General features: G+C 36.7%; 4 protein-coding genes, 1 long non-coding RNA gene and 1 other non-coding gene across 13 annotated transcripts; 1 reads left to right on the forward strand and 5 right to left on the reverse strand.

The window, feature by feature from the left end:
• Positions 1-12,785: 12,785 nt before the first annotated feature.
• On the reverse strand, positions 12,786-20,120 carry LOC131319100 (uncharacterized). 5 transcript variants are annotated; one of them, XR_009197894.1, is made up of 4 exons: positions 20,018-20,120; positions 14,018-14,099; positions 13,311-13,341; positions 12,906-13,214 (listed from the first exon to the last, which is right to left on the reverse strand). XR_009197894.1 is itself a non-coding variant. In XM_058349220.1 (3 exons), exons 1-3 carry the CDS (start codon positions 15,385-15,387, stop codon positions 12,906-12,908), a joined length of 399 nt encoding a protein of 132 aa, XP_058205203.1. In that variant the 5' UTR covers positions 15,388-16,281; the 3' UTR covers positions 12,786-12,905. The 5 variants fall into 5 exon arrangements, 1 of the variants encoding a protein (XP_058205203.1); XR_009197892.1 differs by lacking the exon at positions 20,018-20,120 and adding an exon at positions 15,380-16,281; XR_009197895.1 differs by lacking the exon at positions 20,018-20,120 and adding an exon at positions 14,181-14,363.
• A 1,142-nt stretch (positions 20,121-21,262) lies between these two features.
• Positions 21,263-27,602, reverse strand: LOC131319098 (uncharacterized protein At3g06530-like). Of its 3 annotated transcripts, XR_009197891.1 has the most exons (7): positions 27,213-27,602; positions 26,624-27,110; positions 25,433-25,653; positions 24,136-24,816; positions 23,584-23,992; positions 21,511-21,909; positions 21,263-21,466 (listed from the first exon to the last, which is right to left on the reverse strand). XR_009197891.1 is itself a non-coding variant. In XM_058349219.1 (4 exons), the coding sequence occupies exons 3-4, from the start codon at positions 24,682-24,684 to the stop codon at positions 21,877-21,879; spliced, it is 582 nt and encodes a 193-aa protein (XP_058205202.1). In that variant the 5' UTR covers positions 24,685-24,816; positions 25,433-25,653; positions 26,624-26,957; the 3' UTR covers positions 21,263-21,876. The 3 variants fall into 3 exon arrangements, 1 of the variants encoding a protein (XP_058205202.1); XR_009197890.1 differs by having other exon boundaries at positions 21,263-21,909; XM_058349219.1 differs by lacking the exons at positions 23,584-23,992; positions 27,213-27,602 and having other exon boundaries at positions 21,263-21,909; positions 26,624-26,957.
• Positions 27,603-28,364: 762 nt separating this feature from the next.
• On the reverse strand, positions 28,365-31,952 carry LOC131319101 (uncharacterized). Its single transcript, XR_009197896.1, has 6 exons — positions 31,392-31,952; positions 31,225-31,293; positions 31,013-31,117; positions 29,792-29,881; positions 28,630-29,189; positions 28,365-28,524 (listed from the first exon to the last, which is right to left on the reverse strand). It is a non-coding gene; the product is annotated as an uncharacterized LOC131319101 (long non-coding RNA).
• A 1,247-nt stretch (positions 31,953-33,199) lies between these two features.
• Positions 33,200-33,307, forward strand: LOC131321487 (small nucleolar RNA snoR100). The gene has a single exon (XR_009198531.1). It is a non-coding gene; the product is annotated as a small nucleolar RNA snoR100 (small nucleolar RNA).
• Positions 33,308-36,055: 2,748 nt separating this feature from the next.
• Positions 36,056-41,350, reverse strand: LOC131319103 (uncharacterized protein At3g06530-like). Of its 2 annotated transcripts, XM_058349224.1 has the most exons (5): positions 41,262-41,350; positions 37,987-38,159; positions 36,493-36,581; positions 36,186-36,350; positions 36,056-36,085 (listed from the first exon to the last, which is right to left on the reverse strand). In XM_058349224.1, the coding sequence occupies exons 2-5, from the start codon at positions 37,997-37,999 to the stop codon at positions 36,068-36,070; spliced, it is 285 nt and encodes a 94-aa protein (XP_058205207.1). In that variant the 5' UTR covers positions 38,000-38,159; positions 41,262-41,350; the 3' UTR covers positions 36,056-36,067. The 2 variants fall into 2 exon arrangements, with proteins under 2 accessions (XP_058205207.1, XP_058205206.1); XM_058349223.1 differs by lacking the exons at positions 37,987-38,159; positions 41,262-41,350 and having other exon boundaries at positions 36,493-37,482.
• A 3,182-nt stretch (positions 41,351-44,532) lies between these two features.
• On the reverse strand, positions 44,533-49,685 carry LOC131319102 (uncharacterized). Its single transcript, XM_058349222.1, has 8 exons — positions 49,254-49,685; positions 47,005-47,242; positions 46,709-46,918; positions 46,522-46,614; positions 46,311-46,412; positions 45,640-45,790; positions 44,993-45,022; positions 44,533-44,818 (listed from the first exon to the last, which is right to left on the reverse strand). The coding sequence occupies exons 2-8, from the start codon at positions 47,203-47,205 to the stop codon at positions 44,739-44,741; spliced, it is 867 nt and encodes a 288-aa protein (XP_058205205.1). The 5' UTR covers positions 47,206-47,242; positions 49,254-49,685; the 3' UTR covers positions 44,533-44,738.
• Positions 49,686-72,089: the final 22,404 nt, after the last annotated feature.

A 72,089-nucleotide genomic window follows, 5' to 3' on the forward strand; every position in this document is an offset into this window, starting at 1 on the left:
GGTTTCGTCTATTGTACAGGTCATTGTACATCTATTTGACCTTACACAAGCATTATTTTCACCTATCTAAAGGGCTATAGTGAGTTTCGGCACGGTAATGCCCAAAATTTCATTATTTTCCATGCGTATAAGGGTCTGCGTTGTATCTTGGGGCTTTTTCTCCCTTTTCGTTCGAGCTATGCGGGTCTGTACATATATGTGTGTCTGCATGTCGGTTCAGGTCGCTTGTCAATGCAAATTGGATATTAGTGGTTAGTTTTTGTATTCTCTTAAACACTTGCAAAAGAGAGTCAATAAATTGGAAAAATGCAACTTTTATATTGCTACCACTAGCATCTGTAATCCGCATAGCAGTGGAATCTCGTGCACAGAAAGCGCACATTGGTCCAAGGCCAAGCAAAGCATCTATGGGGCACATCTGCCCAAGCATCGAAGACAGGGCGCGCAAGCCCAATGCCGTTACTATATCAATTGGGCACGCCGACCCACTCAATGTCTCTTTGTCTGGGTGCGCATCTTAGAAGCAAAAGACAGTAAAGTACTAGGGCTCAGTGATAGTTCTTAAGTATCGTTGTCCTCTTAGGAGCCGCCCTTAGCTAGGGTCTATATTTTCAGTTTGTGTATTCATATAGCATACATCTTTGCATATTGTGTATATTCAACTATTGAAAATAAGAAGGTGGCCAGTTTGTGGGAGTTTATGCCCGAATGGTTTCCATAAAGTATTTGTTTGCCAACAGACACGATTGGAAAATCTCCTGTGGTATCGTTATCTTTGTTTAGCGGAGGTAATGGAAATCTCCCTAATCCTCGATTTGTTTGCCGACAGATGCAATTTAAAAATCTCCTGTGGTATCGTTATCGTTGTTTAGCGAAGGCAATGGAAATCTACCTAATCCTTGATTTGTTTGCCGACGGATGCGATTGAAAATCTTCTACGGCATTGTTCTCATAGCAAGATGCGATAAAATCTTCTGCGGAACAAATCAACGACAGCCGGTCCTGTCCAACTCAACGACGATTAGCCATATCGTCCATCTCAATCATTCAGCGATGATCAGCCATATCATCAATGATGGTCAGCCATATCGTCCATCTCAATCATTCAGCGATGATCAGCCATATCATCAACGATGGTCAGCCATATTGTCCATCTCAATCATTCAGCGATGATCAGTCATATCATCACCAACGATCAGTCATATCATCCATCTCAGTCATTCAGCGATGGTCAGCTATATCATCAGCAACGGTCAGCCATATCGTCCATCTCAGTTATTCAGCGATGGTCAACTATATCATCAACGATAGTCAGTCATATCGTCCATCTCAATCATTCAGCGATGGTCAACCATATCATTAACGACGGTCAGCCATATCGTCCATTTCCATCCATCAACGATGATCAGCCATATCAACAACGATTAGCCATATTCCTTTCAATCCGTCAATGACGATCATAATATCGTCCGCGTTCACTCCCTCAACGACGATCAGAATATCGTCCTTTCAGGCCCCAACGACGATCAGAATATCGTTCGATGATCCACCCATCCGCAAATAATCATTCCCCAGGAGATTCCGCCTTGGCCTGCCCTGAACAACTACCTCTACATCAGTCTAGCTTCACGTGCATCTTCCAGCAGCCTTATTGCTCTGTCTTGGATGGTCTTTGATAAGGAGATTGGCTCTGATTCCTAACAGATGGAATTCAACCTACCTGACACGACCTACCTGTGTTTGTTGGAATGCTTTGTGCCGAGGATAGTTTGATCCCCAGCAACGACGGCCTGCCCCATCCAAATCTGCAGCGACAGCCTGTCCTGTCCAAATTCGATCAACAAGCGACGATTCACTCGTCCACTTCTACTTCCATCCCCAGCAATGGACCGTCCGGCCATTCCTCCAATCAGGTTTCTTAAGTTTACTTGTCTACTTTGCAAGCATGCTCTGTTCTAGATTGCCTTGAAGGGTGTCTAAAAATCTTTGACGTCACTTGTACCAAGTCGATGGTGCTTCAAGTGCCGTCAAAGAGGGCTACTGTTGACACCCCAATCTGGGATCCAGATTAGTTTACTTACGGTATTTGATTCCTCAATGATGAAACGGATTAAGAACACTCCGGGAATGATAAGTGTTTGAGCTTTGAGTGTTTGCAAAACCCTTGAACCTAATCCTAAGCCACTTAAAAAAGCCAAAAACCCTATTGACACGCGTTGGTTCAAAACCATCGCGCGCGGATCAAGCTGCCAGGTGTGGTCAACAGTCAAAGCTTGACCGTTGACCCACGTACGGGTTGGTTTGGCACGCGCGCGCCAATATGGCACCAGCTCGTGCAGGTTAACCGGACCAGTGGTGGTCAACAGTCAAAGCTTGACTGTTGACCCACGCGCGCCAGGGCGCAACCTGCGCGCGCCAGACTGGCTCCCACGTGCGCCGGTCAAAACCTGTCCCCATCACCTTTATTGGTAGATAAGCTTAACCATCAAGTAACCCTCAGCCAGCCTCATGGGCTGGCTAAACTCCTCTCCTTGCACCAACCAGATTCACCTCCGTCTCCTCCAATATATACTCCCCTTTGTTTCTCTTTCAAAAGGTTCAAGTTTTGTGAAAGGGTTACACCCTAAGCATCAAAGAGCATAGCTTGTTCTATCGCTTCCATTACTCAAAAACAACACAAATACCTCAAACAATCTCAACCTCAACTAAAAGTTCAAACACTTTTCAAACCTCAAAGACCAAAGGTATAGCTTGCCTTTGTTCTACTCTATGTTCTGATCCCTGAGGGGGGCTGGCAGGGTCAAGGCTGGTAATCAATACCGGTCCTGGCCCTAAAGCTGGCAAGGTCTCAAAAACCGTCTTGGTAGGAACCAGCACGCGTCGATCCCATTCTCGCGAGTGCTACTCCATGGCTGCACGTGCAGGTCCGCGTAGGGATTGGTGTCCCACTGTTTTATGCTTTTATTACATATAGGTCACTATTAAGCATGATAACAACCAATTTACTACTTTCTTTTGTTAAAACTGCTAGCTTTTAATTCAATATTCATATCTGCTGCTATGGAGTACCCCTGAGATCTTTCTGGACTTGTCCCAAAATCCAGGATGAGCAAAACCAAACACTGGAAAGTTGACTCATACTAGCGCGCGCCGGTCAGTCCTTGATGAGTGAGTGGTCTTTGCTTTGGTAACTTAGCCTTAGGCCGTTGTTTTGTCTCCACACTATTTATGGGGTGTTTTGTTAATTTGTAGGACTCTTCAGCCATTTAAACTGTATATTATAACTGCTTAGACTGCTTGGTTTGTCCTAGGTGTGTACTGGTCCTTCCAGAGCCAAAAAGAGGCTAAAAATAGAATCTGTGAGTGAAGCAAACTCATGCACGCATGTTGTGGACTCGCGCGCGCCAGAGTGAACTGCATGCAGTGGCTTTGGTCAGTGCATGCAAGTTCTTCCTTGCGCGCGTAAAATCCAGATGTGTGTGCTGGGTTTGGTTCTATTCAACAGAAACTGGTTTTATCCTATTTACTGCTTTCGCATCCATGCTATCGATCACATCTTGCAAATTGTGTTACAGTTTTAATCCCCATTAAATGTTCTCCCGTCCTGAATGGCTAAAGAATTGATTAATCAAACAGAATCACAAATGTTTTCGCAAATGCCTAAGTAGAGACCGATCTCTGGATTGGGCAAGAGGGGTGCCTTAAAACCCTTCCCCTCTCGTAACTTGGCTTCCGAACCCAGATATAGTTATGACAGATTGGCGCCTTCACCTTTTTCAAATCAAATAGCGAGCGTTTCAAGTTCAGTTCCTTGGGTGTCGAACCTTCAAACCCATGTGGAGACTTTGCATTGAGCGCTCGTCTGCCAAAAAAGCGCGCTCATCGATCCGCCTTTTTCCGGGCATGTTGCCCACAGATTAATAGAACTTTATATTGGTTTGGTTTTCTTATATTGTGATTGTTGCTGTAAAAATTGTTAAGTATTAACTCTTTAAGGGCACACTTTTTTTTGTTGGCCTTGGGCACTAAAAACCATTGGGCCTGCCCTTGGTATCAACCACCCCTTATTGCGAAAAGAAGACGAGAAAACATATTTTCGAGAATCTTGCCGTTTTCGTAAATTGGAACATTTAGTAATATTTCAAAACTCCTAAATCTTAGACCCCATTCTAATCCTGAAAATACTTTCAAAACATTTAGTAATATTCATTATTTGGTTTGGAGATTTTTTTTAGCTAAGAAATCCCTTCGATTAAAATAAAAAAGTTTAAGAGATCGCTAAACATTTCCATTCCGGGCAAGGGGGTGAGATTTGAACCCTCACCACATAAACGGCCTATTGTCTGCCCAACAACTGGATTAGGAGACATCTTCAATTGGGTTGGAGTTAGCTTGAATAGATTATCCTTCACAATTGTTATATATTGTATTATTTTTATACTCTCAAATAATAATAAAATAATGTACAGCTATAGTATTAAGTTTGGAATGCACCAATACACACACGTACATATACATAGAGAGAGAGATATTATTGATGTGGAGTTAATAAATGGGCTAAATAGACATGGTGAATTCGTAAGGGCCTAAAGGTTCTGTTTTCTCTATTTGCATCAACCTAAATAAGGCAATAGAAAACTTGTCACATTATTGCATTAGTTATTCTAGCTTCACTAGCCGAAGTCTAGAATTTTTAAGGGGCTAAAGTTTCAATCTATCCTATTTGCATCAACCTGAAATTTGAAAGAAACCACAAAAGAATGAAAACCAAAGTGTCTTAACGAATAAAAAAACCCAGGTAGGTAGTTTACATTATTGCGTGATAGGTTTAAGCTGAGAAGCAATAATAGAATGTTATTACTCCTGTCGTCCCTTTTTAAATGTCCAGCTTTATAACTCCAACTTATTAAAGAGATATCATCATTAGACCTTTCATATCAACTTTTACCTCTACTTTTCCTACTTACTATCTATAGAGATATCATGACTATACTTTTACGCACTAACTTTTTAAAATGAAATCAAATTTTAGGGGCAAAATGGAAAATGCACCAATTTTTACCCACTAACTTTAAAAAATGGATATTTATTAAGAGACAACCCAAGTCGGGCTCATGTGTTCTAAAACTCCATCGTTATATGAAAAAAAAAGAAGCATTTAGCATGTAAAATCACATGTCTTAGGCCATCTAACGCGTTCCAAAAGATTAAGAATTTGGGACTTAAATTCTCTATCCACCCTATGAAGAAAATATTAAAAAAATATTGAATAAGGATGGCTTTTCGTTTTTTATTTATTTGGGTTGAAATTGTCAAACTATGCAAATAAGATAATGCGCAATAAGGACGACACTCAAAACCAACAAGTCTCAAGCCTCACCCAAAATGTCTATGTTTCTACTTGGAAGTATAATTTTCATTACTTGTTCATATAGTTAGCATGTAAATAATAATCTCATAATTTATTACTTGAATTAGTGAAAATTGAAATACACGCATACAATCGTATCAAATTTTCTCAATTTTTTTATACTTGAGAAAAAAGTACACACGTGTTTTAGTTATCCAAGAAAACAAATAAATAAACTATGTCGGGCTCTTGTGTGCTAAAAATTGATTGCATATATAAATATAAAAAAAAACATTTAGGATGCAAAATGACACGTCTTAGGCCATCTAACGTGTTCCAAACGAACAGCATGACATCAATTGACATAATAAAAATTACCTTAGGATCCCGAAAAGCCTTCTCTCGGCCTATATCACCATATCAAAGACGCTAAAAAAGAAAGACAAATTAGAGGTTGCACCACACCAAACTAATTACATAGTGAGTACCACATACACAATAATTCCATCAAATATTTAGCTCACAACAAAAGATCACACAAAATCATGCCATATTTGAAAGGGCAGCTAACCTCTCATGGAGTAGAATCTAGACCCCTAACTTCTCGTCCCATCTTCCTCCGGTTCTTCTTCGACAGACACCTATTTATTAGATCAAAATAATTCCATTTAGTTTGAACCAACAAAGCCAACATATCATGTGGCTAATTGGTCGGTTTTTAAAGCCAACAAAGTCAAACTTGTTTTTAAAGCTATAGAATCGTAGATAATTCCATTTACTTTTACCCAACAAAGCCGACATATCAAGCTGGAGGATAAGTTTAACCTATGAAGCACGGGCACTCCAGAAATATCGCCGTACACGCACCGGGTACGGGTACGGCGTCGGTACTGCAAAATCCTAACGGGTACTTTTGGTATCTTTAGGTACGACAAGGGTACTCCGTCAGTACACCTTGGGTACTTTGCAGGTACATTTTAGCCCAAAATGAAAGAGAGAGACCGAGAGATAAGAGAGATGAGACGAGGGAGGAGAGAATATATATGTGTACTATGGTAAATTACCCAATAGGTCCTTTTGCGGGGTTTTTGTTGGTAAAATGGGTTTATGTTTCATTTTATGCGATAAAAAAAGTAAAAAATTATATTTATATATATATATATATACAGTCCGGATCTCCTAAGGGATCCCGCACGGCCTTACCGTGCGGGACTCCCCTTTCCCAATCGAATTGCGACGATCCGAGCCGCTCAAAGTGATCAGAACGTGATTTTAAGGGTACCCGCTAGAAATCAGAAAAAAAAATGATCGGGAAGGGCTTGATCCGAACAGTTTTTTATTGAACGGTTCAGTAAAAAACTGCTCGGATCAAGCCCTTTCTGATCATTTTTTTTTTCTGATTTCTCGCGGGTACCTTTAAAATCACGTTCTGCACACTTTGAACGGCTCGGATCGTCGCAATTTGATCGGGAAAGGAGAGTCCCGCACAGTAAGGCTGTGCGGGATCCCTCATTGGATCCTAAGTGTGTGTGTGTGTGTGTGTGTGTATATATATATATATATATATATTCGTTTTACCCGTACCTTACTTTTTTGGAATTTTGCTATTTTTCGTACCCATACTGGGTATCGGTACCCGTGCTCCATAGAGTTTAACCTACTTTATCTACCTGATTAGCCGGTTCAAATTAGGATGGGGGTACAAATCATTTTCGTCCCTTGTGAAGAAAGTAGAAGCCTCTTACCATTGGTATCACTGTATAATTTACCTCCTTCGTCACGTAAAAATAGGAATAAAACAACGAATTAGCATGGTGGCCTTTCGTATTGGATCAACTGTTGGGGTATATAATTACAACTACCTGGATCATATTCGACATTAGGTGTTTTCTAAAATAAAGAGAAAGGAGATAGAACTAAATAAATTGTAATATTAAATTGATCTTATAAAAGGGACGAGTGATAAAACTAAGCAAAATTTGTTAATCATTTGAAAACCAAATTCAGCTATGGAGCCACCAAGTCCTATCCTCTTTGTTAGGGCAATACTATTTAACTTGAGTCAAAGTGTCCCCCAATTCTGAAAATTTGCATGTCCAAATATGATTGGCCAGTTGTGTATCTGTGTCGATTTTAGTTAAATACGTACCAACTAAGTTTGTAACGTCCCCAATTTTGGGTACGTTAAAATAAACATTTTATTGATAAAATCAAATCGAGTCTGACTCATTATTACAATAAAACTCCCATAAGAGTTCAATAATTACACAAATGAAGAGGGTTCTAGGGTTTTTAACTACAGCTCCACCTGTTCCTCCATCCTAGCCAGCTCCTCAGCTCCAAAAGCCTCCAAGGTGTACTGTTCATCTTGATCATCTACAAGGTCTGACACATTATACCGGCGTCACCACCAATATAATATGTCAGGATCACCAAAAAGGTAACACCATGAGCTACAATGCTCAGGCTCCGTTCCAGAAACCTTCTTAAAAAATAAGCAGCTTATTTCACATTTTCAAACTCAAAAATAATGTAAATGAAAAATAATTTTTCAATTTTTTTTGCGTCGTATAAAAGATCTCAATGAGATCTTTCAAACAAGATCCATAGTGCATATTTTTAGATTTCAATAAGTCCCTCATTTTCAAGCTTGAAATTGCCTTCTTAAAAAATAAGGGCTTTTTTGGAGTTCCGGAACGGGGCCTCAATAGGATAATCTTTACCCACTAACCCTTGACTTACGAACAATAGGTCAAAAAACTAACGATTTTCACATAGATCACGCATACATAACAAAATGGTTAACAATGTTACATTTACAATCAATATTCAACTAGCGTTGGTGTCCAAGATTCTCTGAGTTTCTCCTACGCGACTCGTCGTAGACCGTGTCACCATTTTCCATTTCTCGTATACCATATCATTTCCAAAATCGTTTTTTACACACCCAACCTCGGTTCCGCCGTTCCGGTCTCTCGAGTATCCTCACAATGGTTCCGCCGCACCGAGTTCCCATTGGCACACAAAATTTTGCATTGGCTCTTCTCCGCAGATACCAAGCCATATTACCAATGAGATTACCACGTCCGGCCCTATTGGCAATCTTCACAATGGGCTACCAAGTCCGGCCACATTATGGTTTTCACAATCCACGCAATGGGCTACCAAGTCCGGCCACATTGCGAGTTTTCATCCTCACACCGGGCTACCAAGTCCGGCCACGTTGCGGTTTTCGCAATCCACACGATGGGCTACCAAATCCGGCCGCATCGCGGTTTCCACACACACAATGGGCTACCAAGTCCAGCCACATTGCGGTTTCAAACATATTTTACCATTAACACATCCTAGGTGTTATGTTTCTACTTTCTCGGTTATCATGTCTCGTTTTCATGCATAGACTCCGCGATAGGACAAAAATATACATGAATCATTCATTATAATCTAACAAGATCATCCAACTCCATATTATATCTCAAATAATACAAGCAATTCATAACTCGAATACTTCAAATCAAATGGTAAAGCTTACATTTTCGAAAATCGTTCATTCCTCCTTTTTGGAAAGTTCTAAACAACATTTGTTTATTCAAAGTAACAAGTTGATTATCTCAACATGCTCATACCTCCATCAGCGATAGTACATAGGTATTCCAAACATTTCAAGCAATAGATAATCTTATCTACTAGAGAAAATAGTTAGGGATGTTCCAGTTATAAGAGTATCCTACATTATACTTGGGATGGAGGATAAGGAGATCCTACCTTTCTTCTTGGCGGTAGTGCGGCTACGTTGACAATCGAGCGGAGTAACTTCCTACGGTAGGCTTCCAGTAGTTTCGAAAGAGAAACGTTTCTCTTGAAACTAGATGTTGACTACTACTACTATTACTTTTGGATCGAGAGGGTGGTCGGGTGGCGGTTTAGTGGCGGCTTAGAACGAGTTTCTTGAAGAACTTCAAGAACAAGAAGAACTAAGCAAGAACAAAAGAAGAATACAAGTTTTTCTAGAGAGAGAAGTTGCTAGGTGAAGGTGTGAGTTGCATGGTTGGACCAGGGTGCTATTTATAGCAAAAGTCTTGGCTATTACCCAAGGGATAAAATTTTTCTTTCTAGCAATTATTGTCCAATGGGTAAAGATTTTCCTAATAAACTATTCTAATAAACACACGGTACTTGTAATAAAATAAGTATATATAAATCCAAGTACATATATATATATATATATATGTATAAATAAGTACTATGAAATCTAGGTAGATTTCCAAATCCAATAAAAAAAATACAAGATCAAAATCCTTGATTAAAATAATCCAAATTAGCACATGTTTCTTATTAAAGTAATGGATTTTGTACCTAGAGAATCCTAGGGTATTAAATCTACAAAGTACTTACACATATATATATTAGTATATCCACACATGGAAATCTAGAAAATGGTTTGTTTAATAACCCTTGTACTCATTGGAAAGATTAACTCAATTATCCAAGGGGTAATATTTACCCTAGCATGTATTAACCAATGGTTAAAAAAAAAAGATAATACTTGAATAAGACTTGAATGACTACATGTCCTTTTAATCAAATATATAATAGTACTATGAAATCTAGTAAGATTTTCAAGTATCCAATAAAAAATTATAAGATCAAAATTCTTTATTAAAATAATCCAATCAGGCACATGCCCCATTAAAATATTAGATTTTGTACTTTAGGAAATCCTAGGGAAATCACACATATATATTTATATAAATATATCATGACATGGAAAATCTAGCAAATGATTATTAAAAAAAAACCTAGTACTTGTTGGCAAGACTAATACTATTATCCAATGGATAATAATTTTCCTAACGGTTAAAAACCAATGGATAAAAGGGTGAGGTACTTTATTCATTAAAATAATACCATGTCCTTTAAGCATAAGTATATATAACAATATATAACTATATATATGTACCTTTAACAAATCTAGTAAAGTACTCTTGGTAGAAATCTAGATTTACTCTATTGTTCAATGAATAAAAGTTTCCCTAACTTTTATCGACCAAAGGGTAAAGGTTAAAGGTCCAAAGGGTGCCACTAGGTTTGGAAGGTTCAAAAGGTTCAAGGAGGTTCAAAAGGCTCATCTAGGGTTAGGAGAAAGTAACTAAATGGTTAGAATTTAACTATACTTACCAAGTAGAATTTCTAACCAAGAAATATAAATTTTAAGGACTAAAAAATTTAGTTAAAACGGATTATAGAAATTTAAAAGGAATTTTAAAAATAAATCCAAGTAATTTCAAATAAAATTCAAATATTTAACGAAATTTTTATTTACTAAAAAATCAGGGTTGTTACAAAGTTTGATCGAATTGACAGTTAATGGGATTTATCAAACTTGCATACCAATTCGACACTAGGATTTCAATTGGGAAGATGTAATAGATGAATACGGCTTTTCAAAAGCCCCAACAAATTCAAACAAAAGCAAACTAAGAAAAATTAGAAGTTTAAAACTAAAAATGAACAAACAATTACCTTTAGATCCTGAAGAGCTTCTAACAGCCTAGATCACCATATTGAATATGCTGGTACCCAAAAAACAAAAAGCACGACTAATTAGAGACAATACCAAATCAAATGAAAAGGAGAAGCACTTTAGTATAAATCAACAGAAGATAGTGAATAAATCACTTGCAAACCTAACCTCGTTATTCATCAAATGATATAACTCGAAATTCCACTTCTTTTAATCGTAACCTCGTCAATTAATTCCCTCTGATAATCGATCTTTTCTCATCCCTAATCATCAAATCACCATCCTGCAATCACACCCATCTCAAATCTCCCATAAGGTAACACCACTTAGCCCCTTTGGATCAGGAGAAATGGTGTGATAAAAAGGGGAAGGAGCCAATCAAAAACTATCATTTTGGTGCCATTCTCTCCATTTCTCACCTAATGTACTCAATCGAAATGAGTGATTTTGGCAAGCACTCTAATCCTTTCCTTTCTTTTCTTTTCTTAAAACTAGGGACAAGACACGTGCTTCACATGAAACTATCGTGCCCGTTGGTTTAATTTTGGTATACCATAGCATGGAAACACACACTTGCTCAACACGAGTACAAGGGACGGGGGGGCTCTGCTGCCCAGGGGTGGGCAGCAGCCCCTGCCCACACTCACACACACTCACACACGGCACCGTTTCGTTAAAGAAAAAAAAAAATTTTCTTCCGCTTGCAATCCTAAGGAGCAGAAACGTGATTATGAGAGCCTTAGAGTTAAAATTTAATTATGTCTCTTTAGAATAATATGATCAGAATAATAAGATCTTCACGTCAATTCAAACGGATTGAAAATTGGAGCACTTAATTTTTTAATCATATTTTTTAATATATAAACAGTCTAAAAAATTAAGTGTGCCACTTTTTAATTCGTTTGAACAAGTACGAATATCTTATTATTCTAATCATATTATTTTAAAGAGATATAATTAACTTTTGTCTATAGGACTCTCATAATCACGTTTCTGATCTACAGGATCCTAAATAAAGAGCATATACTTAATTATGAGAGTCTTAGAGACAAAAATTAATTATATCTCTTTAAAATAATATGATTAGAATAATAAGATATTCGTACTTGTTCAAACGAATTAAAAAGTGGCACACTTAATTTTTTAGACCGTTTATATATTAAAAAATATGATTAAAAAATTAAGTGCTCCAATTTTCAATCCGTTTGAATTGACGTGAAGATCTTATTATTCTGGTCATATTATTCTAAAGAGACATAATTAAATTTTAACTCTAAAGCTCTCATAATCACGTTTCTGCTCCTTAGGATTGCAAACGGAAGAGTTTTTTTTTTTCCTTTAACGAAACGGTGCCGTGTGTGAGTGTGTGTGAGTGTGGGCAGGGGCTGCTGCCCACCCCTGGGCAGCAGAGCCCCCGCGTCCGAGTACAAGGCACTAATCGGACAAGACTAATTACTGGATGCTTCAACATAATCGCAAGATGAAAACCATCTGCAAGTAAAAAGCAATACCAGGTGGCAGACCAGTATGCGAAGAGACTTTAACAATTCTAGTAGCCTCTTCTGACGTTATTGTATTTCCAGTGACATCTTAACCTCTCGACAAACAATGAAAGAATTTTGGTTCAAGTTCCAAGGGAATAAGCAGTGAAGTAAAATCACAAAGCTTTTAAGGACCATACTTGGCCCATTGCAAATAATAAGTTGCAGTTCTCTTAGCTCGACAACTCTCCATGTCTCTGAGGTTGGTTTGGTTTCGAAGGTCCTGGAGACAGAGTTAGGAAGACTTTCACACCTTCACAATTCTTGGCATATACTTGTCCAGTGATGTCATGGTAATAACATATTTAGAGTTCCCTGGCCGCATTAAAGGCACTTAAGCCTGTCATAAAATCCATGGAGACAGATGTTCACATACTTTCTCTGTTCGCCAGCTGAAATCTTACATGGAGATTGGGAGTTATAAAAACTTCCATTCATAATATACCACCCAGAGTGCATGCTGTTTAAACTCTAAAATATTCAGGTTGCCTTATAGCAAAGCATAACAAAAATAACTTAAGAAGGACAACTCACATCCTGTACATAAAGAATTAATCAAAATTGTGATTGTCCTTTGAAACAAAAATGATGAGAATACATGATTCTCAATACCTGTTCCCTGTACATGTACTACGAGTAAACTACAATAGTTGCATAACGCATCAATTTGAAGCCCCAAAACGACACCAAATACATACCCAATAGTATCAATGTACGGTGGCCTGAAGTTTGTTAGTCCTCTATAGCATGTATAATTTGAATAGTTTGCCGGTTGTGCACCAAATAGTTTCGAATGCACCTATAAAAATTAACTAATTCAAAGTCAAAAAGTATAAAGAAAGAAGAAAGAATTAGCTCAACAAGTTCTAGAATTGAATGAGAAAGAGTAGCTGACCATGTCATGAACTGGATTTGAACTAGCACCTCTGGGAGCAGACAGAATAAATTTCAATTTAGGTTCACTCAATTCCAATATGGTGTGCAATTTTTTTTCCTACTTAGACAACATACATTTGTAAAGATAGCTGGGGAAATTGTTCGAGTCATCTACTAAAGCAAGCAAGTTTTCCATAGGCTTATAGTTGATGCAATGCTTCATATTTTTCTCAACTTTGACAGTAGAAACTAAAAAGGAAGCATCTCCCATAACTTTTGGTATTCTTTTGTTCTTTACTATACATGCGTGGAGCCTTGAGTTCATTTTAACTCACATTTGAGTTGACTGTAGCTTTGGGCAGTCTTAGGGCATATCTATTTGCATGAAAAATATCCCATATGCAGGAAAAAGAGGTATAGCGAAATGGATTTTCTGAGGAATCTCTCCTAAACTTTCAGTTGAATTACTCAAATCCAAGATATGGACATTGGGCAGTTACAGTTGCTTTGTGGAATAGCCAACGAATAAGAGTTGGCATGCATTTCAGAAAAAGGAATAAGATGAAGGGAATTTTTTACTCTTGGAGAGAAATGCATAGAACGAGTCAAATTTAGCGGACGAACTTTTACATCTATCCAGTTTTATGGAATACTAATTGGTACTACCACCAGCAGACAAATATTTACATTTTCCAAATCATATCAAGCAGTAGTTTTACATCTTACCTCAGTAACAAAGCTTATAGCCAGCCCTCCTCTTCCTTCTCTTACAGTATGCCCAACGCGATGGACATAGTCCCTCAGGTTGCTGCAGTGGTTAAGCCATCACAACATTTTATGAAAACATGTACTGACCATAAAAAAAAAGGGGTTCGTTAAAAGTTATAACCTTGGGATATCATAATTGATAACAAGATCAACTGTTGGAATATCCAAACCATGGCTGGCAACATCATTAACAGGAATTTGTCTAGATTTGAATTGATGCAGTGCAGCAAGCCTCAGAGACTGGGTTTTTAACGAATACAATGCAACAACTTTCAAATCAAGCTCTTCAAGTAATAAACTTAGACTGTGACAAATCCAGTTCAAACAATGTAAAGATGAAATTGTAGTAGACCATGCCTACTAAATAAGTTGTACCAATAAAGAAAGGCCACTATTATCATTAGGGCTATTACTCGAAACCGGAAAATCGATCGAAACCGGAAAATCGATTGAAACTGGAAAAACCGAACCGGACCGAATTTTTTAAACCGGTTGAATAATTTCGATCCGGTTTATGTGTTTTAAAAATCGGTTGAAACCAAACCGGTTATATATATGTATAATATATACATATATAAAAACATAGGGGAGTGGTTGAATTATGGATTTTTGGTTGATATTTTGTGGTGTATATTGGTCTAATAAATATATTTATTATATAAAAACTATTTTTTTGGGCTTAATTATGTTTTTATGGATTTTTTTTTATGTATTGGGCTCAAAATTGATCCTTTTTTGTTGGGCCCAAAAAAAAGAGTTGAATTATAGATTTTTGGTTGATATTTTATGGGTTGAATTGTGAATTTTTTGATGTGTTAGGCAAAAAATATGGCCCATGAATGAAAACCAGATAAACCAAACCGAAACCGGACCGGTTTATCTCAACCGGTTCCGGTTTCTAAAAATCTAAAACCGGATAACCAGTTTCGACCGAAAAATACACCCAAACCGGTCGAAACCGGACCGGTATCACCCCTAATTATCATTGTTCCTTGTTTTCTCAGTAGTTTCAAATATCTGTGCAGTGTGCACTACTAAAATAACTGGGAGACCAAAATACAAATAAGATAAGTTGTACCAGCCAGTTGGAACAAAAATTAATAGGCATTTGTATTTCCTGACTAAATTAAACAAGCAAGCAATAATCAAAATGAAGATTCTACTAATATATGCAATTTTAAAAAATATATAGTGACCTGAAATGACAAATTTCCTTCTCTCTTAGTAAAACCTAAACGCAAGTCAACCTTTTCCTAATCTAGTACAAAAAAGGAAATGCAAGTAAACCATTAAATTTTTAAAAAGGAGGAACATTATTACCTTACCATCAGATCTCTACAGTACGCGTCCCTTGACTTAACAAGCCAAGAAGGCCAATCTGCAACCACCTATTCCCCTTTTCTAGCATTTGGAATGCTTCCAATAGGCTAATAATCAGAAACACCTCCAACTTTACAAGTCTCTCTTCTTCTCAAAATGGTCATGCCTACTCTTTTGGAGTCATTCTGATTCTTATTACTTAAATCGAACTCTAGTATCATGTACAAAAGAACACAACTGATAACATGTGAATGCCCAGCTCTGGTATAATAGAATCAAAAACTTTGGAAGAGTAAATTAAATTGGTCAGACCAGAGCATCAAACTGCACAAATCAATCAGCTTTAGAAAATGGAGAAAAACTTAATAATCTGTGTACCACAAGGTCCAGTTTTTGAATGGACAAGCCAAATAGGCTTATATTTATTAGATGATAATGCATAGATCACCAACAATAAAAAGCAAGCACATAGAGAAGTAAGAAGCAAACCTAACCCAAAGTATTATTTAATTCAAGAATCTGTACTCCTACATCGACTCATAAATTCTATAGCTCTCTTGGTTGATTGAATCATCAATTCCTCAATTATCCATTTCTACGTTCTGATCTCATAACCTGAATATAACAAAGAAACGTAGAATCTGATAGAGTCCTTTGGAAAAAATCAAAGAGCGCAGTCCCTCAAATAGTTCTCGCTTTAAGGACAAGATTTCGGCTAAAACCAAAGCTTATCTTCCACTTTTTAATCATGTTTGGAAAGAACCAACAGGCAAAAATAATATTGCTCTCAATGGGTATTAGTTGGTAGATTGAAGGCCAAAAGCTCAATGATACTTGCCTGGAACCGCACATACGTGCAAACCATGTATACCACTTATAGCAGGGGAGAAATCAACACAAATACAAAAGAGAAGTTAAGATTTCTTATTTTCTATAAGAGTTAAGATTTCCTTATTTTCTATTAGAGTGATTTCCTAATTTTCTATACGATAACCTTCATTTGCCAGCCAACAAACCATTCAAATATCTATCAAAGATAACTTTGACTTGTCAATCAATACTCCTCAATATTGGACTTTAGTAGGTTCTTCATCTGCTTTCCATATTCAAAAACACGAACTAAATTCACCCAAAAACAAAGACTACAAACAAACCCCTTTTTGTTTTGACCTAAATCGACCTTAAACACACGAAACCCTATACCCAAACTATATTTGCAAACTGACCTGGAAAATAAACAAACAAAAATGGCTTAGAAACACGAAGACCTGGCTATCCATCCATGTGGATTCGACCGAGATCCAATAGACGAATTAAACATTTGAGAAATGATCACAGTGAAGAGAAATGATGGTTTTCTATTGATCTATTTTTTGAAATGATGAGAAACTCCAATCCTTTCCACATTTTCTCAAAACCCAAAGGAGCTGCATAAAGTCACAGGCCTACTATGAGAAAATTATGCAGAGTGCTAATTGCCCCTTCCGGCACTGCTAAGCTTAGTTTTGAACCAATATCCAAAAACCTCATCAAACCCTTTTCGGTTACAGCTCTATTCTGGAAAACCCATGCCAAAAAAAAAAAGACTGAAGATTGGCAAATAAACAGAGGACACAAGCCACACAATTATCCACCAAGAAAATGCAACTAAAGAGGAAAATTTTGGCTTTACAAAACCTAGTCTTTCATCTTCAAAAATCCAATGTCCAAACAAAAACCATTAACGAATTTTTGATAAATCCCGACGGTTGTCAAAGACAATCAGAATAAAACCCTAATTTTCCAACTTTCGTGAAACAAAAAGCATATCAGACAAAACACATCAAAACCCTAAGACCCCGTACGTTTCGGGATTTTGGACTTTGGACTCTCTTTGTGCACGGTCCCCAATAAATTTTCTTTCAATTATTGCTCTCTCTCTCTCTCTCTCTCTCTCTCTCTCTCTCTCTCTCTCTCTCTCTCTCTCTCTCCACTCATTACCCAAAATCAAAATCCTAAAACGAACGTGGCCTAAAAGAATTCCAGGTTTCACATCACTAAAACAAACGAAACCTCATTAGGGCACCAAAATAGGCAAACCCCTGTGGGGATTTGAAGTTTCAGATCTACAAATCTATGAAACCACACTTTTTCCCGATACGTATATACTGAAGAGTAAGCGATTATACCTTTTGTCGCCGAGGAACAAGGCTCTATCTCTTATTTTCAGTATCCCGAGGTTTCACGAGGACCACAGTCATGCAATCAACACAGCCTTGGAGCCGGTCGTCGCCAACAAGCGGTCGGATGTGGACGGCAAGTTTTACGCAGCAGTTCTCCGTCACCGCCGACGCTTCTATTGACAGCAGAGGAGGGATAAATAAATGACCGTGATGGCAGCCAGCGTGTTCCTCACCCTTGTGACACCCAAAGTAGTTGACCGGTGGAGGAGTACACCTGGATGAAGAAGTCCGTCTGCCAAAACTCTCGTTGAGATCGCTTTCCAAGAGATAGAGCAACTCTAGACGAAGACGATGACGATGAGGATGATGATGAGGAAGTCGATGGAGATACGGTGACTTCCGCTTGAGATTGATTTCGCTCGATCAAGAGATAGAGAGAGAAAGAAGTGGACAACAGAGGAGGAGAAGTAGTTGTGGAGTCGCAGAGGGTGTAGAAGAGAGAGAGAGAAAGAAAAGCAGGAGTCACTCTCGATCTGCGCATGTGTTCCCCACCACCAGCCGAAATTACCAACATACCTTCACACTGAAGGAAAAAAAAACGAGAGGAAGGAGTTTTAGGACACAAACGAAAAATCCCGAAAAGCAAGAAAACCCATTAAAGTAAAATTTAATTCGCATGAACAGTACACCAACACTGAGCAAAATGACAAGTATGCCCTCGTTCTGACCCAGCATATGCCAAGAATATTCTAATCGGAAGGACCCGATTGGAAAAATCGGCCAAAATCGGCCAATTTGGATTTAAGACTCAACATCTTCTTTACAGGCCAGGGGCCTGGATCCGTCAAATCCAAAGGGGCTATTATGGACCACACTTCAAAATTGCCCAACAACACTGATAAGAAAATTGCAAAAATCTAATCTTGGATCGGCTTTTTTACTCATAGATCAATATATATAAACTGCACGCAATGGATTATAAAAAGATGATAATTACCTGGTTAGAGTCCAGTTTAAGAACCAAGTTTCCTGATAATCAAAGTGGGTATCCTGATTTAACGATGTTTTGAGGGTGTTGAGAGAGCTGAGTTGATAGCAGCGAGGTCCTTGAGCTGCTGCAGAGTTCGGGAAGGTGTGTGCAACGGCGTCGCGAAGAGAGCGAGAGGAGGAGGCGGGATTAAAAGTAAAAGAGTACTAGCAACGGGATCACCTGTAAACGACTCTAGGGGCCACGGGTGGACAGAAGTGGTTGGAGGGAGGAGAATCTATATATCTTTGATCGTACTGTGCGAGATCGAAAGCGGAAAGGGAGGCGATAATCGTTTGAGATTAGACAGAGAGAGAGGCGATAATCATTCAAAATTTGAAATGGAGAGAGAGAACATCCGAAAGAGGGAAGGGTGAGGACAAAAAAAAATGTAATTGAATAGCCAAGATTTATAGAGGCCTCTCAACCAATAATAGATTGACACATACATATTTTTTCAAAAAACCTGAGCTCCATTGTTATATGGATAGATATATCTACTGGTATATATCACTAAATGTATAGTTGTATATATCAGCATACATATCAGGAATATACATATATAACAGTGGAATATGTAAGTCAGGTTTTTACGTCTTAGTTTGAGCAATACATGCAAAGATATATGACATACTTACACACACCCCCTATCCGTGTCCCCATTTTTTAAAAGCTCTAGTCTCTCGTGTCCGTGACCATGCTACATAGTTGTAGACTAATGAAATGAAGAAAGCTGATCTCGAGTTTTACACTTGAACAATCCCTGCCCCCATTTGCCCATAACCACAACTCAACTCATTTCTCAACTCAAATCATCCAGATTGGAAATATTCCACCACTCAACAAAACACTAAAAAACCACTTAAACAAGTCCGAAAAGAACCAACACGCCAAGTCAAGTTCAAAGAAAAGGAGCAAGGACCATAGAAGCAGGAGGAGGAGAATATTTTTCTCAGCCATTTAAAAATTGACAAAACTTGTTTCAAAATACAAAGTTGTTTTAGGTGGTGTTCCAAATGAATAATAAAAAGAATTTTTAGAAAAAGAAGGTTTTTCAAGCTCAAATATAATGAAAATGAAAAATAATTTTTTAATTTTGTTTGTACCATTTAAAAGATGTCAATGAGATCTATCAAACAAGATCCATATTGGTAGGAAAATTATTTGCGTAAACACATGATTTTTGAGCTTGAAATTACCTTCTTTTTCTAAAAGTTACTTTTTCTCAAAAGTGGAACACTCCCTCAGAATTACGAGACCAATATCTGTAGCAAAGGAAAATGCACTCCAACACTAAAATCTATACTATGTATTTTTTTAGTCACGACGACTTTCTATTGCATGCAAAATCTAGCATCAAAGCACATCACCAAAGTAAACTTATAGTATCAGTACACTATAATATGAGTAAAATTGTAAATATCTATACAACAAAGATTAAGCTCATACGAGATCAAGAAAGCCAAGGCGTAAAGTTTGTTTGCAATTATTATGCAGAGAGAAAATGTAGGACCATGTGGAAACCTCTACAGCAGCAAGATGAGTTGACCTGCATGGAAAGAGAAGGCGGTAGCTCTTTAATTTATTTGAACCGTAAGTAAATCTACCAAGGCCTTCCAATGGAGCAACTCGGAAACTGCCACCAGCTGTCAAACACAGCCCATGTAAGCAGGACTTATGGTATTCAGATTTAAAGAATATACTGCACACTTGTGAAACAAAAATAATGTGAATAAATATCACAAAACTTGATAACAAATGAGACTGATATTGAATAGGTACGAGCCTCATGGTAGTAGCAAAAAAAATGGTAAGGATGAACAATCATGGCCTTGAAGGGAATGACTAGATTGCAATTACATTACGAAGCTCTAATTGCTTTCAAGATTCATTACCATTCAACACACTATCTATGCTGGTAAAACCGTGCAATTAGTTGAATATAGGATTTCGTGACATCATGTTGTCTCAACATGTTAATGTCTCTAAACAATAAACGAAATCACATCTTCTGCATAATAGCAATATAGCATATTCTCTAGTGAATGCTCAGCCTGAAAACTAAGACTATCCAAATTGAAGTGATGGCACAAACTTGACATTCATATATCCCTAGCACAATTCAAGAATTGACATTCAGTTTACCCACAATATAAAGTTGATTGGCAGAGTTTTACGACAATCCAAATAAAAGTACAGAATCTACTCATAAATCACCCTCCTTCATCCCCAACTTCAGTAAGTTATGATCTATGGTATCGAGTGCTGCTATTGGTCCATACAATATGTATATGCAATGTACATATAGATTTTGTGGGGCCCAATTCGGGTCCCACAAAGATGATCCGAACCGCTCATTATTTTTAAAACATCTTTTTATGGAACCCTGTAAAAAATCAGCTCAACCCGATATCGGTAAGGATTTTTTCTGAATTTGTAGGGGCGAAACTAAGCAGTTAAATAGTTTCGCCTCCACAAATTAAGAAAAAATCCTTACCAATATCGGGTTGTGCTGATTTTTTACAGGGCTCCATAAAAAAATATTTGAAAAATAATGGGTGGTTTGAATCATCTTTGTGGGACCCGAGGTGGGCCCCACAAAACTGATATGTACATAATATGTACATTTCATATGTACCCCTAGCATTTTTGAAAAATTAATTCATATAGTTAATAGTGTAATATGGAAACTGAAAGGATTCGCCATTTCTCTAAAGCCCCTTGCTTGTGAGAAATAGTAACAAAAGAAAGGTCTCACCAAATCTATTTGGGTGAGATTTGAGGAAAAACAAATATAGACCAAGAAAAATCAACAATGCTCATCATTTCTTATCATTTCTCACACCTTTCAATCATCCAATAAGTGATATGATTCTAATTTTTTCTTTCTTGTATTGTCTTCTCTCGCCATTACCCATCCAAAGACCTCTACGAGTCAACACTTTATGCCAATTAGTGACATTGCTATGTGCTACGCATGATTGTCGTGCCGTTGTTTTGAATACATAGATTAGATTGCTAATATTTTTTGGGCCGTTCATCCACTATGTCTGCAATACGCGGGAACCTGAAAATCTTGCAAGCAGTCAATATTTACATAGATTAGAAGTTTTAGTGTGCTGGAGAATGGAATATTAGACATAAACGGCAGTTCAATCTAAGATAGCCTCTGAGCAGAAATCCATATTTCCATTTTGAATCAAAAGATAGCAGCATCAAGTGGTGAAGGAATAAAATTAATCCTTCAAATTGTGAACCTGAAAATGCAGCAACAGTAGCAGTAACACCTCCAAGCAGCAACAATACCTCTAAATTGGTAGAGGAAAAGATAAACACAGCACCTGCAGCATCATCCCATGACTAATTAGCATTAGCAGCAATGCTAATTTGATCCAGAAACAACAGTAATCACACAAAACCACACTTCCCATCTTAAAGAAATCCAGTAGAAGCAATAGAACCAAAATGAACCGCATATTGCAAGCATAATAGTTGCAGCAGCCAAAGCAGCACCAAAATTCCTTTAAAAAGTTTGAGGTGTACAAAAAACAGACCAACTCGACACAAAGAGACCCAGACTAAAGACCCTTGAAGTACATGATCAGACTCAACGACCACCCTAAAACCTGCTACCAACACAAAGATGACACCCCTGACTCAAAATAAAAATAAACAAAAGACCCCAAAGCTGTACACCCTCCCACCAAAGACACCTCAAGCTTAGGGATGGCAAAGGGGCGGATATGCCCGAAAATATAACCATATCCGAATCCGCCCCAATAACTAAACGGGGAGAGAAGAGTCGACCCATAACCGAACCAAACAGGGTTCGGGTAATCCCCGAACCGAATGGGTAACCGAACCAAACAAATCAGAAACTTTAGCAAGAATGACCAACGGGAGCCGTAGATCGAAAACCAAATAAACAGATGAATAGATCAGAAAACAAAAACTTCTTTCACTGGGGTGGGTTTCACCATACTTCATCCTTACTAGTTTGACTAACATAACCCATATTATATAGCTACAAACCAAGAAAAGTAGAAAAATACAGGTCGACTAAGTTGCACATGAGAGAGAGAGAGAGAGAGTGTGTTTGTGTGAGAGTTACGGCCTTAGTTAAATCGTCGACCAACCGACGGAGAAGAGGGAGAATGACGGCGAAGTGGATGGAGAAGAGGGAGGTTGAAGTTGAAGCGTTATGGCTGGTGGATGGACGACGAACTAGATCAGAGAAGTCAAGGGGCGATTCTGTGAGAGAGAACTCAGAGAAGGAACCAGAGAGTCGGTGAGACTGTAGAGGGAGAAATATTCTGAGTCTGTGAAGTGTGAACTTGAACCCCTAGACACATACTGTTATACTTATATATAAAGGGTATTCTTGTAATTTTATTATTTCGGTTCGGGTATCGGTTCGGTTAACAGTTAAACCATAACCGAACCAATACCTGTTCGGTTATTCAAGGCCTCAACCATACCCATATCCACAGGGAGAATTTCGGGTATGGTTCAGGGAAAAACTTCGATTACGGTTATGATACCCATTGGTTCAATCAAGATTGTCATCCTTACTTAGGCTACACACTCAAACAAACAAGAAAACTAAACCTAAAAAATGACTAGACAACCCAGAGACAAACATACAAAGAAATGGTATGGTCTCTTGACCAAAATTAACTACACCAACATCTTCCGACTTTGAAGCTCAACACACACACACACACCAAATGGACGGGCCTCTTGACCAAAAGTGCATGACCAAAAGACAATTCACCCACTCAATCAAAGCAACCCAAGGTCTTTACAAGGTCATAAAGATGAGCTCGAGATTGGCTTTTCAGAGACAATTCATGAAATTGTTTGATGAGATATGCAATAATCTAAACATAAAGACCAGAATACAAATTATTGAGCCTCTACCGAATTTTCATACCACAAGATCTAGCTATCTGCCAAAACAGAATTTTATTTGACATCAAGAATATAAACTGCAGAGAAAGGGCAATATAGTCCACCTGTGGCTTTCAGCTAGTCTATGTTCCAATCCATAGAAAGAAATTGCCCTATCAAGATTTGTGCTTCCCACACCTCCAGTTTCATACAAATCTGAGTCGGCCCACTCGATACACCTAATGAATAGAGGCTTGAACATTGTCTCTGTAAGCTCATAGTAAGAAATATCGTTTTGCTAATGACATATTTCTCAACATCCTCAATGCTCCTAGTTCAAACAGGATGTTGACGGCGAAGATCAAGTGCTACCAAACATAAGTCGAATATTTTTGCATGATAAGCAACAATTGATCATTTATCCATTGTTCGGACCAAATTTCCGAACATTTCAAAAGCAATTGATAAAATTGAATAACCAGATTTAATAGCTTCAGAGTATAAGCTCAGCAACGGTGGAAGCAAAAGTCAGACCTGGTAAGCAAAATATAGGTCAGTCAAACGATGACGGCAGAGGTTCTCTTGCTCCACAAAATAGTGAAAGAAAGAGAGATGAATTTGATTACATTCAACCAAAAGCCCCAAAAAAACACATCGAATTTGAAAAAGATACTTACAGTTATTTTCTCAGTTATAAGCTTTCGAACTACATCAGCTTTCGATTTTAATTTTGGATCTGACTCAGGCAAAAACTTGGGATGCAACACCATCAGTTTTAGAATGTCTCCAAGATATGAGTTTAAAAACCCATCAAGCTTGTCAATAACTACCATGAATGCGAGAAGAATAGAAGTGAAGAGAGGTTCCTTGGAGGATGTTGACAACGTAGAAGTGCTATCTTCACCATAATTGGTTATTGCAGACACAGATGAAGAGACAACGCGAGACCTACTCATCACATTCTCCATGATAGAAGGAAGCTTGAGAAGGGCACTTGGACCAAGCACATCGATCAAAGCACCAGTCATTCGAACGTAGGAAGAAGAGAAAGCCACAATGTCTGACTGGATATGTCTGGCCATAGAGGAGAGGCACGTGCTGAATATCAAATAATAGGAAGGAAACTTAGACACCACAACTTCCATCACTGAAACAGCTGCCACATTTAACGAAGTTCTAGAATCATCGAGAGAATCAGCAACCAACTTGACAATTTCCAAACACATCTCCCCAAATGACTCCACAGCACTGTCATCTAGATGAACCCAAGAACTTGACTACGAAGTCAAACCCCTACTCCCACGCTTCAGTTTCGTAGTGTTAGAGTCTTTGACAGTTTCCGACAGAAGCCCAAGAACCTGCTTGCATGAAAGGAATTGATTTAGCTGTGCCAAGATTACAAATCAATATCAAGTAGTTAACAAGAAACACAAAGATGAAGCATGAGAGAAACAGTAGAACTTAAGCCGTGGATCTGTTAAGTAAAAAGTTCCATCTGTTCCAAGCAGCAAGAAGTTTTTAATTGCGCTTGACTAGAGATCATCAATTTACAGACAGTAAAGGAATCAATAGGAATTAAAAGGAATGTATACGACGGTTTCCAACCACGAAAATCTCTACGTGAAAAACCTTACACAAAATCACCACCTAATCCAACCTTGCCACATAGAACAGTACTACAAAATGTGACAAAAAAACATCTATTTAATATTCTCTCTACACATGATTCGTGATACTCCCTCCGTCTCATTTTCATTGTCCATTTTTTAATTGCTTATATCTTTCGATCTATAATATTTTTCATAATTTTGAAAACTTTGTATTATAGAACTAATCGAGATCTATCAAACAAGATCCATATTGCATATTTTTCAAGATCCAAACTAAAAGATATAGACCAAAGAAATAAAAGAGAAACAGAATATTGGACAATAAAAATGACACGGAGGGAGTAATAAGTTATCCATTACTTACTTTCCTCCTCACACTTCTCCCTGCATGTTTCAGCAACTTAATAGGGAAATCCCATTGAAGTATGTTGACGGCATGAGCCCCTTCATAATATTTTTCAAGACAGTACGCATTAACTCCTTGATCTCTTTCCTGATGACTGTGGAAAAATTTACATTCTTTCAGCTCGAGTCAACTAGTTGTAAATGAGAAACAATACATTCCATAAGTGCTCCAAGTGTTCTCTGCAAAAGTATTGTAATTCATAAACATGATTTTAAATCAAGTAGCTAAGGATATGAAGAACTGCCATACATATATGTGGGAAAGTATAAACAGATTGCATTATACAAAGCAGCCTCCCATACTACTTTAAACCTACTGAAAGTTCAAAGGTACAAAGTCATGATGAATTATCCCCATCAAGCACATGGCCCCCCAAATTTGTTGGAAAAAAGCATATGTTGCAGTACATTTGCTGTATATTATACCTTCCATCCCAAATTGCCGGACCTTCTTTCCTTTTTTTGGAAGTCCCAAAATTTTAGTCCTTTTAAAAAGTCAAACTAAAAAGCTTTTAGTTTTCCAAAATTGTCCTTAAAAGGTAGTTAACATGTTTTAAAAAGATTGGATTCAAGGGCAATGTAAGAAAGTTATGCCTCACAAATTGAATTTGATGTAATCATTGCTTGTCCTTTTAATATTTAGCTTCCCCAAAAAGGGGAAAGCAATTTGGGACGGAGGGAGTAATTGTTTCTAGCCTTTAAACAAAACCCTCTACTTGAATCAGCACTTCCAATTTTGATGCAGGGTGGGGTTGGTTTGGGTGTTTGATGAGGGGTTCAGTACATGTTTGATGCAGAGATGAATGACGGGCTGGGCGGCTGGGTTAACACTTCTCTCCAATTAGGAAACCAAATAGAAAATGATGTGTTGACCACAGGTCCATAGCCGCAGCTTCCCAACACTGCGACATAATGTTCTTCGGCAGTCACTAATTGAATGGATCACTTTTCTTTCATAATGAAGAAAAATGGGTGAGGCTTATTTCAGTCATAGGTCTTCTCTCTTTATGTCTTTTAAAATGTCTCAATTCGAAGTTTCGTTTTAGGCGTCTGAGGAGCCAATGCCTTGATGGCCACATCCAAGCTCTAGATTTGTTAGTCGTCCATAACTCATCAAGGAATGAAACAAACGAACATAATCTATACAAACCTGAACATCATTCGATTCTTCACCAGAACTGAGCATAAATGTAATTTCAGGATCTAGCGGTTTGTTTGAAATGAACTGCATAGCAACTAGCAGTTCCTTAAAACTTTGTAAACCACAAGTACCAATTTCTATTTGTTGAAGCAGCTTAACAAGTGAAGGAAGCCATATCATGCATGAATACTGCTCAAATATTCTCATTGCAAATACGAACTCTCATTCTATACGAGTAAGAGAAGTTAAGTGATCCCACGAGTGTAGACTATCATCAGGGCAGATAATAGTTTCCTTGAAACCAATGTACCGAAAAGGAGAAAAAGTAATGAACCCAAGCTAGCAATCTCTCCAAGAGTCCCAGAAGGAAAAAGCTTGTCAATCAAGTTAAAAGCAAAGATACCTAGACTGAAGGAAGTTCTCTAATACCTCAAAAGATGTAAGTAATTGGTAGCCTTCTATGCTCAGCAACTTCAGGTATTACATTCACAAAAATCTGAAAGACAAACATAACCCAATGAAAACCCTGAGATAAGAAATGATTTATGTACCACTGGAGAAGGGAGGGTTTCGCAAGTGTAGTAGAGTATCATATTACCTGAAGCAATGTGCCTATGCTGCCATTCTTAGATAACCAGCATGGAACAATTGCCGATATGAGGACTTCAAACACTCTTTGTGAATGACTGTTCCACTGCAACAAAAGAGTTCATAAACACTTGTATTCATAGCAGTGATTTAAATACGCGAGGCGACAAAGCTCTCATTGAAGCGAGGCGAGGCAAGCGCCTCATTGAAGTGAGGCGAGCGTTTAAAAAAAAAAATATAAACTACATAAATGACCAATATTCACTCCTACCAGCAAAATCAGAATAAACATCACCATATTACATAATAACCAACAATCCAACATACGAAATACTAGTAAAATATGTAAAATAAGCTCATAAAACTAATACACAATATATGTACAGACTTCTTAACATACATATATTGTTATAGTTAAACATATAATACGAGAGAAGGAGAGATCGAGACAAGGCGTTAGTGAAAGGAGAAGAGAAACAGTGAGAGACGATCAGCTGCACTCGGCGAGCTCTCACTAACGACCGGCGACCATAAGACCCACAAAAACCCACGATCGGAGCTTCCTCAATCAATGTCGGACCACAAAAACCCACAAAACCAAATACCCAGTGCTCGAAATCACTTATCAGTGTTCAAATCGATGCGCAAAAGTTCGAAAGAGAGTTTCCAGCCTCAAACAGTTCGAAATATGACAGATCGGAATTCGAAATACCTCTAAACTTCGTACAAAGACTTTGTCGAGTACAAACAAAGTCGCTGGCGGCCTGAAAATGCCCGAAGGTGGTCGGCGAGGACAGGGGTTGGGTCACCGAAGGTCGCCAGATGTCTGGGGGTGGTCAACGGTGGTCGCCGACACCTAGTCGCGCTTTTTACGTCGCCTCACGCCTCACAACTAGGCGAGGTTTTACCGACTAGTCGCTTGCCTCCTCTAAGCTCGACTCGCCTCGCACCCTTGGGGCGTTGTAGTGTCGCCTCACGCCTCACCTAGGCGCGATTTTCAATCACTGATTCATAGGTAAACGACTACATTAGGTTTAAGTGGGAAAAAAAACTCAATAACCGAATAGTTCTTTTGATGAATGTTCAACGTAGAGAACAGCACATTCGAACCAAACGGCAAGAAACAAATACCAACAGACCTGTGTTACAGCTGATTCCCAAATAAGAGTACAAATACCCACTATATGGGCCAAAACTTTGTCTGGAGCAACCTTTGCAAAAGTAGATAATATAATTAAGATTTGATTGCGAGTGATTTCATCATTTGTAGATCGGGCGCAATTAATCAAAAGCTTCAAGTCAAAGTTATTCATTGTATCATCCTGACGTCAAATTCGTTATACCCAGAGTTTAGAAACAAATGGGAATAAATAAAGGAAATAAAGGCCTATTATAAGTTTTCTATTCCTAGAAAAATGGGAGGCAACCTTTGCAGGAACAATAGTCGAAAGTGAGGCACTTATATCTTCCAGAATCAATAGTAGCGTTTGTTGATTGTAGCATATCATACTGAAAACGGTTTGAGAGAAGCCCGATGAAGCTTGTATATTTTGCACATCCTGGTCAACATCATTGTGAACCAACTCATCCATAAACATTTTGCGGAGAAGCTTAAATAAGGGCCCTATTAGGGAAGTCCTACAAACCAAGGGAATAATATCGTTAGCCCCAATATGAGAATATGTATGACGGCAACTCGACAATGGCATCATGGTAAACAAAACAGCGACCACGACATAATAATCTAGTGATCCAGATAATCAAAGAGCAGATATAATCATTATAGCAAATTCTTTAAATCTTTCTTCAACAACAAAAAAATCTAGGAGAGAGCACAAGAAAGAAAGTTCATTTTTGCCAGTTCTTCCACTATTTTGGTTTAAGATGAGACATGTTTCTTTTTCTTCTTCCCGTATGGAGAACCAATTGTGCAAACTTCTTGCTCGAAAACAGAATCAAGTATCCTGACGACCATGGATCAAGAAAACTGCAAAATTTAGAGGAGTGCCAGTAAGTCATCCATAGATTGCACAATATAAGGCAATGTAAATGATGATTATACTTGTTAGCATGTCAAGGACTTAGTTTAGAAATTTTTGATCCAGATAGTGTCGATCAAAGAATCTAAAGAAAAGAATAGCAACACAAGATGGACACCTTGATAGATGAATAATATCTTAATAAGAGGTAGAAAGTGAATCTATAGCTGCTTTTTGTAGATGAATGGTAACAAATCATTAGATCAACAGATTTGGGCCATCTCAAATGCCTCAGGTGGAGCTCATAAAGTTGATCCCTGTGATCTTGAACTCAACTCCTCATGCTTTTAGTAAGTAGTAACTAGTAATTATTTGGCATTGACAATGGGAAAACTTTAAACATACAGTAGGAAAAATCAACTCACAAAATCTATCAGTTTAATTAGAATGAGCTTCTTAACAAGCTGGTGACATTGTAATACTTGTTTAATGGACAAAAAAAGGGAAATAGTTCAAGAAAAACTCTTCTTGTTTTTTTTTTTGAACATCAAGTTAAACTCAATTGTACCAAATTTGAATCATGAATAAAGATGAGACACAAGAAGCTAACTTTTATACAAAGTAATGCCTCCCTAGTGCCATTTTGTATGTCACCGTTAGCAGACCGAAACAGAAGCACCAGGTCTCAGAAAAGTTGATCCTGTCAAAACAAGAAACAGGGCTGACAAGAAACAGGACAGAAATTAGGAAAAAAGCTTAAGATAAAAATCTCGTAAGTTTTGAGAACACATCCATAATCACAAAAGCATAGATCAACAAAACTATTCAATCATAAAGCAACTCTAAATTTTGTAGTTGCAGCACTACAATAGTACTTTGTTAATGGGAGAACAAAAAACTATGCACCAAAAAGTTAAATGGAATCGCTAGTACAGCAGCTAATGCACTACTAACTGGATCAAATACTAGAGACTAAAGAGGCATCCAGTGTCTTCGAAGAATGCTATCAAAACTAGGATGAGGAAGGGGTAAGTTAATAATTCAACCCCATAGAAAAAGAAGAATTTAATTGAGCAGCAGAATTCCCTTTCAAAAATTTTGTTCCAGAAACCCAAGTACTTTCAATTCTTTGGAGAAACTTCAATGCACCTTACAGCTCATTCTCAAGAGCTTAATTGACAATATTTGCAGTCAACAATGTCCTTTATAAGGAAATCAAACAAAGGAAACAATGATTGAAGCTCACTTTTCATTACAAAACAATAACAAATATCTCAGAGTGTCCAAAAATAGAGCAACGATGCCAAGGAAGTGTACATCGCAAACCACCTCCCATTTGGATCAAGCTCCTGCTTTTTTAGCACGATTTTGTGTTTTTTTTTTCCAAAAATGCGAAAGCTTTATGAAAAAAGGCTCTCCCTGCCTATTGTACTGACAAATTAAAGCAAAATATATTTGGAAAAGGCTTGCATCTCCCCCCACCAACACACACAGAGGCTGAAGAGGACCGATGTCAAAATTGATACCATGAGCGGGCAATGGAACATCCGCAGGCGCCGGAAACACAATGCATTGGTGACAGATAGTACATACAAAAACAAAATACCAATGCATCAATTAAATCTCAGTTCACAGCCCAACATTTTATCAACATGCCATTTAGATTCCATTATAACGAAAGCTAGTATATTATGAAATTCCAGCAAAACTATTTTTAACAATATGTCCCGTATATCCATCCAACGCAAAACAACCCAAGCTTTAATAAGTGGTATCCAGAAGTTAAGAAGAATGTTGATTAGCGACGAGGCTAGAAAAGAATGAGGATAACCTGTTTCCCAGTTTTCAAACCTATGTAAAAAGAAGTATTGAGATTCCTCAACACAGCTATACACGGCTGCACAATGGCAGAATCTTAAAAGGTCACTCCACCAAACTGGAAGAGAAAGCAGTATCAAACAAGACATAAATGCATGGAATTGAAGTCGTTCATATCTAAGAGCAAACACAAACAAATAAATCAGGAGAGATATAGATAATTACCTGCAAAGCCTCCAATAGTTGATCTTCAAAAACAGGCTCATTAAATGAAGAGGTGGGCATAGCGCAGCTCTAGCATGGTGAGAGCATTCTTGTAAAATTAGAAGAATGCGATAGAATGAAGTTGCAAGGAAAACAAACTATGTAGAACATCTTTATTCTTTAACCACCTCCAATAGCAGGCAGAGAAAGCCACATTGTCTGACTGGATATGTCTGGTCACAAAGGAGAGTCATATGTTGAATATCAAATAATAGGAAGGAAACTTGGACACCAAAACTTCCATCGCTAAAACAGCTGTCACTTTTAACGAAGTACTAGAATCATCAAAAGAATCATCAACCAACTTGATAATTTCCAAACACATCTCCCCAAATGACTCCACAGCACTGTCATCTAGATGAACCCAAGAACTTGACTTCGAAGTCAAACCCCTTCTCCCATGCTTCAGTTTCGTAGTGTCAAGAGTCTTTGACAGTTTCCGAATGAAGCCCAAGAGCCTGCTTGAATGAAAGGCATTGATTTAGTTGTGCCAAGATTACAAATCAATATCAAGCACATAACAAGAAACACAAAGATGAACCATGAGAGAAACAGTAGAACTTAAGCCGTGGATCCGTTAAGTAAAAAGTTCCATCTGTTCCACGCAGCAAGAAGTTTTTAATTGCGCTTAACTAGAGATCATCAATTTACAGACAGTAAAGGAATCAATAGGAATTAAAAGGAATGTATATGACAGTTTCCAACTGCGGAAATCTCTACTTGAAAAACCTTACACAAAATCACCACCTAAAACATCCTTGCCACGTAGAACGGTACTACAAAATGTTACAAAAAAACATCTGTTTAATATTCTCTCTACACATGATTCATGATACTCCCTCCGTCCCATTTTCATTGTCCATTTTTGAATTGTGTGCCATTTTTTAATTGCTTTGAATGACTTTTCTTTTCCAAAATGATACCAACGACATCTTTCCAAAAGTTTAGAGAGCAACGACTCAACATCCTCAACACACATAACTCCTCTTCCTAGTACTTTGAGCAAGGACAAAATGACTAGCTGTCAAAGGAACATCTATAGTCAAACACTATTGGGAATATAAATAAGATAGTTGAGGAGTAAATAAAAAGTTCACAACCAGAAGTTAGAATAACGAATAATCAGAGATACATGCATAACTTCCAAAGACAACTACACTAACTGTATCTGATTCCGAAATACTAACCTTTGCATATGGGGAGAGTTTTAGGGCAGAGCGTAGAATGAAAATTAGTATCTCATTCTTTATAGATTGATTGAATCTAAGAAAGAATGTTGACAATGTTACTACAGACAGAGTTAATATAGGTAACCAATCCGTATAGCACTACTAATTGTTCCATTCATTCAGGACGGAAAATGGCAAAAGAAATTGCAAAGTCAAATAAATCATACATAAGGAAAAATAGAATAGATATAGAGGCCCAGACAATCATAATGCATATACTCAACACCAAAAGAACAAAGGCTAAGATGTGTTCCTCATTATGACTAAAATTAGGTGTAGTAACAAGTGGTCATGCGCCATCCTGGAGCCTTTGAATTGCCAAAAAGCCAGTATCTCTGTTGAGCATGTTTCGGGAACAAACATCAAACAGCCTAAAAATTGATTTGCGAATTGGCATAAGCAGCTGTTCACGGAAAGCCAAATACAATCTTCACAGAATAGGCAGTCTTCACCTATAGACTAGATCCTGTTCGGGGCCCAAAAGGCCATCTCGGTACCCTACTCCTAGTTTCTAGAGGACATTTCCCTCAATTTTTCAGTATGCATGTTTCACTCTCGATCCCTTCATAGATCTCTAAGCTAAATTTAGAATGTATAATTCTTCTCATTTCAGCAAGTTTATCTACTCTACGTGATTCTAAATTAATTAACTAAACCTTGTTTTTTCTCAATCAATTTTTTGTGTGCATATCGATGCTCTGGACTATCAATGAATAAAGTATGGTAATGTGCACATAAATTACATTAGGTCTCTAGGCCTACCTTCTCTAATGTCATTTGGCTTTAATTTTGGGGCATGGTTTCGTAGCAAAACAAGTATAGGGGGCCACTGTTTCAGTGTATTCTGAAAGCAGCCACTTTGTGCATATTGCCAAAGGTTAGGTCTGTCTCCAATCCTCCCCCACCCATACCCACAATGATTGGGGATTACATGGGTTCTGTTGTTGTTTGTTTGTGCTTGTTTGTTTGTTCTTATTTATTAACACTAAAGGAATTTGCTATAATACATGGGACCATTTGGAACAACTAACATAGTTATGAATCCCAAGCAAAATACAACATCAAGCAGGGTGTAAAATCTTCTATCAAAAAGAGACAAAGCAGAGATGACAGAGGAAGGTATTCAGTTAAAAAATATACATCAATCACAACATGTTCTACCCAAAATTCACTACAGAAAGAACAAAGCTAAAAGTTTAGCAACTGCTTTAGTTAAACCGTATGTCAAAAAGAAAGAGCGGCAAAAGTTTCTTAGTTTTATGAGTAATAGCATTTCAGGTTGAAAGCTTTGACTTTCAGCTCTTTATGATTTTTGCGTCAAAATAATTCAATGCATGAAAATGCCCCAACCAGTAACTGTCACTTTTCAGAGCTAAATGCAACAAATCCAGCAGCATTTAAACACTTTATGTGCAAAGGACATCCTTAATTCATAGGGCATATGACAAAAGTGCATGTGATCACACAGCTACAGGTACGATCCATCAATGAATTTGCACCTGCGACAATGCTCATAGAATATACTTAAAAGGACCGGAAGCAACTGTCTTTTCTTATTACCGAAAATGGTTGCAACTTGCAACTCTCAACCTCTATTATAAACTTCAGAAACTTTCCATTCTTTGAATGTTGACAAGTGGCCCAAATGAAAGGACAATTATGGTGAGAGAGAAGATGGAACTGTCAATTATAAGGATAACATGATGGAAAGTAACTTACAATAGATGATGAAAACCTCTGTCCAATTGCCTCCGGTACTAAAAGGCTATGGCTGGAAGAACTCAGCAAAGTTGTTAAAAATGAAGGCAAAACATCGCTGTCTGACAGCATCAACCTCTTTTGTTGAACCATCAGGCTCAGAAGTTCATCAAGAAAATGTGACTGAAGGTGGTACTGCTCTTGTTGCCATAGTGACTGGCGGAGGTGTGGGCGGCGGATGTTGCAGTCTGTTAGGGTTTGTTTGGGCTGTAATGCTTTGGGCTTGACCCATTATTTGGGCTTTTTGGCCTCATAGGTGTTTGATCTTTATTTTTCTTATCTGGGCTTTGAGGCCATCGATTGTGGGCTTTGCCCTATAGGTTTCCCGGGTTTGGTTTCTTGTCAAACTTGGGGATTAGGTTTCGGACGGGCATATGATTACTCTTATTGTTGTAGATCGATTGGGTCTCGAGCTAGAAATTTGATGTCATCATTCCTTGCTCCTATTAATCTTTGTAACAACTTTAGAGATTAATGAAATTTTTCGCCTTTCAAAAAATAATAATAATAATAAAATATGTGGACACGTTGCACTTTGTCCTATCGATTTTAAGAATTAGAAAACCCAAGATTGAAGTATTGACGCAGGAGCCAATAAGATACTGAAATTGGTACCCTCACTAAGGAGGAAAGGCATTGTGTTAATACCAGATTTCCATTGGTGAAATCAACATGAGGCGACAGCGTGCACAACCCTTCAATGCAGCTCATGGCAGCCACCTGTAAATCCTGAAAAGAGAATAAATCCTACCCAAGAAATACGTAATGTAACCAAAGCAAAAAAAAATCACAAAAGGATTGGCAAAATACAAATAAGCTTCAAGAAAATGGTTCGGAACCTTGTTATCACTTGACAGTGGAACAAGAAGCGAAGGAAATTCACCAAGAAGTTCAAAATGTAAGCTTTCATCTAACTGAAAACAAAGAAACACAAAACAATGAAGACTCTCGACTTGAACAGCAACAGAAACACCTACAAAATTGAAACAGACATTATGGAAAAACAATCTCTACATGTCAAAACCATCACAAAACAAAGCCAGCTAGATCTTTGCCAAAAAAAAAAAGGAGGAATTACCAAAGAAAAAACTGGTAAGGTTATACCCAATGATGTTAGACCCACATGTACTGAATTTGATGACCCTACATCCCTAAATGAGACCAAGAGCATCCACATCACAGCTCTAGATGGGGACCAAGTACTAATATATAATATCAATAAGGGAAAACTATTTTCAAGGTTTACTGTTAACGGTGGTCAAGGTTCAGTATCAAAAATTTAGATTATTTTCAAAAATTAAAATTTCAAGGTTTTCCGTTTCCCCACACCATTCCACCGTCATGATATTTCAGCAATGGAAATACTTGTGATAAGCTATTCAAACATATCTCCGGAGGTTTTAAAGCACCTTATAGAATCCAGTAACAATATAGTCCTCACATCTAGCAAAAAAGCGTGAATAACGAACTTGAAAACATACAGTAATTACTACCATTCAAGCTAAGAGATACAAACGGAAGACGAGTATGGTTAAATTATTTTCACATTTATCAGAAACATGAAAGTAGCAGTCGGCCAGAAGCGAAGAATTAACTACTTTACCAAATCCAAGAATTTTCCAAAAAAGAAAGGAAATAACAAATTGAAATAGAATCCTATGATAAAAACCTTCTTCAGTGACAAGCTTTTACAAAAATCGGACTGGAGAGATATTGCATTTTGTTACTAGGAAGTGAAGATGCTTCTAGAAAAACATTCTTCCGCTCTAAGTCTGCAAAAAACACAAATACTCAAATAGATCCAGAAATGTGGACATCTAGTTTCCACTATCATCCTGAAAGAACTACAAGCTCGCTTATGTTACAGCAACAATAGTGACAATATTTTCCACACACTGGGAAATAAAAATGTGTAAAAAAAAATGCATCATGAACCAACAAGACATCTACCAGCATTGTTGAGACAAACACCTCTAGTATCCTCCAAAATAAGCAAACTAGTATTTTCGAATTCAGTTGCCTAAAATTGGTGTTAAAGTTTACCTCAAACAGCTGATCCAGAAAGCCTTTGCAATCACCATCCACCATTCTTGTCTTGGACTAGAAATTACAAAGCCGAACCATATGATAAGCAACTTAACAAGCCCACTCTTCCTAAGATGATCAATAAAACTTTGCAGGTACAGAAGTCCAAACTGAGAAATAATAAAATATGGAATCCATCCATAAATCATTTATGTACCTCTTCTGCAGATACAAGTCCCACAGACTTCAACACATTCCACTCAGTTACCAAAACTTGATAGCAAGCATCATACAATGCACTAACATCTAACAACAAAGAAAAAACAAAAATCAGCATGGGACCTTCATCATTTCCAGGCAATTCCATCGCAATATTTAGGTGTAATAAAATTCCAGAAAATACTTATATGCAGCTAAAAAGGCATACCATAAGTCACATAAAGCATGAATTCAGGTCCAGTAGCCGCATAAAGGTTTACATTACATATCGCCTGATTAAATTACAGGAATGGGTTGAAAACATACAATCAAACCCAGTGAAAACAGATTTACTAAAGTGAATTGACCTCTTTTTTTGTATCTAAACCTAGATGTAGTCACATAAATTGACACCTGCTTATAGACATCGACTTTGTTCTATCAAGTATATGCTTCATACAACTGCCTATGGAGCATGAACTTTAGGAGCAAAAATGTTTAGTGGTGATAGGGGCAATGGTTTCCTGAATGACAAACAAAACTCGTGCATAGCGACAGACTCATTGGGGAAGTTGCCAATGAAATCAGCAGGTCTTGTACACCTGCCTGTAGTGCTTGAAAGACAAAAGGCAACAAAGTGGATGGCAACATTACCACAATCACATCTGATAATATACCCAACTTCCTAACCTCTATCAAATCACCCACCTAGGGCATTATACGCAATCGTTTAAATAGAAATAATTTCACTTCCATCAATAGGGCCAAACTCAATAATATGGACTGATTTGCTAATCAACATAATGCATACCATCTCTAACTCAACTTAAAAGTTGACAACATGAAATGATCTTAAGAGGCTAGGTACATCTTAATGAGGGGTAGATGACAATTGAGAAGGTGCCCAGGGAGATTGTAACTTTCAAGATTCATATTAATTCATATCACAACAAGTTCAGATACGAATAACCATTTCGCAAACTTGCTCATACACCACCCATGCTTATCCTTCCAACAGACGAAAGCAAGCATCTTGAAAGTGAATCGCATTCCATGTAATGGTAACTATCCATTGTTATGCAAAGAAGTGTGTTGAGATTGGTGCTTCTTAAAAGGACAAAATGAAATAGATTATTTCATATTTTCTATAGCCTATAGTTTCTTCAAGAGTTAGGGATTCAGGGTTTGAATGAAATTTTGGGCCCATCCCTATACACCAACAAAATGCACAAGATGAAATATATCATGACTTGAGTTCATAATCTGCCACATACTAAAGTAACAACAACAATAACAGAACCCATCTAGTCCCCAATCAGACGTGAGTAACAGTGATAAGAAAATCCTTCACCAATAATTGGCTAGTCGATAACTATTTTGCATTGCAAGAGACGCCATGCAAGCAGTCAAATCAAAACCCAACATGTACATTATAAGATGGACGTCAATAAACACAAGCATAAAAGCCTTCTAAGAAGAATTTAAAAAGAAGCAGCATAGCCAGTCAGTATACCAATCTTAGCCATCGTGAATGGCTGCAATAAAACCAAGTGTCTTTGACAGCTCCGAAAACTTGCAGCATTCTACAAGCCAAGGCATATACTCTTCAGGGTGCCTTTACAATGTTTCTGCCATCCCTCTTATCGTATCCATATTAGTATAAGAAATGTGCTCATAATCCAACATCTGCAAGCATAAATCATAATTCAAAGTCATGATCGATTTGCAACAAGCCCGCCAAAACTACAAGGGCAAATAAGAAGCACGCAAGCAAATCACATATATAGAGTAACAACAGGGTTCAACAACCCACACCCTAGACATTTCAGCTGATAAAATAGGGCCTACAAACTTTTATGCCATTATGCACAATGTCCTCTCACATATAATCACCAAAGTATGACAGTTTCAGACAGACAAATAGAAAAGACGACAGAGTGTACATGGAGACCCTTTATCAACAAACAAAATATCAATTTGAAAAACCAAAACCTCTGCACACACATAAAAACAAAGCTCTTATAACATGTAAGACAACCTGCCGTCCCAAAACTAAAGTTGATGGGGAATGGAACAAAATCTCAAACAAGCTTTCACAATTCAAATGTCAAAAATACATCTACCATCTCCTTCAAGCAAATAAAAATCACTTAGCAAAAGAACATTTCATTCCCAACTTGGATCTGTTTGAAACAAAATAACTGGAATGTAAACAAGACACCACCCTTTATAAGTTCAGGTCAACTTGGTTCAGTATGGCCTCTATTGGTTTCAATAACACAAGGTAAAAAAACACCTTAAACTAGAAAGCAGTGAATCATGATCAAGAGCATACCACTAGCATTTGCGACATCTAGGTATACCAAAATATCAAAAACGCGAGACAGCAGAACTGATAAAAGGCATAAAAATTCAAGGGTAACAAACTGGTTGATTATAACACCTTGTTCAGGATTAGCATACAACAGCATTCACATGCAACACAAAGTGGGAAGGCGAGTCAGTAGCTCAAGAGCAAAAAGTCTCATATCTAATCTGTCTATGCTCAGGAGCTTCAGTTCAACATCAGTATATAGAGCATGATATAACCTTTATCAGTTGCCATAGCGCCTAGTTATACCATGGACGCTACTCTTAGGTAAAGAAACAACACCCTGGAGAGGGCCTAATAAAATAGGAACATGCAAGGGACTATGACCTACTGCCCACGTACAACTGACCCCATCGAGAAGTAGCGAGCAAAAGGAAGGAATACATAAAAACATACTTTGAGGTCGAATTTGGATCTTGCATTTGTGGCGAGATTTGTGAATGGAAAAGAAAAGATAAAGGAAGCATAGATTCGATTGGCAAAGGGAAATCCCTTGCTTTCTCTGTCATCCAAGAAATCCAAGGTACACAAACCATGAAGGAATTTGATCAGTTGAATTCAAGGATAGAAGGATTCCAATTTTATGCAACCTTGATCCATAAATTCCCATACACATCTCAAGCTGTCATGCATAAATTCAGTTGTTTCTTTCTCCTTAGGACAAGCAAAATTCAAAGATGTTAACTCCCACCTAGAAGCTTTTAAATCCATACTTCACCTTCTCTAGGCTGCTGGGAATGATAAAATTCTGGTGGAACGACCACTTTAATCCCTTGGCCAATTCTAAAGCCTTCAAATTTAACCATTGACTTTGCACTCAGGAATAGGAATATTGCATCAATAAGGAAATGACAATGAATGGAAGTCTATCACCAAATGATGCATCATTAACTTTAAGTTAGACAACAACTTAAAGATCAAGGAACCTTTGGTACAATTAGCAGCAAGGGAAACGTCATCGTTGCAAGTTGTTTCGCAAACTCTTTCTGATCTTGGAAGTTTGAAATAGCCCGTTTGAGACACAAAAAAGCATCATCGCTAGGTAGAGATGTGTCACCCGATGCAACTGCAACACAAGTATAGAATGAGAGAGAGCTGCTCATAAATGTTTCATCTATCTAGCATGTAATTTATCAAGTCCAATAAAGTAAGCCTCCTGCGTCCAATACGTTGAAACTCCAATGCAACAACTATGAAAATTCTATCTTGTTTATAAGCTTTAACATAACCCAAAACCATGGCACAAATTCTCTGATTTCATACACCTAACTGTTTTGGGTGGACCATCATTTGTTAACTTCTTAGGGTCTGTTGGATTAGCGAGAAAAATATAATAGAAAGTGAAAATGATAGAAAGTGAGGTGAAAGAAAAGCAAAAGAAAATGTATTTTTTTCCTCACATCTGCTTGATTAGGATGAAAGTTTTGCAAGAAAATAATTGAGAATAAAATATCATTGGCTTTGTTCGGTTAACAACTTAGTTTTAGTTTTAGTTTACTTTTCAATCATTATCATATTTCTTTCTCCAATCATTACCCTATTTCTCCAATTATTACTTTCTCATCTCTCTCTATCTCTCTCCAATCATTACCCCTATCTTCAATCATTACTCTATTTCTCTCTCCACCTATTACCAAAACTAAACTAAACTAAACTCCCAACCAAACACAACCATTGTTTGAAAAAGAGGAAAGGTGCCCAAATTAGAAGAGAAAATATGGAGGGAAGTTAGAGTAATTATTATTGATTTTCCCAAGAATAAAATATCATTGCTTGAAAAAGAGGAAAGTTGCCCAAATTAGAAGAGCAAAGGTGGAGGGAAGTTAGAGTAATTATTGTTGATTTTCTTAAGAAAATAAAATTTTCCTGCACGTTTTTTGAGAAAAAGTGAGGCAAGCTCTCAAGCTTTAGAGGGTTGTTCGGGAAAGTTCACTTTCTACTACTTTCTACAATATTCTTGCTAAGTGAACAAAAAAAAATGTATGTTTTTTTTCTCTTTCTTGCATTTTATACCATTATCCTGCTAATCAAACGAACCCTTAGGCTCCAACTCTGTCTAATAACACGACCAAATTTAGTTCTTTCTAGAGATCAATATCAAGATGACATGCCTATCACACCCACTGTTGTTATAGTGAAATTTACCATCCCGAATTAATAAACATTTTAAACTAGTGGATACACCTTAGTAAGCTCATAAGATATGCATGCAGATCTCATAATGCGAAAACTATGAATGATCCGACCTCACCATCTCTATAGCGAAGGTCACTTAACTAACATCACATCACCAAATATAACATTCATCTAACTAACATCACATCACCAAATATAACATTCATCTACAATTATATTCTTCAATTCCGCTTGAATAAACAAGTCCTAAGTAGAGAGCCATCAGATCAGCTCCCACTCACCAAAAAACTTCCTTGGAGACTTATCCATACAACAGATGAAGAAGACATTCCTTCATTTGCCGTCCAGTCAGCAGCCTTAAACCATTCCCAGTAACATGGGTTACTTGGTTTTATTAAGGACCCGAATTCGGATTGGTTATTCCAATTATCTTCATACTTCGCATCCTGACTTAAAGTTCACATACAATTTGCCCAATCATGCATTACCCAAAAAAAATTAGACATCAGAATTAAGTTTTAGAAAACCAAATTTACCAAGGAAGAAATTTTTGGCATTTTTCTTGTACCATGACAACTGTATTTTCCATATCACAACCTCAATTATGTCAAGATTCATACTAATGGCATCTGTAAATCCAATAAACAACTCCATCTCGCTTGTCTATATTAATAGGTTAACTATCCTCTTTGTCACAATGGGCCATATTGAACTTCTTTACCCTCAAATTGAATCTTTCATTGTACTGCTACTCCTCAATTCAGCGATGAATTAAAGGAATATTTTGCTGAATCAAACATTGTGTACCCAAAGACAAGCAATAAAATAGATTGTTCCAAAATCTATATATAAATTTGAAGAAACTCACTTGACATTACAATGCCGAGACATCTCTGAAGCACATTCTCAAGTGCATCAATAAGAGCCGGAGTACATATGCAGACTGCAGACATCCAATCTATTTACAGTTAAAGCTGCATGCACCACAGTAAGATCATCATCTCGAAGCTAACGTAATACTGCATCTTGAATAGCTACAAGTCTCTGCACAGAAGCAGGGAATCATCATCAGAAATGCCGGAAGGAAAGAACCGCTGATAACTAAAAGAACATGACTTTTTTCCCTTTTGATCACTAAAGTGTTGCAGAACATGAATTTCATTATATGCAACATATCGGAGAACATGATCAACTCCAGCCTCCAGGTATATTTCAAACCTTCAGAATTACAAATGCAGCCTCAAGTAAGGCTAAAATCATTTCATTCTAACATAAATCACATGGTAGACCAAATATGTTTTTAAAGAAAAACACTAACAATACTTGCAAAAAAATAATATGTAGCAAAATATGCATACGAGTCTGACAAGGCAAATTTCTGCTAAACATTGTAAAGAAACTGATGCATGTGGCCTGCTGCCAGTAAAAACTGTCCCCCCAAATAACACCGAACAAACAACACAGCTTTCCAGGTACTCTGACTTCTATTTTCCCTTCATTTCTACCTTCCTTTTTTATCCACAAATAACAAACCCCACTCTACCAGATTAAGAACTGTCCATCTTTTCCCTTGTTACTTGAGTCCCTCCTTGGATGATTAGCTCTCTCACAAACCATTGGTGTTAATACTAATCATTTCGCAAACTTCAGTCTTACATAGTTCATATTTGGAACTTTCTCTCACATTTTTATAAATAAAGAACCTTAATAGGTTTGCTATCTCATTTCAGTTTCCATTTACTAGCTAATGGATCAACATGCATTGTAATTTAATAAAAGGAAAAACTAACTAAAAAATCCCTGCATGGTCAAAAAATTTATGCCTATCTTATTTGCCTTATGAATATACTGCTGCTCTGTTGTATATGGATGCTCTGTCACAAACAAGCCTTTACAACTTCATGACGAACATTAAGTCCCCCAAAGAAGTAAAAGAGCATCTTCCATTTGACGAACAACTTTTCCAGGAAGACAAAAATAAATCTAACCCCAGAACACAACTTGAGCAACTTACAAACCACACCCAACTGGCCAACTCCAATTCAAAGCACCAAAAACATGAATAAACTGGTGAAGCATATGTTTAGATGAGCTGTAACATAACATGCAGATTGACTAGTACTGCAGCATCACATAACAAATTTTTCCCTGCAACACAGGAAGAAGAAATAAAAAACATCACCTCCGAACCAATAGACTTCTCTTTGAGAATGCCAAAGGCATTCAACCCAGAAAGTGCAGAGCGTCAAACCTCAGCCTACAAACATTATGCAACTAAAACCATGAGAACCAAACGATGCCTGGATATGAATACCACATAAGGTAGAACTAAAAAGCCAACAAAATAAAGTTTGTAGAACACAAAACGAGAACTAGACTAACAAATCAACCTATCAGCTACCTTTGGATGTTCCGGTGCAAACCAAATTTTAGAATCAGAGACGTCAATGGACAAATCCAAATTCCCATCTAATGTTCTGCACAGGATCTCATCTATGGAACCATCATTCTTGGATTGCACTTTAGCATCCTGCAAGTGTGGGGAAAGGGATATTAAGAACACTATGCATAGAATAAAACAGGAGAGTAACAAGAAAGAAAACAAGGGCGGGAGAACAGAGACAAAGTGAGCCAACACACCTCCAGAAAACTGTGAACTGCTCAGAGAAATTCAGATGGGTACATCTTATTAATGGAGATTAAAATTTGCTTGACCCAGCTTCCTGACAATTGCCGAGAGCCACACAGAGAAAAAACTAGCTAAGAGTCAAGCAAAAGAAAAGAGCCAAGATAACAGCACAACAGAAAATGCAAAATGATGGATTGCTCTAGCATTTAAATGTGGATAACAAGCATGCCAGTTGCTGAAAAATCTAGAAAACGAAAACAACAAAAAAATTTCATGACCAACGAAACCTGATTCTGATGATATGGGCTCATTCGTCTTCTGTGATGACCTCATGCAAGAGTAAAGGAGCTTAGACAGTATACGATTAACAAATTGGTTCACAGGAACTGCCTCTATGATTGAAACTAGAGTAAAATGGCAAAGATCATCAGAAGAACTGCAAACAAAAGTTATTTGGTTTGGGAGTGCCATTAGGAGAAAATGAGAACACCCAAGGGTAGAACTGAAAAGGACATACATATGTCAACTGAGAGATAATAAGGATTACAAGTCTTTAATCTCAATCTACGCAAAATTTTCTAACAAAATATAATTAATTCTAGTTCAAGAAACATGAAAACCTATAAAACCTAGATAACAGATATGTCATTGTTTTGAATCTCATAAAGGCATTTCAGGGCTCTGTCGATTATAATTAACGAACACTTCTAGAAGCAAGTAAGCAACTTATACGTGATTCGGTAGACAAAAAATCAACCAACACCTCCCAAAGTATAATGAAGTGCCCAAAAATCAACAAATCAAAGCTTTGGTAGACAAAAAACACAAATACAAAAAAGAAATGCAAAAAACAAAAAGGAAACACCAAACAAGAATACGAAGATTTGGCAGAATCACCGAAATCCCCCTAAAAGATGCCCCAATTAAGAGCTAACTTCAATTCCAAAGCTGCAATATGGTGGCTGCAGCAAGTATGTGGTTCACAAAGGACAAAACAAAAGATTTAGTTTTATGTTTCTTGCATTGGACTCTCTGAAAGTGCAAAAAGTAGAATGCATCAAATAGATGAATATTAGGTGGTCTAAGCTCCATTTTGTGGAACTATTTTAAATAAATGCATACATACAAGTCAACAATTACCTTGCACCAATAAACTCAATTTGAACCATTTTGCGATGTTCTTCTCTTCTTCTTTGTGACTCTTGTAGTCTAACATATACAAAAGAAACACATTGTCAAGAACAAAGCTTCAGCCCATGATTCTAATTATCAACAAGACGACTGTAATCTCAGCATACAAGAAAGACGACTACAATAGATTATTGAGCTTATAGGAGGGTGGTGCAACCCACCTCGCGAGCAAATATTTATACTTGTCTCAACCTGCTTTTCTCCAGATTGCACCATATGAGTCTGGCATTGTTCCAGTTCAATATCAAAAACAAAAAAATTCAGCAGCAACCAAACCGAACATGCATCAAATGAGATGATTTGTAGAAGTATTGCCCCAAATACAGATCAATACAAAAACAAGATACATATAATCAATTCAAAAACATAACACTAAGCTATGAATATATCAACTAGAAGCACAACTGTAACAGGCAGAACAGCTTCATTTCTTATATGTAGCAGTCGAGATGGGGATAGTCATGATGCCTAAACATAATTCAGATGAGCTTTTTTTTCCCACAAGGAGCTTTATAAATGAAAGAAGTTCTGGGTTTGATTTTATTTGGTTTTATGGCTGAAAGGTCAAAGAAGTGAGCAAGTGGAAATCAAAATCATTACTAATATCAGAGCATGCATGTGTCAGCTCTTAGTTGTCCAATTCATTACTAATCTTCTTTTGTTACTAATCTCCTTTCCCTACCAAAATGTAACAGTACGACATTGAGATATATAGATGCAAATGACAAATTAAATAGAATGGAAAATTTTGATGACAATGCTCTAACATATATATGACTATTGCACTACTATCAAATCTTGCCAGGAACAAATCTAGAAGTGCTCTAACAAAAGCTTACCTCGCACTGATGATGAGAACCAACCTGTTGATTCGGTTATGGCAATAGAGTTGGTTCCCGGCTGCGTCTGGTGTGGCGGATCTATCTCTTCTGGACTTGCTTGGTTACTACCGATTGTCATTTGGCGGTGCACACTAGAGGCATCTGGATGCTGTTAACAATTACGTGCATATAAAATCAAGTTTAGCAAAGAAAATGCCATAAGGAACAAATGCAATAGTCAGTATATTAATTCATGAAAATGAATGCGGTACATTCTCGTTGGGTCCCTCATTGAACTCATCTGAATCGTCATCAGTGTAACCCATAGCTTCTAAGAACCTTTTCAACCTTTGCACTTTGGATTTCATCTTCATAAATTGTCGATCACATTCAGTTGAGGATTGGGACGGTGCTTGATCATTATTCTTCGAACCAAGCAGCTTACTCTTAGTTGCTCCTAAGCCTAGCCCTTGAGTACGCCTGAGTCACTCAGGTCCTATAGATTGAGTGAAAATCACACACTCTGACATGGCATGAGAACTAGACCTATCTTGACATCGCAACGCTTTCAATTTGTCTTGTATGAAGTCTCTCAAGTGTTAGGGCAAAAATTTAGAGATACAATCTTATTACGTAACAAGATCAACACTAAATATAACCAAAGAAATATAAACCATAATTCAACTTACAACAATAGCAGAAGTTTCTTCATTAACTGCTCCACCATCTTTTTGTGCATGTGTTTTGATATATGTATCAATACGCGTAGGTTTTTTTCCCGCATCCTTGTCCTAGCATCACCACTAATGCATATGAAAAGTATTAAAGTAAACCACCCTCAATCACTGTCAAAAAAATGGTGTGAAGTACGATAAAATAAACAAGTTTTATCTATCAAACCTTTTGATCAACCAAATAATGTTGTGTCTGCCGCCCGCTCGTGTGTAGTAATTTTTGTCGGGACCTATAATCCTTGTTGTTTATGCTCTTCTCCTATCAAAATCAACAATTTTAATTTTCTCTTATCTTTGACAACAATGTATGAAAGTTATAACATCATACTCTTATATTAATCGGTTTCGCACACCTTTACATATCCATCATTCCAATAATAGACCAAACACCGACACTGCCACTGCTCCTCCGTAACTCTACTGGGCTTATGAGCTAGTGTGTTTGCATCATTTTCATATGGCGTGTCTCCCTGCCTTTTTGCTTCACATTTCCATCCTTGCCATTTCATTCCAAGAGATTGTATGAACCACCTCTCCATAGAATCATCTGCATCTGTATGAGCCTACAATACAAAAAGATACTTAAAAATAATTCCTAAATGCTGCATAAGAGAGCCCAATATGAATACATAAACCACCCCAAGTTTACCTTGATTTCTTCCCATACTTTCTTCTTATAGTGCTCAGGGACATAGCGCCAATCCGTATAGTGCAATGGTAGAAGGGAACCATCCCTCACCAACAGCCCCATGTTAGTGGCAAGGGGAGATGCTTCAGGCATTACAAGTTGTCCCCTATCATTTAGTACAATCTCTATTTGGTTATTACCCCTACTCCATGATGCATTCATCAATGAGGGACCTCTCCCCCGGGTTTGCGCTGAAGAGCTACTTAAATGAGAATATACAGAACATTATAGAACCAAGAAAAAAGGTAAAACGTATATGTATTAGAGAGACTGCCATGAACAAGTCAAAACTATGAGAATTGCAGTGAATAACATAAAAAAATACATGTAACAAGTGTACTGAAGAAGAGCGTTGGAATTGCATAGAAGTCTTGACCAAAGATAGTAACATAGGTTCCCGAATCTCTTTCTGCTGTGAACCAGCAGCAATGGAAACAGGTCATTGGCACATATGTCAACCAGAGTTTGCCTATGTTATCCTTTTTTGGATCTATTCAGCTGTACAATTGCTGCATATGCCAGCATGTGGAAGGACTAATTTCTTGGACATTTGGACTGCAAAATCCAGTGATAGTAAATCTGTCCATGGTAGTGAAGAGAGAAAAAAAAACAGATTCTACAGACAAAATTCAGGCTGTGGCAGTCTAGTTTGGCCTTTTATATTAATGTTATATGGCAACAAAGCAAGGATACAACCACCACAAACTGAAATTAGAACATTATAACTACCAAACAAACCCAACAGAGAACATTAATTGACAACTAGATAAGAATGGATACCATGAATAATTGCATTACCAACTCTTAGTGCAAGATTCTTTTTTTTTCTGCACGATGATCCCTACCAATGTTCTGTCCTAAATCAGACTGTGAATCCTGTTCTACCAACTCTCCTTCTTCCACGTACATCATCTCGACTTCTTGGACATCTTCCAAGCTATCCTCATCGAATATGGCATCCAATATGCTCTCGCCTGTCTCCATGGAATAAGGTAAACTACACAAGGGTTCAACAGGTTATGGCATTTGCAATCAGGTTAAGTTGGCAATGGAACATAAATGGGAGGCATTACTTGACACTCTTCTTACACCCAGTACAAAACAACACAAAAAACCAGTTGACTGATATCATTACTATAATATTCTCGCAGACAAAACACTGAAGGTAACCATGCAAGTGTACAGATGTTTTCAGCGGACAATGTACTGCACAATCCAATCGATAATTGAATAGATAAAAATTCCCCAAAAAAATGTTGTCTGATATTGGTTATCTGATGGAAACAGTATAATGGAATACAAGTAAAAAACATGCAGTCTCCAAATCCATAATAAGCATGAAAAACTACGTATAACGAACCAAAAAAAGAAAAACTGAGATGCATAGGAAAAAGCAGAAACATGACTTAACAGATCCTCTCTGTAAAGACTTAAAAGGTTATACAAAACAAGAAGGGCAAATCCAGCTGAAGGATCTGTTTCGTTTTCCCCCAAGCAAATAGTATTATATCATTTTTCGATGTTCTCAGATACTAATTTCACCAAAAACATTTCGCTGCAGGCTCTTAAGCGCTGTTCGCAGTTTCTGGAATCGAGGGTGGAACTGCTCATTGCAGGACCGGGCCACATCCCAACCACTTTTGCTTCTAGAGATAGCTCCATATATATTTGTGTGTGAGGTAATCCTAACCCAATTAATTTCTCATTGCTTGGCCTCTCCTCAATTGATTTTAATGCTCTTAGTTTTGCTAGTCCAACCAAAGTTCACTCGCAGAAAAAACCTAGAGAGAAATAGTAAAACCATCGTGAGTAATAACAGAACACAGTTTATTTGGATAGCTCTACTAGGTTGTCAAATTTTCTTTCTTCTAGCTGTTCCCTCCTGAATGAATTTTACGTTCTGCCCCGATCGTTACTCAAACAACCAAACCGTAAATCCAACCTTATACTGAAACCCTCATAGAATGCATTCCCACAAATTACAACCCAGGAATGCTCAGTCCTGAAAATTCAGTACTGAAATCAGTCGAACACCTAGAGTCAGTTATCTCATCATAACACCTAGAGTCAGTTATCTCAGCATACGATATAACAGAGCTTCCTTCGTGAAATTAACAACAAAAAATACCTAATCACTACTTCTGTCGTTCACAGGTTACATCAGTGGAATCGAAACCCTAGCATGCATATTAGTATACAGATATATAAGCTTACCAATTATTTTCAAAATCAGACTTCCTTTCCGTTTTTTTGCGTTGTGTACGTGGATCAGTCGATCATCGAGTTTTTAGAGAAAGTAGATTGATTGAGTTTCCATGAGAGCTTGTCCCTTCCTCCATTACCCTTGCCTGACGCCACACCTCTGAAAACTGAAACCAATCCCATACCAATACTCCACTACTACACTCCAACTCTCTCTCTCTCTCTCTCTCTCTCTCTCTCTCTCTCTAGAAATCAATCAGGCCTGCTTTCCCATTCCGACCATCGCGCCCTCAACCTCTGCGGCGTCCTCTCCGAAACCAAACGCATTGTCAACGTCCACTCTCGCCTCTTCCTCGCCCTCTCCGTCCTCTTCCTCCTCCCCCTCTCCTTCTCTCTCATCATCTTCCCCACCCTCCTCGCCCCTCACTCCCCCCACCACCGCCAAACCCTCCTCCGCCACACCCAATCACACCACCCTCTCAACCAAACCACCCTACCCCTGCTCCCCCTCCTCCTCTCCCTCCGCCGCCGCCGCCGCCATCACCTACCACGGCTTCTATGGCCGACCCGTCAAGCTCTTCTCCGCCACCACAACCCTCCTCTCCTCCTTCGCCCAAATCGTGCCCACACCAGATCGCAGAGAGAGAGAGAGGGAGAGAGAGAGAGAAAGAAACAAGTCGGGAAGAGAGAGAGAGAGGGATATTTTGAACAGATCTCAATTTTGAAATTGGAAACACGCTCCGAACAAAACGTGGATGAGAATGAAAATGCCTAATTTTTACTAATATACTAATAATAAGTAGTAATTTTATTTTTCCAAACATACTTTCAAGTTTCAACGGTAGGATTTCGTTGGATTTTTTCACGTGCTGTGCATTAAATCCACAACCATTTCTCTCCTTGATCTCTCTCTAGAATGTGTTAAGAAATTCACAAAAATAAAAATTGCTCGAGGGAGGACTAGTGAAGAGCAATTTGCTTTAGAAAATGGGATATCAAATAGGATATTAGTAGAGGATCAAAAAAAAAAAAAAAGGATATTAGTAGATATTTTTTATTTAATCATGTGCATCTTTATGTGATCGGCAAATTTGAGGTGTGTGCAAACTGACTCTGACATTCAATTTTATAAAAAAATAATGTGAGTCAATCCATGACATAATGGCAATTAAATGGACACTCATTACTTATTAAAGGCTTCATTCTCTATAATATTTTTGTCTTTTCGATTTTGTATGTTTTGTTCACAGGCGGCTCTACCTTGAGCCATGGGTATTCACATGAACACCCTAAATTATTTTTCATATTCATGATCATTTAGGTATTTAAAATTCAATACATTATTTGAACACTCTATTCAATCCATTTTGAACACCCAACTCCGTTAACTTCAAACACCTTATAGTGTAATGTCCAACCCAATGTTATTATTGTTAAAACAAAAGATGATATATTTTTCAATTTACAGATGTGAGTAAAAACTAAATTTACAGCAAAATGCAAAAGAAATACCAAAAATTAAGGTTTTTTGTGTCAAACTGTAGACCAATTTATTAGTTTTCTAATATTTGATTTTACGTAAAACTGATTGTTTAAGTTACTCAATTATGACAACCCTAGCAAAAAAAATCTAGAGCAGCCACTTTTGTTATTTTTTTTGAATTTTTTTATAGATTCGCGATGAGAGAAGTCTAAAAACAAAAAATCTATGACCAAAAAGCACAAAAAAAATATCACAACAGGCAAAAACAATATTAAATGACTGTCTTTTTTTTTCATCTTATATGAATTTTTTTCAATATCGGTCTACATTTTACATTTGTCGAGAAGAATGATTAACCTTAGAAAGTACGAAGAAAACTCAACAAAAAATAAAATAATACCGGAAAAAAGTTTTGGACAAAAAAAAAGGGGGGAAGAATGGAGCCTTAAGTCTATTAAATTTTGAACACACCTTAGAGCATTCATAATGGTAATAATCAAAATCAATAACCAAAATGTGTCACGTCAGCATTTAATTATCCATTGAGTCCATAATCAAATTTAGCAATATCTACCTCCACATTGGTTATTTTTGCATTCCTAACCAAAAAAAAACCCCACAATACATAATGCACATTTGTCCAATCGCAAACGAGTTCCAATCACCCACACAACCACACCAAATTATTCGTCTTGACGAGACAATTACAATATAAGGTGTTTTTGAGTTATTGAGTTTTGAGTTTGATTTTGTTAAGTTTGGTCATGGAATAGGTAAAATTTGGTTATTTACTAAAAAACTTATAACTTTGTTTATTATAATGTGGGGTGTTTTTTGAGCATTGTTGTTAAATTTGCTTATCCACACTCATTTGCTTATTACAATAGGGATGCTCTTAAGAGCTAAATTTCATTATTCCTCATAATTAAGACTTATAACGGTTCTTAATGGTTTGGTGTCAATATCAAACAGCTAATTTGGGATTGCAAATACCCCCACACGATTGACATGGATCTCTCATACTTTAAGTTAACCATTTTTTTTAATCTCGGTCGCTTTCTGCAATTACAGTCGTTTGTGGAGATCAGCGTGTCTCGCTCCCGGTTAATTCTCCCGGGAATTGATATTCGCACTCCAAGATTTACTGCAGGCGTCCATTTTTGGTTTTTACACTGTGATGTTGCCAGCAACATCACAGTGTAAAAACAAAATATACACTGATGTTGCCAGCAACATCACAGTATAAAAACAAAAAGGTGGAGCGCCTGCAGTAAATCTTGGAGCCCGAAAATCAGTTCCCAATTCTCCCTCAAGCAATTTGTTTTTGTGAATAAATACACATTCTAGAGAGAGAAACGGTTGTGCATTAAAGTCTCGTGCGCAACCAATTAATGCACAGCACAAGAAAACCATTTGTGAATCCAACGAATCCTACTGTTGTTGAAAGTACGTTTGGGAAAATACAATTACTACTTAGTAGTACTAGGGGAAAGGCGACATGCTTCGCATGTTAAAGACGTGCCCATTTTTTTTATGACTGGTATTTTAGTTGGCCGATGGATATACAATCTCTAACAAGCCGAATGAGCTCGAATTGGGGGCCTGCAGGTTGTTGCCAAACGAGCTCGAATTGGAGGCCTGCGGGTTATTTATCTGGCCTACATTAACTGAGTCCATAATTGGGAAATAAGATAATACCCAAGTTACAATAAGCGTATGGAGTAAAATCTTTTCCGTCAACAAGGATAAATAGCTAGAGATGTTTCGCCTGAATTTACTACTTTCATGCTGCATTAGTAGCCAGTCACTGTGCAAGAATTACAAGAAAAATCCAATAATTTACAAGAATGAATAAAATGGAAGAACAATTAGAATGTAACCTTCTGTTACAAAAAGAGTTCTATCCATTACAACTCTTATTCGAACAAATGAGATTGAATATCAGGCTACTGATATTCGAACAAAAATCAATATACAACATAAAGATAGTAATATACGTATATCAGATTGCATCTTGGGGACTTCTAAAACTTTGGGCACTTACTTCACTTTGATGAGCAAACTACAGATTGGATTGGCTTGGTGACTGATGGAGTCTGGAGAATCCAAATATACAAATATTGGTCATCCCCAACTGAACTGAATAAGTATGTGTGCCTCAAATGCTATGCACCGTCACCTTCATGAACCTAATTCAGGAAATATCAAATCATAATCAAGAATCTATGATCACATAGAATGAAAGCGACATAAGAGCAATGGAATGGAACTGTACAACACTTGATGCATATATAGTATCCTGGTTTATGTATATTAATATGATGACTACGATAGTCAACCCTTTTTCCTGTCGACAAAGCTTAGCGAGACACCGTGTAGGTTGTATTTTTTTCCGAATCAAGGTAAATAAATTCCATTTGTTGAGGGCTTCATAGAGGTAAAACGAAAAGATGAAACGACAAGTTAATTTCTATGAAATTTATTCTTTGGTTTTGGTGCCATTTTTTGTAGTCTCTCCATAATTCCATGATCAAAACACAATCTAGAGGATGCTATGTAAATTGCAAAAAAAGACCGTACACTTGAGGCAACCAAACAGGACGTACACTATGTGAGCAATAAGCATAGAAAAGTACCTTAAATATTTTGTACAACATCAAGAGCCTTGTTCTTGGGAGCCGAGCCACAAGCAAATTTGGCCATAATTGGAACGACTCAATAAATGCCCCTGCTTGAACTGGCTCCATGTTAATAAACCACATCCTTCAGTGTTGTGGCGCCTTAACCTCAAATCAGGATTGCATGCACCATCTAGAGGAGGCTTTGAGGGGGTTTTGCTGTAGTCGAATACATGCATAGACTTCTGCATTAACTATTTTAGTGGCTATAATAAATGGGTTTGGGGGCATATAACGAGCCCAGTTAACGTCTCCATCGTGATTTATTCGCTGGATTATTTGAACCTGTAAAAGGTTGCATGGACTATCACTAACATCGAGAAACAGATGCACTTGTGCTCGATAGAAGCAAATGAAATAGCCATTTAGAGGTTCTAAATGGCTATTTCCATTTGTTCAATAAAAGTGACATGGTAAATAAGGATCAATCTTTACATCAAACACTAAGCTCTAGTCTAGCAGTTTTCACATTGTCTAGCTAATATAAGAACATTAGGCATAGGGATAAGAATATTAATCTGCGGCAAATTAACCTTGGCCAATCATACAATTATAGCAAGCTAATTAGCTACCTTCTCCCTCTAAAGGAAAAGGCGGATTTCTTCATAGTAGTTTCCATAATTCTTGAAGAAACAATGTACAGATAATTCAGCAATTAATATCCCACCAAAATCTTTGCTAACTACAGCTGCCTGGAAAACCCACCCAAACAGAAGCTAAAAAATCAGCAAACAGCATATCAACAACTTAAAACATTAATCCATAGTCCATACTAAATATGCATGTGAGATTGGTTGTTCCAATATAATTAAGGGGAACACACAAGGGAATTTAGCAGTATATAATTAGGCCATCCACAGTGGTATAATCAAAAATGGATAATCAAAAGTTGACACATCAGCTTTTGATTATTCACTTAAGAGATTGCTAAGCTTAACAATGTTGAGGTTCACAATGGTCACTTCTAGTCCATAACCAAAATAAGGGGTCCACTACAATTTCACACAATCTCTCTCTCCTCTTTTGTTTCCCACCATTCACTTCCCTCCATTACGTTTTTTTTTTTGGACAAAAATATATCGAATATATGGTGTTCTTCCTAGTGTTATCTATCAAAACAACACCGATTTTTTTTTCTTCCTATTCCTATAGCCTATAGCCTATATCACAAATCCACTACTCTCTTAATCTTTCAAAAAAAAAAATCAGATGTGTTCTTAAATTTGGAAAAGAATGCAAGGTTCTTCCTCTTTTCTTTTTTTTTTTGCAAGGTTCTTTGTTTACTCAACCATGGGGGGAGGAACAAAAAAATGAATAACCACTTTTTAGTCGAAAAAATCAATTTTTTTTTGCTAAAAAGTGATTATTTATCAAAATACTTGGGTAAAAGTAAAAAAATAATAATAATACTTTTCCCGATTCCTCTCCTTGAGACGAATCAATAACCTATAAAAGTTTGGCGCAAAACTAAAAAATGCGAAAAAAATTCAAATAAAGATAATTTTCAAATTTAAGTTAAGTTTAAGTTAAATTCATAAGAATGCAGCCTAAAATAGAAACGTAAAAGAAGAGTAAAATACCTTAATCCAGCAACGATGAGTTAAATTATAGATGATTGAGAAATATGAGCTTCACTTTTGGAGGAAAAGAAAGAGAACCAGTTTGTGGTTGAAGTGAAGAAGATATAGAGCAAGTGAAGAAGAAAATAATAAAATAATAATTGAAATACATGTGTATATAAATTTTGGAATTAGTTAACTTATGTAGTGTGGGGTTCACAAATTTTGATTATTGAAAAAGGTTGCTAGTTTTGGTTATCCAAAACCCAAAATTTGATTATTTTTAAGGATGTTGCTAAGTTTGATTATACCATTGTGAGCCATTTTTTGCACAAATATTATTAACTTTAACAACAATTGTCTTTTGGTTATACCACTGTGGATGACCTTATGACTTTAAATGGTAGAAACAGTTGATAGACAATGTTACAGTGGCAATGGATCGATATCATCAACATGAAAACAAGGCTAGCAGATATATAGGCAAGTAGCTAGCATCATGCAGGCATCTCAACTCAATTAGCTGATACGCTAAAGAATTAAAAGATATAAAATCATATCAGCCTAAGACAATCATTAATTTCGTCTGCATTTGCCAAGGCTTATCAAACTAATTAATTAGCGAGAAAGCGTAGGAAATATTTTCAGGCTCACGAAACCAAAGCTATATATAAAATTGGAACACCTGTTAGCTAGGAAGGTTACTCTAATATTAATTAAATCCAATCTTCTACATAAGCAAAGAAATGGGGGCCAGGAACATTAACACTATTGCGAATTTCTTATATATTTGCCCAATGTTATTAAAAGAAGGCATACAGAAACAGGAGGGTTCCCCAATATGGAAAAAAAAAAATTACGAGTATAAGGACCTATCAAGTAGCCAACACCATAACACAATATAATACAAAAATATCATGTATAGTTCACCCATGGACAAATGCCGACATACATAACATTCTCCTATGTTCAGGGAGCGAAATAAACAACAAAACCTTGTCTTGACATTATTGTTGAGTCGTTGACTCTGTGTGATTCTGTGGAATGTATGCTCTTAAACTCCGTAGAATATTGTTACTTATGTTTTTTTTTATTTCATAACAATGTCGTTTCCATTTCCAAATTGTTAGTATCCAAAAATGACCGCCGACTAAATTGCCACGTAGCGCCGGCTCACATATTTTTTGGTGTAGCCGAATTATCTTGGGATTAGTTGGAGATACAAATCACGAACTTCATGGAAGTTGGTTTTTGAAAATCATGGGACACACGGCAAATTGGTGCCAATTTTGAAGGAAATGGAGGCCTAAATGCTCCTATGTCAGTATAAATATGCAAGGAGGAAGATTGAGAAGGGGTCCCCGAACACACAACCAAATGCCTTACCTTTATCTATTTCAATTTCCAAAGGTCCAGCCGACTCTAGCACCTTCAATTATCTTTCTTTTCATGCAGTATTTTAGTATTTTAATTCTAACAACTCCATAGTTGTAACCTTTATTTTCGGCAATAGAAATCTCGAGAATTTCCATTTCAACGGTGTTCTCTACGTCTGAGCACTGCGCTCATTTTTTCCTTCTACGTCGCTTGAGAAAATTTGAAGTCCCCAATTCGGTGTGGCAAAAAAGAACTGGAAGTAGATTTCATTCATCGCACACAACTCATCTGTTAAAAAGTCAGTCCATTCATACGGAGACCAACCGTGATCCTGACACGCTTGCACAATCTTGATCACATGACCAAGGCGTTGTTTCACTTTTTTGAGGGAAACACATGCAAATGTTTCACAATGGTAATAGAAGTTGTTTTCAATCAATTTTGCTGACCACACGACCCAGATGTCGAGTAACCAATCAAGTTAATTAGAACACCATGGATCACAGCGGTAATAGAAGTTATTTACAATTTGGCCCTAATACGTGTAGTTGTTTCCAGCCAATTTGAAAATTTTTTCACTCAAAATGTGCTTATTATTTTAGTGGAGATAGAGTTTTCGAAAATATTAAAAGACATTCCTATGGAACTAAATGGATGGTTTTCAAATGAATAACAGCTTTGTCGTACGTGCATAATATTAGGGTATAATAGTTTTTTTTGCATATGCTATCCACGGATACTGTAAGTCGTAATATTTACTGTTTCTGGGTCGTAATATATATGTTCCTTTCGCCAAACCTTTTTTGGACTTTTGTGACGCAAGTCTCTTTTTTTTTCCTTATAGTTTCGTATAGATTGACCCAACATGAGAAACGATAGCACGCAAGTCGAAGTTGAACCCCCGGACGAAAGATTTCCTATTTCTGGATAAGGGGTTATTGAAAAAGAAAAAAGTTACCTGAAATGCAACTATATGCATGTCACTGATGTCATTGCCATTTTTGTTTTACCACATACTGGCGAAATTTGTTAAACACGAAACATAAAAGGTAAGAAAATCCAAGTAAAATATACTACTACTATTGAATTGATGATAATTATGTGGTTTAAGGATTCATATAATCTGTATATTAATTGCCAAGTCTCCTATAGAGGCAGCTGCGGAAGCAATTTAAAATTAGGAAAATTCTAAAATCAACTAAGAATAACAAGTGTGTAAAAGTGTAAAAAGTATACAATAATACATGTTTTCCTTATCTTCTTGTTTGCTTATTGTCAGTTTAAAAATTTTGCTCTGTTTAATACATATTCAGCTAACATTTTGCTCTGTTTTTTCCTCTGCTCTTTGATTTCATATTTGGGCGGTGAAGCAGCCGCAGAAAGGCTTCCACATCTGATCAATATGACCAGTCTCCCAATAGACCATCCTCTTGTGGTTTACGGTAAGCATGAGCATCCTTTTAGTTGTTGGAGTAGTTTTTTTTTTTTTTTTTTCACTTGATAGATCATAGATGTCTAGCATACTCCAAAGGGGTTAGGGAAAAGGAACCGCTAAATGACATACGGATGGAGCAAGCCCAGAGGGCATCAAGCACCACAATAAGCACTCGCGCTCATTGTGAAAATCGAATCCTCACCGCCTTCCATGTGGAAGAGGTGAGGAAGTGCCATTGGACTACAAGTCCCATCGGTGTAGGAGAAATTCACAACAATGAGCATTTTTAGTGTTTAGTGGGTTTTTTTAAGTTATTTGTCAAAAAAATTGTGCGAATCCATATTCATCCCGACCAGAGGTCGGAAATTATGACCACATAGACCAAAGTTTTTTAAAAATTCAGAAAGAACAAATACTGTATTTTTCAAAAAATTCAGTCTTTCATAAAATAAATTAAATTAAATTTTGGTCACAGTTTCATAGTTTTTAAATTTTACTATGAAAACGAACAATTAATTTTAAAAAAGTAACATTAATCTAATAAATAGTCGAAAAAGACAGGCACCTCTATGACTTGCACAAACACATAAGCTAGAATATTAAAAAGGCACCTCCATGACTAGCGCTAACACAAAAGCTCGTATGCACCGATGTATGCAATGTTTTATTCTTCTTTTTTCAAAACGATAACAACCTTCATTATAACAAGTCACACAAAACATCAAAAAAAAATGATTATCTCGCCCTGAAAAGCTCGATAGCCAAACAGGAGGTCTGGCTTCTCATATCTTACCAGGGCCAATAGCCTAGTGGTAGTGTAGCAACAGTAAATGCTGTGAGGTCACAGGTTCTAAACCTATAGAGAGAATTTTGATACTCATTATGGTTGGGGCGATTAGGGTAAAATTTTATTAGAAGAAGCGGAATTCGCTACCTTATTTCTTATTTTTTAGTAAAAAATGAACTTTTTAAATGATAATTTTGTGTGTAACCAAATTTGGTATTATTCCTGTCACGATGCCTCAGTCAATGCAACAAGTGTTGCCTCTGCTCCGTTGTCCGAGCAAGGCCTATATGTGTGACTTATTGTCCAAATTCACCTTTAGCGCCTCCGTCGCCGTTTGCCGCCACCCATAATTGAATGGTGATTTTTTGTTTGCCCTCCATACAAGGGATGTTAAAACAGTTACTCTTTGATGATTTACCATTTTATTATTCCATGCGTGGTGGATAATTGCCAATTTGCCATTTAGCAAAAAGAAAAGGAGCTTAGGTGACGTTTCGCTTTCTTTTTAAACCTTCTTTTTTAAAAGAAGGTAATTTCAAATTCAAATATAATGAAAATGAAAAATAATTTTTTAATTTTTTTTGCACCGTTTAAAAGATCTCAATGAGATCTATCAAACAAGATCCATATTGGTAGAAAAATTATTTACGCAAATACATGATTTTTAAGCTTAAAATTACCTTTCTTTTTAAAATTTTTTTTTTTTTAGAAATTGGAACACCTACATAATTTGTCGTAGTTTTCTAGAATGTAGTTTTCTAGAATATATATTTTGATTGCCAGAGTCAACTACTAAGGGTGGTTGATTGGTCGTGTCGAAACCACCCTTCGCGTGCTGATTTGAGGTGATCATTAACACGCTTGTCTCGCTGATGACCAATTGACCTAACGACCAATTGGGTTGGCTCTCCAATGTTGCTATGGAGCAAGCGGGTTCGGCTCCGGTCCAATATGTTAATGTCGCATTTTAATCCATTGAATGGTTGGGATCAACTCTATTGCATCCATAGGTCCACAGCATGCCATGTCATGTTCTCACATTTGCCTCTCAAAAGAAACGGAGAATGATTAACGGAAAGTCCTACCAAAAAGTAACGGAACTCTGCAAACTCCAAACCGAACTCCACTCCAATTCAGATTAAAAAAAAAAAAAAAAACCCCCCACTCCAGCTAAACTAATACTCCTACTATTTAATAAAAACTCAATCTTTTTGTTAACATAAAACTTCAATTATCCAAGAGAAAAGTTTGTCCACTTCAAGAACTCTTTATTTCTTTTTCCATACGTCCAGTTATGCACTTGATTTTCATTTTTTAGACTGTTCATATATTGAAAATATGGTAAAAAAAAATTAAGTGTTCCAATTTTCAATATGTTTGAACCAGTGCGAAGATTTTATTTTTCTAATCATTTTATCATTTTATTTTAAACCTTTATAATTAATCGCAAGGATTTGTGCCGAATAATCGCACAAGCGTTAAAAATGTGAACCCACTTTTGCATTAATCATACACTACATCAATCCACTATACCATTCACTATATTTTTTGTGGGGATCACCTCGGTCCCACAAAAATACAAAAAAAAATGTCCATAAATTTTAAAATAATATTTTATGAAGCCCTGCAAGAAATTAGCCCCAATCGATATCGGTAAGTATTATTTTTGGATTTGTAGAGGCGAAATTACTCAACTATACAGTTTTTCTCCTACAAATCGAGAAATAATAATTACCAATATTTGTTGAAGCTGATTTTTTATAGGGCCCCATAAAAATTATTTTAAAATTTATGGATATTTTTCTGTATTTTTGTGAGACCGAAGTGGGTTCCATAAAAAATGTAGTGAATAGTGTAGTAGATGAATGTAGTGTACTGACCAAGTAAATGTGAGGCGACACGTGGAGTGGAGTGGGGTTTTTTTTTTTGTTGATCCGAGTGGAGTGGAGTTTGGTTTGGATTTTGCAGAGTTCTGTTAATTTTGGTAGACTTTCCGTTAACCATTCTCCGTTGCTTTTGAGAGCCAAATGTGAGAACATGACATGGCATGTTGTGGATCTTTGAATGCAAATTATGCAATAAAGTTGATCCTAGCCATTCAATGGACCAAAATGAACATTAACATACTGGACTAGAGCCGAACCCGGAGCAAGTTCAATTGCTTACCTCATATGTGATTCTCAGTGCTATATTTATCTTGTATGTAAAAGTTGGCTGATTTTCCCTACACTCTTCCTAGGAAGTGGAGGATCTAATGTCTGGTGTTTTGCTCTGTTTTGGTTGATTTCTTATCAAGCGCGGTCAGTGGCAGATTCAAGATTTGCCTCACGTGGGGCACATTATATTAATAACCTTAAGCAAAAATCAAAATTAAGCGCAAAGGTAAAAATTATAGAAAATTGAATTGTAAATTTTATTCATTGGGTAAAAACCAAGCAAAGAAATGAAGGCCTAATTTTCCCAAACAATTAAGATATATATTACGAACCTTAAAAGAAAAGAATAAAAAGTCCTAAATTATATAGCCCCAAATTAAAAGTCCTTTCAATAAAATGTTACTTTTGTCGTGTAATCTCAAATTTAATTGATGATTGGTGAAGAAAATGGTGAGGTGACGGGCAGCGACCACAGAGACGAATGACCGGCAACGACAAAGTAAATCAAGCATCGAGCGAGTTCTCCCCGTCAAGTTTTCTGTGTGGGTTTCTCATTCTCCCACTCATTTTTACCAAAAAAAAAAAAAACTCATTTTTGCATAAAAAAATTAAATAAAAAAAAGGGGGATGGGGTGGGGGCACATGACCCCACGTGCCCCTTACTCAGTCCGCCCCTGACCGTGATGATCTCTCGAGCAGATGATTGGCGTTGAGATGGGTGTCAACCTCATTGAGATGTGTCCTTTACGCTTGTGATGCTCGTTTTTGTTGGGTTTGTCCTTGATTTTTCCTTTTGTACTCTTCTCTCTCTTTACTAATAAAATTCTTTTTCGCTATTCAAAAAAAAAAAAAGAAACCACCCCTCGCATCCTTTCTGAAGTGTTTTGGCTCGATTTCGGAGCTTTTGAAGGTGCCGTTCCTGTTTCTCCGAAAAGGAACTTTTAGAAAAAAAAAGATAATTTCAAGCTCAAAAATCATGTGTTTAAGCAAATAATTTTCAGGGAGAATTTTGCATAGATCCACTGTAGCAGTTTCCAAACCCATCTAGTCCACTTCTAAGTTTCATAACCCACTAAGTTTACTAATAATTTTAATGACAAAAATACCCCACCTAAGAAACAAAGGCCTTGTTTGGCTAAAACGAAAATGTATTTTTTCTATTTTTTTTTGTTGTTTTTGTTGCAATAAGCCGCCACCGCCACCGCCCCCGCCGCTGCCATCACGCCACATATAACATTATATGTGTAACAAAAAACGTATTTTTCATTTTTCTCGATTTTTTTTATTGAATCAGCTATACTTAACATTTAACGTTATATATGTGACAAATTTCTCTTTTTGTTTTTTCCAATTTTTCTTGTATTGATTTTTTAACGTTATATGAGTGATAAAAATTTTCTAACATACAACATTATATGTATGGCAAAAATTTTCTAACATGCAACATTTCTTTTTGATTTTTCTTATTTTTAGTCTTTAACGTTATATGCTGGTTCATACAAAAATATAACATTATATGTGAGTCTTTGAATATCTAAATATCGCAAAAAAAAAAAAAAAACAGAACATATAACATTATATTTGAGCTTCTGTCGTTCTAAATTTCACAAAAAAATAGAATATATAACATTATATCTGAGCTTCTGTAGCTCTAAGTCTCACAAAACATGACATAAAATTATATGTTCTCAAAACAACATCATATCTTTTCAATAATATTATATATCTCAAAAAATAATATTATATGTTCACATATCATGCCACCATTATCCTTATTTTCAGTCGCCTTGAATTCCAAGTTGAATGTTGATGAGGCCACAGGGAATCGAGCTTCATTTTTTCACCGTTTCTTCATCAAAACCTTCATCAAATCCTTCAAAATTTTGATATTCTGCCTCCGAATAGTGCTTAGGCTCCGAATCTCGCCTTCCAATAAGGTTGAAACACCCCAAGCGTAGGGCTAGGTCGTCGATAGCATAATATCCGGAAGTCCGGGATCGTACCCACAGAGAATCGAAATATAGCTAGTTTGGATTGTAGGTTTATATGGTAGAGTGCGGCGTTCAAGACGGCCAACTTGATTTTGGTTTAAAAGCGAAAACTAAGGAAAAGACTAGAAATGAGCTTAATTAACTTAAAAGAGGCAAGTCTAGGGATCGTCGATCCCTTGACAAAGGCCGCTACCGGTTCTCGATTATAACTCAAGCGAGAGTCACGACCGCGTGCTCACGCCTGGAAGATTTAACTTTAATGACTACGTTTATCAAAAGATGTGATTAAACGGAACTAAACAAACTTATTTTTGCTAATGTATCTAACACGTAGGAGGCCACGAGTCCTCAATACGTCGCTTGCCAAGACCGCTTGACTAAACTTCATACCAAGGAGTTAACACCCCTCGCTTAGACCAAAATGGCTAGGTTAATCCAATTCCGAAAATCATGATTTTAAGCCCGAAGTTTTGATAACCAAATAACCGCCTAAGTCATTGGAAAAGATTAGCCCAAGACTTAACCGAAAAACTACTCACACATAATAAAAAGACTAGAAAACATGCTTAAGAAAGGAAACATGATTAACCGATAAAAACGGAAATAAACTTGATATTAGTAAAGATCTAGTCCGTACAAGCAACTTTAATAAACGAGAAATTAACAAACAAGAAAGACTTACTAGTGTTCTTGAAGGAAATAACTAAGAAAGCTTAAAGCTTTAATGGAGTTCCTAGGAAATGAAAAAGACTTAAAATGATAAAAGACTAGCTAGATAAAGAGGAGAGATGGAGACCATATTTATACAAGGTGGCCTTACTCTCTCACAAAATATTCCAAAAAATATCCTAAAAGTAGCCAAAAGTGGAAAATAACCCAAAAGTGGAAGGTTGAAAAAGGTAGCAAAATGTGGATATTTCTCCAGTATGAACCGGTACTGGGCAACCCCCAGTACCGGTACAAGGCCTTTAAACGGGCTGGAAAAATTGAACTCTGGACTCTATGTACCGGTACTGGGAATTGGCCAGTACCGATTCATACTTGACAGGTTTTTTTGGCAACTTCGCGGACGCGCTCCGGACACTCCCGAATTCGGATTTAGGCGTTCTTTGAACTGTTGGAAAGCTCGTCGAGCCTACTTTCTAACCCAAGTGGTTTGGATCAAAAGTAATTTGTACATCAAAAGTTATGACAATTATATCCTCAGCACGTCGGAAGATGAGTAGTTTTAGTAAAATTCTCACTTCTTCTTCAATTCCCTTGACTCTTGGGCGACCTGAGCAACCTCCAAACCATCTTTCGAGCACCACAATGGGGTGGCACATAACCTTGAGTACTTGGGTGCACCTGGAGCATTCCTTGACGATCAAACGCACCTTATTTATACAAATTGCCTGAAATACACAAAAACACACCTTACGTGCAATATCGCATAAAAACAACAACATATATGTACAAACACAACATACTAGAGGACGTAAGCACCAAGAATATGCATTATTGGATGCTTATCAAATAGCATTCTCATAACTTCTATAGCTACATATATATATATATATATATATATATATTCAAAATAACATAAACAAAATTAATATATCTCAAAACTGAGATATAATATTATATGTCTAACCCTAGGAAAAACACATATTACACATAACAGAAGTTTACATATAACATTATATACTCCGTTGTCCATCACTTATTGAATTGGTCCACGCAGCGGCCTCTTCGATTTGCTTCTGATAATATATGGATATATCCATATGTGTTTTTGAAAGGTCACTGCGCAGACCTATTCAATAAGAAAACATAAAACGTTATTAGTTCCTTTTTTTTTTAGTTTTACAAGACAAAATCTCATATACTACGTTATATGTTCTCTATGCAAATTGAAATATTTTTTTAATGTCAATAAAAGCTCATATATATAACGTTATAACCATATATATGTATATATAGTCACAAATATTCTCATATATCCATATATAATCATATATAGATATATTCATATGTATTTTTGAGAGGCCGTTGTGCGGACTAATTCAATAAGAGAACATATAACGTTATTAGTTCCTTTTTTTTTGATCCGCTTATTAGTTCCTTTGTTTTGGAGTTTTACAAGACAAAATTAGGTACCAAGGGCAACTTTGTCACATATAACATATATGTCTCGGTAGAGAAGATCTATAATCAAACCACATCACTAACCAAACTTCAAATCACATATTTTCACGTATAAGTCGAAGAGGCCGCTACGTAGATCAATTCAATAAGTGATCGACAACGGAGCATATACCGTTATATATGACAGAAACTCATATATAACGTTACACGGTACAAAAAGGTCATATATATAACGTTATATATAACAATATAATGTTATATTATTATATCTCTCTCTAACTGAGAATGTTTTAAAAAAATGACATTAAATAATAACAAAAACACATAAATATATTTTTTGCGTGACACGAAAAGCACACATATAACCTTATATATTTTTTCAAAAAACACAACATGTTCCAACTTTATATGTCTAGTCTTAGAAAAAACACACATATAACCTTATATATTTATTCAAAAAATTCCAAATATAGCAGAAGCAAGTCGAAGAAGCCGCTGCACGGACCAAATCAATAAGTGATTGATGAAAAGCACAAACATAACCTTATATGTTAATTCAAAAAAATTTAGATCTCTAACCCTAGGAAAATCACACATATAACCTTATGTATTTATTCAAAAACCTCCAAATCTGATGGTAACCGGGCACGGGACAAACAAAAGACCAGATCAACCTTCTTATCATATTATATTTTGTGTTTTTACTACTCTAGATTTCTCTCCAGTAAAACAAATAAATGACCGGATCAATCTTCTTAATACGATAGACAAACCAACTTTAAAGCAAGTTTATGAAAAAAAGGAATAACGTTATATAATTGACTAAAACTACAATCGAAGGAGGAGCGCCTCACTCCGTCTACGACAAAGGCCCATTTGTAAGGCTGATAGTCTGATGAGAAAAAACTCCACAGTCAAGAAAACAAACTTGCCCAATTCGTATCAAGTCGGGTTTTACTTGCACAAAAACTAAGAATAAAAACTCTGAAGGCAGATTCCTTCCCCTCAATTCATCATGGCTTCCATGTAAACAAAGATTCTTTCAAAATTCCCAATACTTGAACGTACTGTATTGTATGTACATACATGTGATATATACAAATATGGAAATGGAGGTTGAGAAATTTTGAGAAAGAGAAATAGAGATGGAGATAAAAGGTTTCTGGCCTAACTTTTCTTTCTGGGATGTAACAAAACCTCGTCGCCGTCCTCATGTCGGCCATGCTCGCCACCGGTTTGCTTCGCCTCATCATCCTCTTTTGATCCACTAGAAAGCAGAAACAAACTGGGGTCGTGCTCGGGGTTATCGCGTGGTCCAGTGTCGTCTTGCTCACCGTCGTCTTCCACACAGATCCGTTCTGAGAGAGAGAGAGAGAGAGAGAGAGAGAGAGAGAGAGGGGAGGCTCAGATCTGTTTTGTGATCTAGGGTTTCTCTCTCTATATGTTATATAGGAGGGTTTTTTTGTCTTGAAAAATATCTCTTTTTAAGTAAATTGGAATTATTATGTTATATAACTATATTAGTGGATTAGAGGGGTTATGAAATTTAGAAGTGGACTTAGTAGGTTACAAACATGCTATAACGGACCTCCCACCAATTTTTTAATAATTTTTCTACCAATATGGATCTTGTTTGATAGATCTCATTGAGATTTTTTAAACAGTGCAAAAAAAATTAAATTTTTTTTTTTCATTATTTTTGAGCTTGAAATTATCTTCTTTTTGAAAAATAAGACTTTTTAAAAAAGAAGGTTTAAAAAGAAAGCGGAACAAAGCCGAAACTGTTTGGTGCTGTCTGAAATTTCTACCTGAGCGGTATTCATGTATGTCCGGGCGGTCCATAAAATCATCATTTAGAGGGCATGATAGTACATAAGTGCTGTAATGTCTTATCATTGATTTAAATTTAAATTAATGGTATTCAAGTCAACTTATGAGGCGCCCAATATACTAGGGGACCAATCTTGCCAACACTGGCGGAGATCCATGTGGAACTGCATCAAAACCCGTACAGACTAGTCTTTTAATGGTATTCAAGTCAACTTATGATAGCACGAAAGAATTTTAAAACTGTAAAACTAGAAGGAAGGAAACTCCTAAACCTACAAAACTGCAAATTCAATGTATGTTGTGGAGCTGAATTTACACCAACTATATATGTAGCTCCCAGTAAAGGCTACAACGATACCATGAGCGTGGGTTTCTAATCCCACGACTTATTTTTTACTTTTTTGATAGGTAAATTTTTTTTTATTAAAAATTCAATTATGGGTACATCAAGAAGGAAAGCACAAGCATCATTGAGAGGAAAAAACAAATACAATCATACGCAAGCCAACAATTCCAAAAAGAGAAAATAGAGACCAACGAAGAGTTGGTAAAAAAGAAGATTACATAAAAAAGAAACAGGACTGCTCAGATTTTATGTTTTCTAATGCCATTCAAATGGCTCCAGTAGTCTTCAACAGAATAGGCTGTAAGATTGTATCTCCCTTTAACGCAAAAAGCCACTCTTAGTTTGATAAGGTCAACTACTTCATCAGCATCAGGAATTGAATTCTTGAAGACACGATCATTTCTTGCTTTCCAAATAGACCAAAAAACGGCATAGAGAGAGGTATTCCAACATATTTCTTCTAAGTTGTGAAAGGAATTGGAGAACCAAAAATCAATCAGACCAGAGAGAGTTGAAAGGCAAATCCAAGAAATATTCCACCAAAAGAAAATAGCAGACCAGATATTCCAAGCAAAGCTACAATGAAGAAGCAAATGAGAAGGTGTCTCTGAAGATGCAGAGCATAGAGGATAGAACCGATGTCAAGGTTTGAGGGAATGATATTTCTCCTCACTAAAATGGATCTTGTAGCAATTCTTTCTTGAGCAGCTTGCCATACAAAAGTGTTAATTCTAGCTGACCCAAGATTTTTCCGGATGGAATTGAGGCTGTTCTTAACTTGAAAAGTTTTGAGCTCCCAATTAGAAGAGTTTTTTTCTTTTATATCCTTCCAACTATCCACCATTTTTTTACTTAGTACTCAAATTATCAAAAACGTTTACTTAGTCCTCAACTATTCAATTGCAGTATTGTAGTCCAAAAGTTAACTTCTGTTAATTTTTCTCATGGAAATCCCATATTTAAATTTTTACACTGTTTATATATATTTAAAAAATATAATAAAAAAATTAAATACTCCAATTTCTAATCTGTTTGAACCAGTGCATAGATTTTATTATTTTGATCATATTTTTCCAAAGGGTCATAAATAATTTTTGTTTCTAAGGGTTTCATTTAGGATCATGTGAAGCAGATATTTGATTATTAAAGTCCTAGAGACAAAATTAACTTACAACCCTTTAGAATTATATGATTAGAACAATAATATCTTCACAACGGTTCAAGCAAAATTGAAATTGGAGCAATTAATTTTTTGAGAAAATTGGAGCATTTAATTTTGGATACCGTTTATATAATAAAAAGGTTAAAAAAGTAAAAGCTTCAATTTTCAATCCGTTTGAATTGACACGAATATCTTATTCCAGAATTTTCATAATCAAGTCTAAGCTCTACAGGATCCAAAATAAAAATCAAGTCTATGCTTTATAGGATCCCCAATATCCCTAATAAGAGCTCTAGAGACAAAAATAATTACGAATAATCAGATTTTCGTATCGATTTAAACGGATTGAAAATCTGAGCATATATTTTATAAATCATTTTTTATTATATAAACAGTATCAAAAATTAAATGCTCCAACTTTCAATCTGTTTGAATTGTTGTGAAGATCTTATTATTCTGATCATATAATTCTAAAGGGTCATAATTTAATTTATCTTTAAGACTTTAATAATCAAGTATCTGCTCCACAGGATCTTAAATGAAAGCCTTAGAAACAAAAATTATTTATGACCCTTTGGAATAATATGATCAGAATAATAAGATCTATGCACAGATTCAAACAGATTAAAAATTAGAGCATTTACTTTTTAAATATACATAAACATTGTAAAAAAATTAAATATGGGATTTCTGTGAGAAAAGTTAACAGAAGTTAACTTTTGGACTACATAGACTGCAATTGAATAGTTGGAGGACTAAGTAGAAAAATGGTGGATAGTTGGAGGGAATAAACGAAAAAAACTCCAATTAGAATAAGCTGATTTTGCAGAGAATGGCAACCATGTCCAGGAAGGGTGATCCACCCTTGAAGGAACTAAGTTGAAGTTTCTCAATTTCAATATGAACCACCACAAACATAAGATGAATTCATTACCAAGAAACAAAAAAAAAATTATTAAATTCATTACCAGAAAAAAAAAAAAAAACATAAGATGAATTTAGTTGGTTATATATTGGAGGCATGCAACTTTTTTCTCCTAAGGTTTAAGAATCCTGAACCGGCCTCACCCTACATACCAACTTTAAAACTTGTGCAATCAAAAACTTGTTTGGTTTAATTGTCCTACAAAATTAAGGTTTGTTAATAAATTCCTGTTTTAAGTAACGTAACACTACATTAACCTTTTACCTCAAAAAAAAAAATAAAACGTAGTTAACCTTTCGAGCAGTTAGTTGGCCACTTGTAAGGAGCTTATCACTTTGAGTTCGACCCCTCTCGCTAGCAAACAAAACCTTGAGGCCACCTTTGAGCTCATCATGAGGTGAAAGCTTTGTCTCCAAATTAAATCTTGTCCACCTAATTCCTTATTTAAACAGGAGGATGATCTTTATGTTACTAAGGTCGTTGAAGTAGGAGAGTCTTCGAAGTTGGATGTCGAGGATGAGGGAGGCAATATGATCCCTTCATCTCCCTTAGATGGGTGTGAGGCAGATGAGGGAGCTCTAAAAGGAGAGGAGGTCATGCTTCATGGCAAGAAAAAATCAATCGAGGGGCGTAGCCAGGCAAGGATTTGGAGAAGGTTTCAAGAGCAATGCATCTAAAAAGGTTAAGGGCTAAAAAGGCACTAAAGGGATGATTTTGGTTCTCGAATCGTTTGGATATTTTTAGAGCACAGAGAAAATATAGAAGTATTCACTTGAAAATTTTGATATTTGGGGTGTAGTGATAGATTTTTTGTATTTAGGCTTACCCCTTTAGATGTATGGGTTTGTCCCAATAGGTGTTTCTGAGCTTGACTCATTAGTTGTGGGCTTGCCCCAATTGGTGTCCTCTTGGTTGGCTTCTTGCTAACCTTAGATTTGAATATCGGATGGGTATAAGATTATTCTTAATTTTGTAACTCAGATGGATATTGAATATAATACCATCATTTCTTGTTCCTGTTAATCTCTGTAACAATTTCAGTGATTAATTAAAAAAAAAAAACCTTTCAAAAAAAAAAAAACGTCATAAAGGATGGTGGAACTGCAAGTGGCGGCGGAGAGAGTTAAGAACCAATGGGACACTACAAGAATCTCTCGTGTTTTTGAGACAAAATTTTATGTTTTCTTTATTTAACAATAATAATTCTGTTCTACTATTCAACTGAATTAGTCTTGTCCCGAACTCGTTGTCCCTGTATACTCCCTCAATCTCCCCAGCAACTATTGTACGTATAGACAATAAAATTAGAGACATAAGGCTTCCTAGTATTAATTTGGTCCCTAGGAGCATTTCCAGTTTTGACTCAAAGTTTTATTCAAAGTTGGGTAAAAACTCATTTTGAGGTGGCACAGAAAGTTAGTAAGGGTTAGTTAGCCGAATAGTGGAGAAGTCAAAACAATATTAATTACTAGGGAGGGAGGGCAATTAAGCCAATCAAATTTTGATGATACAATTAAGCCAATTAAACAATATATATATATATATATATATATATATATATATACGGGGCGGTTCCGGGGACACCTAAAAAAATACCTCATAGTTTTCGATCAAATTTTGATGATCCGAGCCATTCAATGTTATCAGAACGTGATTTTAAGGGTACCAGCGAGAAATCAGCAAAAACAAATGACTGGAAAGGGCATAATGGTATATAAAGTAAAGCAATCAAAACCAGATTCACTCCCCCTCTCTCTCCCTCAGACCGTCTCTCTCTCGACTCTGTCTCTCTTCCACCTCCGACTCGCACCCACCCACCCACCACACCCTCTCCCTCCTTCCGAACCACCACCACCGACCCAGCACCACTACGGCTACGACAAGCCCTCTGCCATCCAGTAGCCCTCCGCCATTACCTAGGCCCAATCCGGCACCGGCAAGGTCATCGACACCCAGTCCAGAGAGTACTCCAGGTCTCGGTCTCTCTCTCTCTCTCTCTCTCTCTCTCTCCCCGTTGGAAAAATGGGTCAATCTTTTCTTGTCTAGGATTTGGGGAAAGAAATGGGTAAAACCCAAAAATGGGGAAGGATTTGGATCATGACTGGAGATGGGTTTTTGAGGATTTTGTGGGTCTTAAAATGGGTCAAGATTGAAGATGCTCTAAAATTATAGTATTTCATAATTAAGGACCACTGATGATGGCGTGCATGCTTGATGAATGTGTCATGCCAAAGCGTGCGTGCGTGCATGCTTAATGGAATCAGTAAGTCTAGATACACTACACCAAACCACTACATTATCCATTACATTTTTTGTGGAGCTCATTTTGGGTCTTACAAAAATACAAAAAAATACCCATAAATTTTAAAATAATATTTTACAAGACCCTGTAAAAAATCAGCTCCAAGGGATATCTTTAAGTATTATTTATAAATTTGTAGAGGCGAAATGACTCAACTGCGCAGTTTCGCCCTTACGAATCCATAAATAATACTTACCAATATTCGTTATGGCTGTTTTTTTACAGGATCCCATAAAACATTATTTTAAAATTTGTAGACATTTTTCTGAGACCTATAATGGACCCCATGAAAATGTAATGGATGGTGTAGTGATTTGGTGTAGTGTATGTAACATCCTTCGGAATCAATTTGCCAAAAGAAAAAAGACACCATTAATTATTTACCCATTTACCATAAAGAGTACTGTGGTGAATATTTTGAGGATTTTGCAATCCTGTTCCAAAAGAACAAATGGGAAAAAATAGAAAAAACTATTAAAATAGCCCTTGACTTTTATCATGAACTTGTAAACATATTTTACTTGGAACTTAGTCAACTAAACCAAAAAAATCCATACGTGTGACTCCCATTTTTTTTTGAAAAAAAAAAAAGGCATGTGAGAAAAAAGGGTGTCAAGGTCCTGATAACCTAATTAAGGAGTACTAAATATATATAAAAAATAAAATGGTTTAATCACATAAGTAAA

This window comes from Rhododendron vialii, chromosome 3a (genome assembly GCF_030253575.1).
Source record: "Rhododendron vialii isolate Sample 1 chromosome 3a, ASM3025357v1".
In the NCBI taxonomy this organism is placed as follows: Eukaryota; Viridiplantae; Streptophyta; class Magnoliopsida; order Ericales; family Ericaceae; genus Rhododendron; species Rhododendron vialii.

Excerpts from the sequence above, each read along its gene's own strand:
- LOC131319100 (XM_058349220.1), bottom strand. Across the intron at positions 13,215-14,017 it reads CTATAAGCTTTGTTACTGAG|GTGCATTCGAAACTATTTGG; the intron begins GTAAGATGTAAA and ends TAATTTTTATAG.
- LOC131319098 (XM_058349219.1), bottom strand. The coding sequence starts at position 24,684 with ATGTGTTTGGAAATTGTCAAGTTGGTTGCTGATTCTCTCGATGATTCT. Across the intron at positions 21,910-24,135 it reads TTATAACTGAGAAAATAACT|GTGCTGTGTTTATCTTTTCC; the intron begins GTAAGTATCTTT and ends ATGATGCTGCAG.
- LOC131319103 (XM_058349223.1), bottom strand. The coding sequence starts at position 36,642 with ATGGAATTGCCTGGAAATGATGAAGGTCCCATGCTGATTTTTGTTTTT. Across the intron at positions 36,351-36,492 it reads GACTTGTATCTGCAGAAGAG|TCCAAGACAAGAATGGTGGA; the intron begins GTACATAAATGA and ends TGTAATTTCTAG.
- LOC131319102 (XM_058349222.1), bottom strand. The coding sequence starts at position 47,205 with ATGAATGCATCATGGAGTAGGGGTAATAACCAAATAGAGATTGTACTA. Across the intron at positions 46,615-46,708 it reads GGAATGATGGATATGTAAAG|GAGAAGAGCATAAACAACAA; the intron begins GTGTGCGAAACC and ends TGATTTTGATAG. Across the intron at positions 45,791-46,310 it reads AAGAAACTTCTGCTATTGTT|CATCCAGATGCCTCTAGTGT; the intron begins GTAAGTTGAATT and ends AATTGTTAACAG.